Genomic DNA, 72,089 nt, shown 5'->3' with positions numbered 1-72,089 from the left:
AAGGGAGGGAGGAAGGGAGGAAGGGAGGAAAGAAAGAAGGAAGGGAACTATAAGAAGAGTTATTTTCATTCATGAATGGCAGAATGCTCATTGGATGCAGACTTAACCATTGACTTTGGGAAGTTACTTAATATCTCTGACTTTGAATGTCATCTTCACAGTGTGTGAATGAGCCTGCTGCATAGTCAGGATCATTGTGTGGATGGGCAGCACACAGTAGGCCTTTGGCTGATGGCTGTCCTTCCTCTCCAACTATCTGTCGTCCACAGCCTTCCACGAGCACCTCTCTGAGATGTCTGTCTGTCTATCTGTGAGCTGGCAGAGAGGCCTCTCTACCAACTTCCACAATGCTATATATTGGATGCAGAAACTGCTTTCTGCCATTAAACCTCTGAGGAATGAACACTTACTTGCTCATTAGAACTGCTCAGTGTGACTCACCCAAAGGTCATCTCAGTTCTGCAACCCAGTCTGGTAGGTTCTTGACATTGACTTCTTCGTGCCTCTTGACCTATAGAAATGAAAACCTGCTACAAACATCTAAATCCAGATCTAGGCTGCGGGAGCAATTTTCCTTTCTAGATGGATGGCACAGTTCCAGGTATCTTGCAGTTACAAACAACTGGAAAGCAGCAGGATTAATCAAGAATGGAGAACTTTTAAACCCACAGAAGTTAAAAGCAGGGGAAGGGAAGTTGACTGATACGTGTAATGATAAAATCTAGACTATTTTGGCTTCAGGTATGGCTTGATCCAGGTACTCATTATCAGGATTTCTTAGCATTAAAAGTCTTATTGTACTTTTGATCACCCAAGGTAAATACAAATATTGGAGTTGACCCATGAGTTATTAGGCTGTTGAGATTCTTCTGTGTCTTCCCAATTGATAACTTTGATGAGAGCCTCCAGGTCTCATTAGAATTTTAGAGGAATCTCACTGAACAGAACCATAAAAGACTATGATGTTAGGGTAGAAAAATGTCAGTGTACTACACACCCCCACTCCAAACTCCAATGGTTTTATAGAGGATTAAATCGAGACTTAAAGAAGTAATGATTCCCTCTCCCACCCAAATATACAGAAATTCTATGACATATCTGGTGTTGTCATGTCGATTTCTTGATCCTAATGGAATCCGCTTTTTACTTCTATATTTTTGCTGCACCTGGGGTGGAAATAGGGTTGATAATAATAGCTTCTGGAAGATAAAACTAGCTGTCTTTTCTTTTGCCAGTCCTGGGGCTTGAACTCAGGGCCTGGGAGCTGTCTTTGAACCTGTGTGTGCTCAAGGCTAGTGCTCTACCACTTGAGCCACAGCTCTACTTCTGACCATTTTTTTGGGTAGTTTATTGGAGATAAGAATCTCATGGGCTTTCCTGCCCGGGGCTGGCTTCGAACTGAGATCCTCACATCTCGGCCTCCTGAGTTGCTAGGATTACAGACTAGCTTTCCCATTCGGTTCCTTTGCTGAGAATTAGGACTCTTCTGGAAACTCTCAGCAAACAGGAGTCAGCTGTGGAGGGCAGTGTTGGCAGAGGGCAGCAGGTGGATGTCAAGCTGCAGGGTGCAGGGCCCTGTCCATGGTGCTGACCCATCTCCCCTGTGAGCCAGAGGCTCCTGTATCTGGTGTGACTTGTTCCTGCTTGCATTCTCCAACACGTCTTTCCATTAAATGATAACATTGTCCCCACACCATCCTCGGTGGCTTTGAACATTCAGATCTTGGTTCTTCTGTGCAGGAAGACCTGGTGGGTTAGAATCTCAAATGTTGCTTCCATCTTGGTTTTGTTAGCATCAGGATTGAACCTCTTTGAGGGCTCACTGGGTCCTTTTAAGGGATCATTTACTCAAGATCACCAGGCAAGAGAGACAGGCCTTCCTTCCCTCTTTCAATGAATTATCTTCCAGCTTTCGTTATCTTCTTGGGGCTCACACCTGTCATCCTAACTACTCAGGAATCTGAGATCTGAGGATCACAGTTTCCAAACCAGCTTGGGCAGAAAAGTCCATGAGACTCATCTCCAACAAACCACTCAAAAGCCAGAAGTGGAGGCATGGCTCAAGCAGTAGAATGACAGCCTGGAACAAAACAGCCAAATGAGTGTTGGAGATCTTGAGTTCAAGTCCCAGTACTGGCACATACACACAAGAAAATTTGTCTTGTAGACTTGGCCACTTGTGTCTGTAAATTGGTTCTTCATGGGAACCTAGTGTCTAGACTGTCTAGCCTTGGTTTGGCCTTTTGTTTTCAATGTTTGGTCATCATTTTGACTCTTAGATCTTAGATCTGTAGTTCCTTCAGAGAGAAATCATATTTCATTCCACTGCAACCTCTCAAATACTACGCAGAATGCCACATTCATCTCAGTCACGACATCTTATACATTTTCACAGGAAAAAGGATTGCCTGAAGTCTAATTTGCCTCAAGTTCTATTTGAACTCTCTCTGTGTATGTATGTGTGTGTGTGTGTGTGTGTGTGTGTGTGTGTGTGTGTGTGTGTATGAATCCTGGGGCTTGAACTCAGGGCCTAGGCACTGTCCCTTAGCTTTTTCACTCAAAGCTCAGTACTCTACCACTTGAGCCATATGCTTCACTTCTGCAGGTTTTTTGGGGTGGTTCATTGAGAGGTAAGAGTCTTATAGACTCTCATGCCTGGGCTGGCTTTGAACTGTGATCTTCAGATCTAAGCCTCCTGAGTAGCTAGGATGACAGGTGTGAGCCATTAGCACCTGGCTCTGGCCCCATTTGAACTAATTGTGTCTGAGAAAGAGAGAGAGAGAGAGAAAGAGAGACAGACAGACAGACAAAGACAGAAAGAGACAGAGACAAAGAGAAAGAGAGAGAGAGAGTATGACTTCTCTTTGGCTCCACTGAGCCTTCTTGGGTTAGAAGCAAAGTTTTCCCTTTTTGTTTTGATGTTGGTTTCTGAGGAATTAGCAGTAGGTCTAATTAATGTCATCAAAAGGAGAGCATTTAATTAACTAAATAACATGTTGAGTCTAATGAGAACATACTTCAGCATCCACTAGGTGGTAATGGTCTCTGGGGCTAATTCCCAGGAGGCCTGTGATTGGATGAAGAGAAATCTCTGTCCACCAGTGTCAGGGATCCCCCGGGAGTTGCCAGGAACGTGGCAGCCATGGTGCCATGCAGGCAAGAGAGGTCTTGGCTTTGCAGTCCCCATCTGGAGAGGGCAGTAGGGGCGATGGTGGCTTTGCTTGGAAACCCACAGGCGTGTGCAAACGAGCTTTGCTTCTCAAAAGCTCTTTCTATTCCTTGGTGCTTTCCAGTCCCCACTGAAGTCTGACCATGACCCGGTCAGGAAGGGGCTGTCTGTCTGAAAGCTGTGATCGCCCACTTCATTCCCTTGAGTGTGTGGATGTGGGTGCCCTCTGCTGGACACTAGCGGATCCACACCCATGTTTCTTCAGACCCCAGAGCCCTTTTACCACCTGGGGTTAAACTTTCTGAGTAAGACCTTCTAGGGGGCTTAAATAGGAACTACCATGATGCACTCATTCAAAGAAAAAGAACAAATGGTAAGGAACCTCAGATCTTTTCAGTCACACACAGACCCCCTGAAAGGATAGCCCAAAGAAATGAACTCTGTGTCTGGGGATTGACATGCATCTGTTCTCCCTGAGTTCATGTGTTTACCTCTATCTTGGTCTCCCATTTTGTTTTCCCCACAGATGAGAGAATCCTTTCCTATAAAGTGATCCCAACCCATGCTTTGGAGTCCTGGGTCCTGGGTTTGACTTTGTTATGTAAGAGCTGTGGATAGGGTTGTTGTTGTTGTTACTATTATTTGCAAAAGAAGAAAGGGGTTTGTTTGGGATCTTCAGAATTGCAAGTCAGGAAACTAAGATCTGCATAGCTCTTCAGCCATTTCCTGCAGAAAGCAGGAACCTGGGGGTGGGGCCTCTATTGAGCAGCTGGTGTTGGTTTCCTGCGAGGTGCGGGAAATTGGTTCATGGGAAATCTTCTGTTGGAGTTGGGTGGAGAGACTGACGGGGCCATATTACTAATTGGAAGGAAACTCAAGAACACAGATACCTAGTCCAAGGGCCAGAAAAGTAAGTAAAAAGCAAGCCTTGGATGGCATTTTGAGTCATCTTGGCAGCCAGTCTTGTTCTAGATGAGAACTCAAAGAGGTGGCCTGAATTTACCTTCCCAGCAGTGGCTGGTCTTCTGCCTAAGACCCGCTTCACAATGGTCTCCTGATTCCCTTTGGGAAAAACCTCCTCCAATGACATCTTCTCCAGGACCCTGTGGCTCTTGTCTGTCATCCCAGCTACTCAGGAGGCTGAGATGTGAGGATTGTAGTTCAAAGCCAGTGCAGGGCAAGAAAGTCTGAGAGACTTAAAAATCTCTAATGAATCACCCAGAAAGCCAGAAGTAGAGCTGTGTGTCTGGCTAGTGGAGCGAATGGTAGAGCACCAGCCTTGAGTGAAAAAGCTAAGACACAAAATCCAGGTCCTGAGTTCAAGCCTCAGTACTGACACACACACACACACACACACACACACACAATTTTAAGGTGATTGTATCATGATTTTTTCCTCTTATTTTCCTCAAATGGAAACATCTCTCTGAACACCTACTTCCTTTTCTCTGGTGTCTCAGGGGAAGAACTCTGCTGATGATTTACTTTTCCCAGATTTCCCCATTACGATGGTGCCACAAAGGCAGCCTTGGTGCCAGCCATCTTCTCAAGCATCTCACATCGAATAGTTCACTGGTGGTATCTTGGGCCCAACTTCCAGCCAATGGGAGGTGGAGGAGCAGAGGGAGGAAAGCCAGGGCTCTCTACTTCTCTGTGTCAGTGTCTTTGGCTGACAACAGGCTGGTTTGAGAGATCTCAAGCGTTTGAGGCAGAGAAAAAGTTCAGCGTCGTGTCTGCCTGACAGCAGGTGCTCAGTGAAACATCTTATTCCTTCTGGGTCTGGCCATGCGGATTCACTGGAAGGCATTGCCAGCGGTTCTGTCAAGAGTTCTAGAATAAAGATCATTTTCAACAGTGTCTTGCACAAATAGACGCTGTAGAACATCCAAAGTCTTCTAATTAAATATGGAAGCGTGCTCTCCTTCTGGGGATGGGGATTCCGGGTGAGAGGGAGGGGTGCAGAGAGTTCCGGGAGATGGTTTGAGTTGACTGATGCTTAGGCTTCAAGCTATGGCACGCAGGTGGCAAGGAGTCTGGTACTAGCAGGTGGGCAGCCTTCAGTGCAGGGGTGTCGCTGGTTCCTTCATGGACTGAGGGGGCTCTGGCTGGTTCCAGATCGAGGCCATTTTCTCCTCCCAGTTCCCTGCATGGCGTGTTTCTTTATAACTGGGATGCAAAGGCTGACAATCCCGCCCCCCCCCAATGATAGCTGTCCCTAGCACGCAAGCGCACACAGACACGCCCACCGCAGCATTTGCAGTATTCCATTCACCTTGGTATTGTCACCAGGGAGCGCAATGTGGCTCCCAGCCATGGCAAAAATGAACAGCGAGCCTGGTTGTCACGGTCGCCTGGAGGAGGGGTGGGTGGCTTTTAAATGGAAGGTTGGGGTGGGGGGGGAATCACTTGGGGGAAAAAAATGGCAAGATGTTGGTTATGGGGACTGGAAGGAGGGACCCATTGCCCGGACGGGGGGATGGGGAAAGAGAGCTACCTGTCCACATGGAGGAATTGTCTGCTGGCAAGGGAAGCTTCTGTCCCTTCTGCTCCCTGAGGGCACACACAGGCTCCCACGGCCTTCCCCCTAACTCCTTTTGTGGGTGCCCCAGTATTGGGGCTTGAACTCAGGGCCTAGGTGCTGTCCTTTAGATTTTCCTGTGCTCCAGGCAGCTGGTGCCTTACTATATGAGCCAAAACTCCACTTTCAGATATATATATATATATATATATATATATATATACATATACATATGTATTTATATCTGTATACATATGTATATGTACATATATATGTATGCATGTATGTATGTATAAATGTTTAGCCTGTTAATTGGAGGTAAGGGTGTCATAGCAGGCTTCTTTTCTCTTTATGAAACCTTCATTTATTTAATATATTTTTTGGTAAAGATACCGTGCAGAGGGTTTGCAGTTACATGAGTAAGGTAATGAGTCCATTTCCCACGGAGCATTGCTACCTCCTCCTCTGTTTTTCCCCTACCGTCCCTTCCCTCCCCACCTCCCCAACTCCTCCCCCCTCCCCACCCCCCCCCCCCCCACCAGAAGTTCGCTTTCAACACAGTGCCTTGTACATCTCATTGTTACAATGGGTCAACCTGTATCCTCATTTCAGCATTTTGTTATTTCCCTTCCCTTGCCCAAACTAGAAAAAGGTATATACAAGATGCAGGGCATTACAATTAGTGAAAACAGGGGTTATACCATGGGGAAAGAACAGACAAAAGAAAACCAAAAAATCACATAGTACGTTCTAAGTACATTAACATCAACAGCAAGAAAGATAAAACCTCATTTCCCTATCTTGGGGGGTTGGGATATAGTGTTCATTTCACTTAGCATCATCTTACATGGTCATATGACAGGCTTTTTTTTTTTAACCTGAGCTTTGAACTATGATCATCAGATCTCAGCCTCCTGAGGAGCTCAGATTAAAGGTGTGAGCCACCCATGCTTGGCTTTGCTCAGAATTTTTACCCCGAGGGTCTTCTACCAGCTCTCATTTGGGTGGGGGAGGAGGAGACACCAATGGGAAAAGGAAATGTGGGCTTTTGGTGGAGGGGGCCAGTGGAAGCTCAGTAGAACCTTCTGGAAGATGGAATTCTGTATCTCCATCAGGATCTCAATGCTTTGGACTTCCAGTATCCACAATCACTTTTTTTTTTTTTTTTGCGCTATCACTGGGGCTTGAACTCAGGGCCTGGATGTTGATCTTTAGGCTAGCATGCTACTACATGAGCCATAGCTCCACCCCCATCATTTTGGTGTAAATTGGAGATAAGGGTCTCATAGATTTTCCTGCCTAGACTGGCTTTGAACCTTGATCCTCAGATCTCAGTAGCTTGGATTACAGGCCTGAGCTGCCAGTGCGCAGCTTACAATGACTTTTTAGCGAGAGGTAGCTGTAGGCAGCCTGTAGGTAGATGACTTGTTAGTGGGTTCGGTTTAGTCCCAGTGAATTGTTCCTGGAACTTAAGCTTGGGGCTTGGGTGCTGTCCCTGAGTTTTTGTGCTCAGGGCTGGTGCTCTATCACTTGAGCCTCAAGTCCACTTCCAGCCTTTTGATGGTTAATTGGAGATGAGAGTCTCATGAATTATTCTTCCCAGGACGGCTTTGAACCATGATCCTCAGATCTCAGCCTCCTGAGTAGATAGGATTACAGGCATGAGCCACTGATGCCTGACTTTAAAATGAGATATTTTCACATGCAACTCACCCGTGTTTCTGGCTCCTCCAGGACACCACATTTTTTGATAACATTGGTCTTTTTTTGCCAGTCCTGGGGCTTGAACTCAGGGCCTGGACACTGCTCTTGAGCTTCTTTTGATCAAGGCTAGCACTCTACCACTTGAACCATGCCTCTACTTCCAGCTTTTTCTATTTATGTGGTACTGAGGAATTGAACCCAGGGCTTCATGCATGCTAGGCAAGCTCTCTACCATTAAGCCATATTCCCAGCCAATATTGATCCTTATACCTCTTCAGTAGTATACTCTGAGAAATTGGTGTGTGCATGTGTGTGCATATGTGTGTATATATGTGTGTGCACGTATGAACACATATACACCTTGCTTTGCACATGCCCAGAGATCTCTAGTTCCAGACCTCTTGACCTGTCTAACCATTTTAATACTTGATGGTCCAATCATTTATGACACCTGACCCAGGTAATCATTTTACCTTAGCAGTATGTGAGGCCCAGAGAAGGTGTGTGAATTTATCAGAGTCACATAGCCTCCACCACAGACAGAGTAGGCATTGTTTACATAATATAGTTTTTTTTCAGTCACATAATATGATTTTTAAAAGAGCCCCTGGAAGTGGCTCTGTGGCTCAAGTGGTAGAGTGCCAACTTTGAGCAAAGGAAACAAAAAAGCCAAGAACAAGTGCAAGATCCTGAGTTCAAATCCTAGTACTGGCACAAAAGACAAGGCTTTCTCTGCATCTCTACATCATGGCCATCTCATTTACCTCAGAGATGATCGTTGTTAAGATTCCTGGGTGCTTACTTTGACATTTTATTTGGATGAATCTAATAAATGCTTTCTTCCCCAGTATTTTAACACAACAGTAATTAGGTCACTCATTCTGTGTGCAGACCTCCTTCGTTTTTGCTTAACATTTTTGCTTTCATTTCAGCACACAGGGCTCTTTTATTTATCTCTTTTTTGCCAGTTGTGGGGCTTGAACTCTGGGCCTGGGCGCTGTCCCTCAGCTCTTCAGCTCAAGGCAAGCACTCTACCACTTAAGCCACAGCGCCACTTCTGGTTTTCTGGTGGTTTCTGAAAGATTAGAATCTCATGGACTTTCCTGCCTAGGCTGGCTCTGAACCACGATCCTCAGATCTCAGCCTCTGGAGTAGCTAGGATTACAGGTGTGAGCTACCAGCACCTGGCTTTCTTTATCTTTGATGGCTGCTTATGACACATGAACTTTAGGCTATTACTCAGGACCAACAAAGTTAATCCACCAAAAAAGCCCAGACAGGAAACATCTTAGACTTTGTGGATCCTAGGATCTCTGTTTCCACTCTTCTTCCTTCCTCTTCTTTTGAAGACTGCTTTAACTATGCAAGGATTGTCCCTAGCTCACACCAACAGTCTGATGAGGCTACTACCTCTGGCCTTGAATCACAGCTCATTTACTCAGGCCTAAGGTAGACAAAACAAAATGTATCTACTAGACACTTTGGGGACACATTTCAAGCAAAAATCGTGACCAGTCTTGCCTCAACCTTCGCATCTCTCTGAGTAAGAGAAGAAATCATGTGGAGACAGTGATTCACAGCCTCCGGGCTATTCAGTGGGTACAGCAGAGCTGCTGGAAGCTCTTCAGTCATTCCTTCAGAGGAGCTCTGTCCATGGTGCTGAAGATTCGTCCCCTGCTAGAGGCTTACGTGGAACTTGTCTTGGAATACAGAATCGGAAAGACTCAGCTTTTTCTCAATTTGAGAGGCAGGCTCAGAGCATAACCCCCCCCCCCCCCACCACCACCAATGCTGCTTTATCTCTCTCCTTTTTTTTTATTATTAGATCCCACTTCTGTTGTTCACAGTCTTTGGTGATAGCCCCACAGCCCACACTTTTAGGGCCAGTGAGTGGATCCGTGTGGTCAGGAGGGGAAAGTTGTTTTTATCACTTTGGAGGCTTCTGGCTACCATGAACAGAAACCCCCCTGGCACAAATGAATTTAAATAAATAATATATACCACATCAGGTATATATCACGTGCAGGTACAGAAGGATGTGTCGAGGTAACACACAGAGGGTAGCTGGGCAGGGATGCATCATGGTTTACTCTGGCATATCTATTCAACATATTAGCTCCATCTTTGGGAATAAGAGACAGGAAACTTCTCCTCTCCTCCCCTTACACCCTTGGCATGCATTCCCTCATTGGCCAGAACTGGCTCACCTGGCTAATTGCTGAGCCAATCATTGATAAGAGGGATTTAGAAAACCAGCCCTGGCTGAGAAAAATTCTCTGGGGTTGAGCAGATGGCTGTTGGGGCTGCCACTGCCCTTTTTGAAATTTCAGTGAATTTTTGTTTTGTCCAGCAGATCACATCCAGGACACTGGCAGAGAGGAATGTGGGAAGAACTTTTCTTCTTCAGGGGAGAGATAGGGAGAGTTCTTTCTCTGCAAATCCCTTATCTGAGCAAACCTAGGTCCTGGGGAGGAATGGACTTGAAGGAGGCCATTGAGTGACAGAGAGGAAGAGGAAGAGGTGGAGCTTCAGAGTGAAGCCCGCCTCCTACTTCCTTTACTGTCTTTCTTTGCTTTTTCTTCTTCTAACATTTCTGTTCTCTGCAGAGACCCAAGTATCCAGAATAGAAGCTCCCAAATAGGTTTACCTACTCATTTAGCCTTCTCTGGGAACAATTGCTGTGTTAGTATTGAAAAGAGTTATTCACCCCATCTTTGTTTTCACCCTTGTGGGCTTTCTGCTTCTTATTGGTTGTTTTTTGTTTGTTTCTTGCTCTTTCTTTTTGTACCAGTCCTGGAATTCATAGCCTGGGCACTGTTCCTGAATTATTTTTTGCTCAAGGCTGGCACTCTACCACTTGAGCCACAGCTCCACTTCTGGTGGTTTCTTTTTGTAGTTAATTAAAAAGAAGAGTCTTACAGACTTTCCTACCCAGGCTAGCTTTGAACTGCGATCCTCAGATCTCAGCCTCCTGAGTAGTTAGGATGACAGGGGTGAGCCACCGGCACCTAGCTCTTCTGATTATTTTTTAAGCTTACAATGGAAAGGCTTCTCTTTGAAATCTTTGCTTATGTATGTCGAATGTCACCGGAGAGTTGGAATCAATTCACCACATGTTTATCTCATTTCATTCATTCCCTAATGCATTCATTCATGAATGCATTTCCTGATGTCTGCACTGGTCTCTCGGTGGGAGAGAGCAGACGTGGCTCCTAGCATGTGGAACTTGTAATCCTGTAATATCATAAGAACAAGTCCAATGCTGGCCCTTCTTTCTTGCCATTGGGGGGGGGGGTGATTGGGGCATGCCTTTTGAAGCCAGACTCCCAGGAGAGTCAAATAAGGAAATACAAAGGACTGAGGCAAGCACTGAGAAATATAGTCCCCAAATTCCTTCCCTGGAATTTTGCTCCAGGTTCTATGCTGCCTGAATCCTGGAATAGGTCACCTGCCTAATCTTGTGTCACAGACAAAGTTGGCACAGGTTAGATGATGCTTTCTGTTGATCTCTCATCCACATCTGCAGGATGGAGACCACATGATCACATGACCACAAGATCATGTGATCGTGTGACCACACGTCTGTTTCGCTGCTCCAAGGATGGCAGACTCGTGGGATGGGGAACCACATTGGTTTCTGCATCAGGCTGCTGTATTCCTTCTGTCTCTACTCCTTTCCAGCATCACAGCTCTTGAGATAATGTTTGCGTGTTCTTTAGTTTTCTGGTCTACCTAATGGGAACAAAGAATGTTTACCTCACAGGGTGATTGCAAAGATAACTCATGGGAAGTCTCTGGTCTAGGCCCGGTCTCTAGCAGTGCTCAACACAATGTATTCTTTTATCTATCTGAAAGTGCATTTTAGTCCCAGACAGGACTATTTTCATAAGCAGAGAAGCATGATCACATGCTGTTGCTGTTTAAAGCAGGTCATCAGCAGAAGGTTGTTGCTCAGACTGGGTCTCTGTCCTGCCTGGGGGCTGGAGTTGTTTGGTCATCCCATGCCTGTTGCTCCCTCGACATGTTAGAATTGAGATACATGTCTCACTTTGAACTATGATTACTGCCAGTAAACACTCAGCAGAAGACCACAGAGGAAATGATTCTTGAAGAGTTCAGCGGGGCAGAAAATACACAAATGCAGAACATAGGCAACTAGACTAAGAGCCTTGACTATTGCCAAATGTAGAGTAGCAAAGAGATCAAGGAGAAAACTCCATGATTAGTTCATCCTCAGAAATACCAACTGGTTATAGAAGTTTGGGTACATGGCTCTCTCTGCCCTTGCTTGTACGTGTGTGTGTGTGTGTGTGTGTGTGTGTGTGTGTGTGTAAGAAAGACAATATTATGATATTATATTGTGTTAGAGATCCCCCAGATTGGTACCCACAGATGGTTTTGCTTGACCCACAGAAGATTTTAGACTCTCAAATTAGTTTGTCAGGTCTGGTACCTGTGGTTCACGTATGTCATCCCAGCTACTCAAGAGGCTGAGATCTGAGGATCAAGGTTCAAAGCCAGCCTGAGCATACCAATCGGAGAGGCTCTTATCTCCAATTAACCAGCAAAAATAGCTAGAGGAAGAGGTGTGGCTCAAGTTGATAGAGCATCAATCTTGATTAAAAAAAAAAAAAGCTCAATCAGAGCATGACACCCTGAGTTCACGTTCCAATGCCCACCACCACACACAAATTCGTTGTTCCACATTTAAAGAATAGATGGGTTCATTCTGCTGCTTTTGGAAAATCAGAGCATCTGGAGGAACAGATAGCTGGAGTTGAAAATTACCACCATTACAAAATTTCATTGTTATTATAAAGATGATGCACAGAGGGGTTACAGTTCCATAAGTCAAGTCATGAGGACAGTTCTTCTTGGCCAGTGGTCATCCCTCCTCTTGCTTTCTTGCAGTGTTCCCTCCCCTCCCAACTCCACCACTAAGTTGCAAAGTGTCCATTGAGTACTGTTACAGCGTTGGCTCACCCTTCGTCCCTCCATTTCTGCGCCTCCAACTTCCCACCATTTGAAAGGCCAGAAAGGTGATTTTGGGGGGGAGGGGCAGGGGAAAGGGGGCACTACACTACCTGGAACTTCATCTCCACTCACCCAGATGGCTCAGTGGAGTTTGCTGCCTGCATCCCTGAGCAGATCATCTGCTTCGCATGATCCAGATTCTCCTGAGGGTTCTAACCACAGCAAGGCTTTCTCCATTCTTCCAGCCAAAAGGGGAAATGAAGGCAGATTGATATTTTCCTGCCTGTCTGACATTTCACCCCTTCTCCCAGACAGAATGGGTGCCATTGACTTTATTGATCACTACAGCCATTATTTAGTAGGATTTAGGATGACTTCAGCACCTTCTCTCAATGGATTCTTTTGAGTTGTAGGCATTAGCATCTCCCATTTGGTAGAAGAGGAGACAGAGGTTCAAAGAAGCTAAGGAATTTACCGGGCCATCCTCTGATGCAGATTGACTGACAAAACACAGAACCCTGCCCTGAACCATTAGAATCATCCAACAGCAGAGACAGGGCCAACTGCTCGTCCAATTAAATAACACCAATAAGGTGAGTTTTCAAAGCAGGAAGTTTCCATCCGGGATAGATTTCTCATTTCACATGTCATAGGAAGGAATCCTCAGCCCTCTGAATATACCATCCACAGGCTTGGGAGGAGCCAGTGTCCTCCAGAGAGGTCAAAGGTCGGCATTGTGATGAGATACTAGCTGTCAGGCTGAATGTAGCCAGGAAGTAACATTGCTTGCAATGTCAGGGAGAGGTGAGAAAAGAGCTCAGATCCATGACACTGGCAGAGACCCGAGGCTGGTGCTCTGGGCAACATCTGGCTCAGCAATCTCTGGTGAGATTAGACCAGCGGGGCCTGTGCAAACATTGCACAGTTACAAAACTAGGAGATATTATAAAGGTCATCTGGACCCATAGCTTTAGGGAAGATTTGCTTATAAAAGCTCAGCAGTGCGATGAAAAACTCAGCATGCCCGGTGCTGGTGGCTCACGCCTGTAATCCTGGCTAATCAGAAGACTGTGATCTGAGGATCGAAGTGCAAAGCCAACCTGGAAAAGAAGGTCCATGACACCGTTAACTTTAATTAACCCTGCAAAAACCTCCACCTGTAGCTGGGCACTGGTGGCTCACACCTGTCATCCTAGTATTTAAGAGACTGAGATCTGAGGATCGTGGTTCAAAGCTAGCCTGGGGGAAAGTCCATCATGAGATTTTTTTTTTATCTCCAATTAATCACCCCCAGAAAGCCAGAAATGGAGTTGTGGCCCAAGTGGAAGAGTGGTAGCCCTGAGCAAAACAAACAAACAAGCAAAAAAGATTCTGGGACAACGCCCAGGCCCTGAGTTCAAGTCCCAGTGCCAGCCTCCAGAGAAGACAACAACAAATAAAGCAGTATGCTCCAGCACACTCTTCTACAGATTTGGTAGAGATGTGCTTGGCCTTCATTCAAATGAAGAGAACCCTTTAATTCTCTCTGCTTGATGCTGCTCAGTGGGGCAGTAGGGAACCTCTCCTTTCTCTGCGGGTGTCAACCATTCACGTTGTACGGTGATGGATCTATTCCCACTGGGTTACCATTCCTCAGCCAAAGCTGTCCTAGATGACTGAGTTTTCAGCTCTCTCCAAATCCATTTTGAAGCTCTTCTGACCTATTTCCTCTCCTGGGAGATTGGTCCTTCTAGGACACTTCACCTGGATGAGTTTTGCTGATTGGTCTCACATGGAAAAGGGCCAGTGAACTATTATACTTGGATGTGTTTTGCTGGGCTGGGTCGATGGGAGGCAGGAAGGAGGCCTAGGCCCTTTAGTGCTTTCTTGATTAAGTGTGACATTGGTGATCATCGTGGCTTCCATCTGTGTGGCTGCTGATGGACGGCCCCTGGTGCACAAATCTGACTCTGTGGACTCTGATAACACTTCTGAGCTTACATCTCTTTGGCCTCGGGGAATCCACAGCTCTGTTTTGCTGCCAATCTCCATGTGGCTCAGTGTCTCTTGTTTATTCTTTAACTCCTACCCATCACTTCTTTCTTCCAGTGGATTCACACAAGTGAACTGAATTTGTGGTGTGTGTGTGTGTGTGTGTGTGTGTGTGTGTGTGTGTGTGTGTGCAAGTGCTTAGACTCTGGGCCTTTCTTACTTGTTTTGATTCCACTCAAGGCTGGTGCTCTACTCCTTGACCAACAGCTCCACTTCCTGCTTTTTGGTCAATTAGAGATCAGAGTCTCCCAGACTTTTCTGCCCAGGCTGGCTTCAAATCTGGATCTTCAAACCTCAGCCTCCTGAGTAGCTAGGATGACAGGCGTGAGCTACTAGTTCTGGGCTTTCCATGGTGCATTTGTTTTCTTCTGAGACCTGGAGCAGATGCTCTTGCTGAATTCGCTCCTCTGTGTTCCAAGTTGTTTTTTGGTTATTTCACAACTGATTAGGTCCAGCCCATCACCAAGATCATCACATTGGCTGCCTGCTCCTGGCCCACATCGTTACCCCTCCCTGAATTCTTGGTCAACTAGAATTGTGAGGTCATTATGATGAGATCATTCTTTTTGGAACTTGATTTCAGAGCTAGGTTACCCAGGCTACAGGCCTGCCGCCATCTTAAAGACTGTTTATGAGTGAGCTACTGCATTCCTTCATTCGCAACTTTCTCCTCTGTCAAATGAGAGCATCATAGCATTCCTTTTGAGCTAATTACTGCCAGGATGAAGTGAATTGACATACATGGCCAACTTCATATAGGACAGTGCTTAGTGCTTCATTGTCAAGGTAACCATGGTTTACATACGAGAGCAAACATTTGATCTAAACACATCACTTGTCTTTTATAAGATGCCGATGGTCTCATGGGCACTGCTAACAGTGATGCTGTGGTGCTTTCTGGAGCCAGGTATCTTGGGAAGGAAATGGTGAGCCATTGTGTGTGTGTGTGAGTGTGTGTGCATACACACGCGTGTGTGCATACGCATGGGTGCATGTTCTGGTCCTGGGGCTTGAACTCAGGGCCTGGGCACTGTTTCTGAATTTTTCTACTTAAGGCTAGTATTCTACCACTTGTGCCACAGTTCCACTTCTGGCTTTTTGGTGGTTCATTGGAGATAAGAGTCTTAGGGACATTCCAGCCTGGGCTGGCTTTGAACCATGATCCTCAAATCTTAGTCTCCTGAGTAGCTAGGATTACTGTTGTGAGCCATCAGTGCCCAAACTATAATTGTCTTTTTTTTCTTTTCCCCAGCCTTGTTTGAGTTTTCTCAGGTGCTCCCTAATGTGTGATGGAGTTGTATGTGAAAAGATGGTTATAAACAAAAAATACTGTGTATTGGAAAATGTGCTTAATTCACTCTGGCCACTGGATATCTTTGTCTAGCAATAGTGTGCTAGAGTGGTTAGTTATTAACTCTCAGGATTACTGGGCTGATCTGAAGCTGTAGGTACAGTCTCTGTTCAGCCTTGCCGGAGAAACTCCCATTCATCAGCCTGAGAAAAGATTCACATTGAAAATTCAAGATATGAGCCAAGTACTGGTGGCTCACGCCTGTCATCCTAGCTGCTCAGGAGGTTGAGATATGAGGATTGTGGTTCAAAGCCAACCCAGGCAGGAAAGCCCATGAAACTCTTATCTCCAATGAACCGCCAAAAAGCCAGAAGTGAAGCTATGACTCAAGTGGTAGAGTGCTAGCCTTGATCAAAAACATCAAGGGACAGTGCTCAGGTCCTGAGTTCAAGCCCCAGGACTGGCAAACATGCATGCATGAGCTTACCCTCCAAACCTCTCACCCACAAATTCAAGATATGATTTCTACTAAATGTTTGTCATTTTCTGCCATCTATTACAATTCAAAAGAAACCATAGTTGGAATAATATAAGTAGGGTAAGATGATAGGGAAGTTAGAAAATATATTCAAATTCAAAAAATTAAGCTGGAATTAAGAGTGAGGGTATAATCAGGCTAAAAAATAAACAGTCTGGCTGGGTGCTGGTGACTCACACTTTTAATCCTAGCTACTCAGGAAGCTTGAGATATGAGGATCCTGGTTCAAAGCCAGCCTGGGCAGGAAAGTCCTTGAGACTCTTATCTCCAATAAACCACCAGAAAACTGGAAGTGGCGCTGTGGCTCAACTGTGGTAGAGTGCTCGCCTTAAGCTGAAGAGCTGAGGGACAGTGCCCAGGACCAGAGTTCAAGCCCCACATCATCAACAACAACAAATAATCGGTTGAAAAATCATTAGAGCCACAAGAAGTTGAATCAACTGTTTCAAGAACCCACAGACCTGCCTTCTTTCTAACACTTTCCTTTTCTTTTTCTTTTTTCCACATGTAGAGTGAGGATTCCTGCGAAGTAAATAGGTATGGGAATAAAAAGTGCCTGTTTTTGGTAAATCTATGACCAGAATGAGTATCTTAAATAGGATCATGAAGAGCAGACTTCCATGTCACAAAACCCCTTTGCCCATCCAGATCCACTGTGCCAGTCTTGAGTAATAGTAGCAAAAGAAGAAGAAGAAAAACAACAAAAAAAGCATAATTGAGAAGTTGCTAGGCAACCCTTCACCCAGGTGACCAGTTGTGAATGAGTTGCTCTAACCCACATAGGGACATGAAGGTCACCTACCAAGCCCCTAATTCTCTGTTTGGCAGAAGCTGCCAAATTCTCCCACTCCTGGCAACTGGCAAGATACTGTCAGCTAACTTGTGTGAGGTTTTGTGGATGACTTCAAGCTTGTATTGTTAATCTAAGTTCCTCAGGGATCACAGTGGGGCATGGAAAAATCTATTAGGGTTCCCTTTTCTTTCTTTTTCTTTCTTTTTTTGTCAGTCATGGGACTTGAACTCTGGGTCTGGGTACTGATCCTGAGCTCTTCAGTGCCCTACCACTTGAGTCACAGCACACTTCCGGTTTTCTGGTGGTTAATTGGAGAGAAGAGTCTCACAGATGTTCCTGCATGGGCTGGCTTTGAACTGTGATCCTCAGATCTCAGCCTCCTGTGTAGCTAGGATTACAGGCATGAGCCACCAGGGCCCAGAGGGTTCCCTTTTCTATTCGGGAAATCTCTTTTCCACATACCTTCCCAGTGATACCTAAGAAACAGGAAACAAAACTTGATTATTTTGTGGCCCTTGGGATTGAATTTAAGGACTCACATTCACCAGGCAAGTACTCTATGTTAGCTATACCCTCAGTCCTGTTTACTTTTAGGGTTTCTTTGTTTGTTTCCCTCAGATAGGGGTCTCATGTTTTTACTCCTATTGACCTTGGATCACAATCATTCTACCTTTGCCTCCAGAGTAGCTGGGATTATAGTCATGCATTATCATGTCTGGCTTTTTTTTTTTAAGTATTTGTTTTAAAGCTTGAATTCAGGGCTTTGAGGCTCAAGGCTGGCATTCTACCCCTTCAGCCACACCTCTACTTCCTGCCTTTTGCTGGATGGTTGGATATAAGGCTCAGAGGCTTTTCTGTTTGGGCTGGCTGAGAATTTGATCTTCAGATCTCAGCCTCCTGATTAGCTAGGATTGCAGGTGTGAGCCACCGGTGTCATTTCCTCCTCCTCCTCTTCCTTCTCCTCCTCCTCCTCCTCCTTCTCCTCCTCCTCCTCCTCTTCCTCCTCCTCTTCCTCCTCCTCCTCCTCTTCTTCTCCTCCTCCTCCTTCTCCTCTTCCTCCTCCTCCTCCTCCTCCTCCTCCTCCTCCTCTTCCTCCTCCTTCTCCTCCTCCTCCTCCTCCTTCTCCTCTTCCTCCTCCTCCTTCTCCTCCTCCTTCTCCTCCTTCTCCTCCTCCTCCTCTTCCTCCTCCTCTTCCTCCTCCTCCTCCTCTTCTTCTTCTCCTTCTCCTCCTCCTCCTTCTCCTCCTCCTCCTCTTCTTCTTCTCCTTCTCCTTCTTCTCCTTCTCCTCCTCCTCCTCCTTCTCCTCCTCCTCCTCCTCTTCTTCTCCTTCTCCTCCTCCTCCTCCTCCTCCTCCTCCTCCTCCTCCTCCTCCTCCTCCTCCTCTTCTTCTTCTTCTCCTTCTCCTCCTCCTCCTCCTCCTCCTCCTCCTCCTCCTCCTCCTCCTTTTTAGGTAGGTTCTCACTAAATTTTGTCTCGGCTAGCCTTCAACCATGGTTCTCCTATCTCTACCCCTAGAGGCGTGAGTCAGCACAGCTGGAAAGGAAACAGAACTTTCCCCTGACTCACTGGGGTGACTAGAGCAGCAGGAATTCTTACTGTCTCAACCTTTTCTAATCCATTTCTTCCTCCCTCTAAACGTGTGTGTGTGTGTGTGTGTGTGTGTGTGTGTGTGTGTGTGTGCATTTATAATTGTGCTAGTACTAGGGCTTGAACTCGGGGCCTGGAGCTCTCATTTGGCTTTTATTGCTTAAGACTGGTACTTTACCATATCAACCACAGCTCCATTTCCAACCCTTTTTTTTTGCCAGTCCTGGGGCTTGAACTCAGGGCCTGGGCACTGTTCCTGAGCTTCTTTTGCTCAAGGCTAGCGTTCTACCACTTGAGCCATGGTGCTACTTCTGGCTTTTCTGTGTATATGGCACTGAGGAATTGAACCCAGGGCTTCATGCATGCTAGGCAAGCACTCTACCACTAAGCCACATTCCCAGCCCCCATTTCCAACTCTTTGCTGGTTGATTGGAGATCAGGCTCTCACAGACTTTCCTACCTAGGCTGGCTTCAAACCGAAGTACTTAGATCTCAGCCTTCTGAATAGCGAGGATTATAGGCATGAGCCACCAGCATCCAGATTCATGTCATAGTTTTGTTTTGTTTTGCTTCTGATCCAGATTATAAACATGTCTTGGATGGATTTTTATCCTGCTTAGGGCCATAGCCTACACAGTACAAAGTAGAGTTTACCTTCACTTGAGGTGAATTCTCATGGGCATTTAGTGGTGAGGATTACATAGTGTGGGCTATTATAGGACCCAGGCAGAATGTGATAAAATGGGAAAGCACACAGCAGAGACCCTGGCATCTCTTTGATGGCCACAAAGGGAAAGTCTGGGTTTCCTCCTTCTTGACATAAGTTCCATTTTGGATTCTCCACGTGTGAAGTTCCTCTGAAGCAATCCTTCTTTGATCTCCAACAGAACGCGCTTTGTGGAGCATCTCCATCCCTGACCCCCTGTGCCTCTCCTTCCCACAATAGCCAGGTGTTCTTCAGAGATAATGCTGTCTGCACAGTAGCTTTGTGTCTACTTCATGTCCTTCAGAAGTGGGGGTGGGGAGGCTTCAAACTTAGAGACCTATAGCATCACTGAAGGGCCTTTGTTGCTTTTCCTTGAGATAAATGGGTGCCGGTGTCTCTGGGCAAAAGGGATCAAACTTTGCACAGCGATCCTCAGATCTCAGCCTCCTGAGTAGCTAGGATTACAGGTGTGCGTCACTAACACCTGGCTGCATTTTTTTTTTTTGTCAGACCTGAGGGTTGAACTCAGGACCTGTCTCTGAGCTCCTTTTGCTTAAGGCTAGCACTCTACCACTTGAGCCACAGCCCCATGCCCAGCTTTTACTGTGTATATGGTCCTGAGGAATCGAACCCAGGGCTTCATGCATGCTAGGCAAGCACTCTACCACTAAGCCACATTCCTAGCCCTGCATTCACGTTTCAGGATGGTTTTCTTTCCTTCTTGTGGCTTCCTGAGAGCCTCAAGTCCTTCCTCCTGAACACCACCAGTTTCTCCTCCAAGTGGAAAAGAGATGGAAAGGGTTCAGAGTTTCGTAATGCTTTGTCTGGGCTTTATTTTTCTTCTATTGATTTCTTCGTAATGAAAAAAGCCAGGAGGTCATAGAAACGTGAGAGAAATGGTAGAAAGATGGACGGGATCGTAATAGATGAGGTGGGTGGAATATGGTGAATCATGGTGAAGGTGTGTGGTTGTAGGGAATGTGGACTGACAATCATTCGTTCATGCTGAGTTTGGGGAGTAGGAAAGCCAAAGGCCTGTGGGATTTCTGTGGGCAGGGCTCTCAGCGAACAGCGCCCCTGGTGGGCAAATCCAGTGTAGCAGCGCACGTTACTTTGGGAAGCAAAGAACTGTCTGGCCTTGGGCTCCCTGCTTACCATGCAGACACAGGGGAAATGAATACACCCAGGGACAGTTTTTTAGATGCAGCCATAGAATGCATACATCTCTCTAGAGAAGCAGCCTCTGTGGGCAGCTGGTGGTTTAGCTCAGAAGTGCAGGGTTGGAGGAGAAGGAGCCAGGGATATTGGTTGATGGTTTCTTGTTTTTAGCTCTGTTTTAGTGGCTTCTGTCCCCTGTGCTAAGCAAGGTATTGTCAAGTGACTTCTTCAGAAGTGCAGTGTTGGATTGCTCTGCTGGTACTCAGAGACTCTCATTCTTCAGTCTTCTATTCAATAGTTTTCCTGCTGACCCATAAACCACACATCGTCTCTGGGCATGCTTCTGTTTCTCTCTTTTTTTTTTTCTTCTTGGTGCTGGTGCTGGGGCTTGAACTCAGGGCCTGAGTTTTGTCTCAGAGTGCTGTCTATCACTTGAGCCACAGCTCTACTTCTGTGGGGTGTGTGTGTGTGTGTGTGTGTGTGTGTGTGTGTGTGTGTGTGTGTGTGTGGTGCTTAATTGATGAAAAGAGTCTCATACATTTTCCTACTCAGGCTGACCTCGAATGATGATCCTCAGATCTCAGCCTCTCAAGTATCTAGGATTACAGGCATGTGCCACTGGTGCCCGACTCTGGTTACCTCTTCTTCCTTTTCTCCTGTTTCTGTGATTCCTTTCTTTCATTCCTGGCTACCTCCATCTGATGAATGTTTTAGCCATCTTCTTCCCAATCCTTTACCCTTTCAAGAAGCCATGTGTGATCTGATCACCAGATGCAATCTCTTTGATCATAAACAGGATCCTGTTTTACTTCCTGAATTGCCTGCTACATAGTTTATGAAATCTTCCACAAATGGCCTGTCTCCCTCTGTTCTCACAACCAAGCCTACGATCAAAGCAGTTGTCTTTGATAAAAATTGCCAAACTGTGGGCCAGTGGCTTATACTTACAATTCTAGCTGAGATCTGAGGATCATGGTTTGAAGCCAGCTTGGGCAGACAAATCTGAGAGCCTCTTATCTCCAATTAACCACCAAAAATAAAGAGCTTTAAGTACAGCACCATCCTTGAGCTGCAAAAAAGCTCAGGAGCAGTGCCGAGGCCCTGAGTTCAAGCTCTAACACTGTCAGACTCACTCACACACATACACACACACACACACACAAACAGACACATACACACTTGCCATTTTATAGTTGAGAAATGGAGACACAGGTTAAGCAGCTTGTCCAAGATGAACTCACTGACAAACAGCAAAGCTAGGGAATAGACTCATGCCTCATGGACTCCATCAGTCAAACTTGTTCTACCTGGACCACCATATTAGCCACAGCGCTCTGCCTGATTGTTGGTGACATGAATTATAGCATCTTGAGATGGGTGGCAAATCCCTGTGTGTCACTTGTCAGGGCTGGGCCTGGTGAAGCTATCTGGGTCACTCAGGTGGACATTGTCTCAATAACAGTGATATATTCAGGTTCCATGAGAGAGAGACACACCAGGGCCTCTTCCTTCTTCTGCTTTGGTGCAGGAGGAGCTACAGCTTCAAGGAGAGTGAGAATTTGGCGCCGGTCCCTGGGCTACTGCTGAACCAGCCTTGTAGAGGCTGCTTCTGCTTAGGGATTGTCATAAATCGCTAGGCCCTGCACCTGACAGCCAGCCAGCTGCACGATGTGTTCAGAAAGCCAATAGAAGCCGCCACTGCAGAAGCCTTCCGTTTATGCTCCGATCCTCCTCATCCATCATGCCAGACAAAGGAGTCAGTGCGACAGTCACCTTCTTCCCAAATGAGGATTCAGGGGTGAGGGGTCATGTCTCAGGGGGACAGAGGGCCTTAGCTCCCTCGGGGAAGGGTGCTCACCTCCTTCTGGCAGGCATTACCTCATTCAACTCCCATTCATTCCTGTATGTATTGAGCAAGCTGCTGATGCCGAGCTACTGGTAGCAGCCATTAGTCCCTGACCTCTTCTAAAAGATGAGAAGAAACAAGTGCTCCCATTTCCCAGAGGGAGGAGCTGAGAAGCTCTTCCAGGGCAGTCAGCAAGAATCTGAAAGTTTAGTTCTGAGATTGCTGCTAACCGTGTGTGTGTGTGTGTGTGTGTGTGTGTGTGTGTGTGTGTGGTGTGTGCATGCATGCATGTAAGTACTGGGGCTTGAACTTAGAACCTTCTGCTCTTGTTCAACTTTGTACCTCATGGCTGGTGTTCTACCACTTGATCCATACCTTTACTTCCTTGTGCTGGTTAATTGGAAATAAAAGCCTCCCAGATTTGTCTGCCCAGGATCCTCAGATCTCAGCCTCCTGAGTAGCTAGGATTATAGGCGTGACCATCGGCACCCAGCTTGTTGCTAATTTTTGAATAAAAGTTCAGAAAGCCATTTTCATCCTTAGAGCCAGAACTAATCCATTGCTTTTCATGAATGATCTCTCTCTTTACAATTGGTGATTTAAAAATAAATAAATGATCCTTAGTTATGGTGGGCCACGAAACCTTTCAAAAGGCTTAGAAACCAAGCAAGGGTTGGAAGTATAGCTTGATGGTAAAGCATTTGTCTAACGTATATGAGGCCCGGAGTTCATCCAACAGCACAAAACCAAATAGCAGCCAAACCAAAGTTCTTCCTCCTGAGCCTTGGCCTCTCTCCTAAGTGACAGTTTTCCCTTTCTGGAAAGTAGTTTGGGGACATGTATAAAAAATATGAGGGTGTTTTGTGTAGAACCTTGATTTTCTTAGCTAAACCATATATCTTAGAAGCCTTTCTGTGCCAGTGAGATATGTTGAATTTATTCTTTTTAAAGATTGTGCAGGATTATATTGTAGGAATGTGCAATACTTAATTATGCAATCTAATGGCTCTGTGTGTGTGTGTGTGAGAGAGAGAGAGAGAGAGAGAGAGAGAGAGTACTGGGCCTAGCACTACCACTTGAGCCATAGCTCCACTCCTACTTTTTGCTGGTTAATTGGAGATAAGATCTCACAGACTTTCCTGACTGGGTTGGCTTCAAACTTTGATCTTCCGATCTCAGCTTCTGGAGTAGCTGGAATTACAGGTGTGAGCCACAGGTGTCTAGCCCTGTTTGCTATTGATAGATACTTGTGGTTGTATTTTTTTTTTCTTTTCTGGTTGCTTTGTATACAGCTCTACAATTTCCTTGGCATACTTTAGGCTAAATGCTTAGTGAAGAAACTGCTGATTCAGAAATGTGATTTAATTTTTTATAGCTGTTTCCATATTGTCTTCTGAAGCTTGAATATTCTTGTAGCATCCTACTGTATGAAGCTATTTTTTCCTTACGATTTCCTTCTTCTGGCCAATCCTGTAAAACTCATTTTCTAGTATGTAGAAGGAATATCCTATTATCTCTAAAAATGACTTACAACTTCATTTAAAAAAATTCTTTTGCGCTACTATATATGTTTGTATTCTGTCCTTTTTTGGAAGGGAGCTTAGTGAAAGTGGAATTGTTCATCCGTGTATTCATAAATGTATTTTTGCTTTTTTTTTTTGTCAGTTGTGGGGCTTGAACTCAGGGCCTGGACACTGTCCTTGAGCTCTTCAGCTCAAGGTTAGCTATCTATCACTTTGAGCCACAGTGCCACTTCTGGTTTTCTGATGGTTTGTTGGAGATAAGAGTCTCACATACATTCCTGCATGGGCTGGCTTTCGACCTCAATCCTCAGATCTCAGCCTCCTGAATAGCTAGGATTACAGGTGTGAGCTACCAGCACTTGGCTTATTTTTACTTTTTAAGTTGTCTAATAAGAAAAAGGTTTTAGAGAAGCAAGTCCACCTATATGAATGTAACCAAAAGCTGCTTGGCTCTAATTGAGGAGGACAGAAAGAAAGGTAAGAGAGTCATTTGATTGGAAAAACAATCCCATCTCATTAATCTATAGGGACTTGGCCTGTGATGGCCTTGATCCTTTGTGAGTTCCTGTAAGTAATGTGCTAGTTCTGCTTTTCCCAGTACTTGTCCCTAATTTGCAATTGTCCTAGAGCAATGGTGTTTGGGGTTGGAGGCATGGCTCAGTGGCAGAGCACCAGCCGATGAGCAAAAACATCAGATACCCAATTCGAGTCCCAGTCTCAAAAGAAAATGTGTGAGGAAAATAAAGTATTACCTGATTGAAATGTTACACATAAACATCATAATCACAGTTTCCAGTCTTCATTTAAATCATGGATCCATTTGAGTTGATTTCTTCTTTTAAAACTGCTGAGAGATAGGGATCTGATTTCATTCATCTGCAGCTAAGATATCTAATTTCTCCAGTCTCATGTATTGAAAAGACTGTCCCTTTTCCAGTGCTTGACTGTCTTTTCTGGGCATGGTTAAAAATCACTTGGCTCTAGATGGTAGGGTTTATATATAAGCTCCATATTCAGTTCCATGCATCTAAGTATGGTTTTAAATATTTTTTGTGCCTGTCCTGGGGCTTGAATTTAGGGCCTGGGCACTGTCCCTGAGCTTCTTTTACTCAAGGCTAGTGCTCTACCACTTGAGCCACAGCTCCACTTCCAGCTTCTTTTTGCTTCAGATTAAGATCCTCAGATCTCAGCCTTCTGAGTCTCTAGGATTAAAGATATGAGTCACCGGTGCCTGGATAGTTTTTCATTTTGAATAAAAGTTTACAGAATCAAATACTTCTTTCAAGGATAATTAAGTATATATAGTAACCAACAATTTCAATTTTGTACCTTTAAAAGTGTGTGTCAGCCAGGCGCAGTGGCTCACACCTGTAAGTCCTTGCTACTCAGGAGGCTGGAGATCTGAGGATCATAATTCAACACCAACTCAGGCAGAAAAGAAGTCTGTGGGACTCTTATCTCCTGTTAAACACCAAAAAGCTAGAAGTGGAGCTGTGGCTCAAGTCGTAGAGTGCTAGCCTTGAGCACAAAAGCTCAGGGTCAGTGTCCAGGCCCCGAGTTCAAGCCAACCTTTATCGCTATTTAAGCATCTTGTTTTTTTCCCTTCCCCTCCCCAAATTAGAAAAATGTATATACAAGAAGCAGGGCACTGGAATCAAATACCGTGAAAACAGGGGTTATACCATGGGGGAAGAACATACCAAAAGAAACAAAAAAAAAATCACATAGTACATTATAAATATGTTAAAAACAATAGCTAGAAAGAAAAAACCACTTGTATCCCTCTCTTGGGGTTCATTTTGCTTAACGTCATCTTATATGGTCATATGTACATAGCTTTGGACCTTTGCTGCATGTCCTAGACATACTCCAGTTATTACAAATAAGGGAAACCATGGGACCTATGTTTCTTTGGGCCTGGCTTACTTCACTTAATATAATTTTTTCCAAGTCTTTCCATTTCTAACAAATGGGGTTATGCCATTCTTTCTGATGGAGGCATAGAATTTCATTGTTATACCACATTTTCTTGATCCATTCATCTACTGAGGGGCATCTGAGTTGGTTCCATAGCTTAGCTATGTTAAATAATGCTGCAATAAACACAGTTGTGCTGATAGCTTTAGTATGATCTTGTTTGTGATCATTTGGGTAAATGCCCAAAAGTGGGATTGCTGGGTCATAGGGGAGCTCTATGTGGAGTCTTTTGAGGAACTTCCATACTGCTTTCCAAAGTGGTTGAACAAGTTTACACTCCCACCAACAATGCAGTAGGGTTCGCTTTTGGCCACATCCCCTCCAGCATCTGTTGTTATTAGATTTCTTGATTCTAGCCATTCTAAGAGGGGTGAGGTGGAATCTCAATGTTGTTTTGATTAGCACTTCTTTTATGGCTAACAAAGTTGAGCATTTCTTCATGTGTCTATTGACCATGGTGAAGAGCTTCTTTTGGGAGTTTTCTCAGAATAGACACACAGGAACAGACATTGAAAGCAAAACTGTTTTCTGAAATATCACTGGTTTCATCTCTGCACTTCATTGACCTTTGACTTGGGAAGAGGACTCTGGGTTAGAAATTATTTTCTCTTCTCATTTAAGAGGCCTGGTTTCATTTTTCTTTAAAGTTTCATGAAGTTCTATTGAGTGAGCACTGGTATGTATTCATGTGGGTATTTTTTTCCTCTAGGGGAATTTTTAGCTTTTTAAATATGATTTTAATTTCAATATAATTTAAATTTTAATACAAAAATTTAAATATAATTTTAATGTAATTTATTGCTAATATATTTTAATATAATTTTAATGTGTTGTACAGAGGGCCTACCGTTTCATAAGTCAAATAATGAGTACATTTCTTCTTTTGGACACTGTCACCCCTTCCTTTACTTTCCCTCAGTTTCCCCCTCCCATCCTGCCCTCAAGGTATGTAATTCATTTTCCACATAGTGTCTACTGAATAACATGAGTGCATTTGTTTTTGGGCCTGGTCATGGAGCCTGAACTCTGGGCCTGGGCGCTGTCCCTCAGCTCTTCAGCTCAAGGCTAGCACTCTACCACTTGAGCCACAGCACCACTTCCAGCTTTTTTTTTTCTTTTTGTTTATGTGGTGCTGAGGAATTGAACCCAGGGCCTCATGCATGCAAGGCAAGTGCTCTACCACTGAGCCACCTTCCCAGCCCCATGAGTGCATTTGTTTATTCTCCCTTCCTCCCTTTCTGGGTCCTATCTTTACTCACTCCACAGAAGAAGAAAAATAGCAAAGCTACCACCACCACCACGAACCACATTTGTATCTTTTGTTCTTCATCTGGAGAAATCGGAAATTTCATTGATCATTGAGCACTAGCTTTGACTTAAGCCTGTTTTATCCTGTGCTGATCTCTATTTATTTATTTATTTTTGTCAGTTGTGGGGCTTGAACTCAGGGCCTGGACACTGTCCCTGAACCTTTTTGTGCTCAAGGCTAGTGCTCTACCACTTGAGCCACAGCACTACTTCTGGGTTTTTGAGTTTTAGAGGTAAGAGGCTCACAGGGACTTTGCTGACCAGGTTGGCTTTGAACAGTGATCCTCAGATCTCAGCCTCCTGAGTAGCCAGGATGACAGCTGTGAGCTTGGAATTACAGCTCAGTTGTGCTGAGCCTCACTGTGGAAACTCAGGTTATTTCCTTATAGGAAAGAATTAGAAAATATTTATTGCCTTTTTATTCCTCCCCCATTCCCTTTCTGTATCAAACCTCCTGTTACCCAGGTGCTGAAACTTCTGGATGGATGATCTGTCTTTCTAGTATTTTCTTCCTTGTTATCCATTGTTTTTGTCTTTTATGTGTTTATATTTGGTAGATTATCTTCTACTCTGTCTTCTGATCCTTTGTTTAGGATTTTATTTCTCCAATCACATCCTCATTTTCCAAGAGTTCTTTCAGCTTTGTTATGACTCCTTTAATAGAATCATATTTTACCTTTATGGATTCAGTGTTTCTGGCTGCTCTCTCTCTCAGACTACTAAGGACAGATTTTGTTTTTCTCTTTCAGTTTTTCATCTTCCTGAATAGTATTTGTTCCTGTCTTCTCCCACCTCTGACCCCTCCAAAGTATATGTTTCCTGTGTTGCCTTTTTCTGTTGTTGTTCAAGTCTTTTCTCTTACATAAATCTTCTTTGGCTGTCTGCTTATATTTAAGCATGGGTAGAACTGACAGGGTTCATCCAGAGCTTTTTGTGCGCATGTATGTTTGCATTTTAAGATGATTGGTTGGGCTGACTTAGAATTCCGAGGGGTATTTTCTTCTTGAGGTCTTTTCTCCGTGAGCTGTTTGGGTTCTGCAGAGAAAACATTTCTCATATCTTGCTGAGAGAATGTGGCTGTCTCTGTTTCGGTATTCCAATTAGAAATAAATGCTAAGCCCAGCACTGGCGGCTCATGCCTGTAATCCTAGCTACTCAGGTGGCTGAGATCTGAGGATCTTGGTTCAAAGCCAGCCTGGGCAGGAAAGTCTGTGAGACTCTTATCTCCAATAAATGACTCAGAAAACCAAAAGTGGTGCTGTGGCTCAAGTGGTAAAGCGCTTGCCTTGAGCTGAAGAGCTGAGGGGCAGCGCCCAGGCTCAGAGTTCAAACCCCATGACTGACACACAAAAAAAGAAAGAAAGAAAGAAATGCTAGAGTTTCAGCAACCCCAGGCTTATCTACTCTGAGATCTTGGTTGTATCCATGCTTCAGAGTCAATTGTCAGCATGATTTGAGGTACAACTCCCTTAAGTTAGGGAGGGTGTGTGGAATAGTTTTCTTTTTATCCCCCAAGTTTTTTTTTTTTGGGTCCGGTCGTAGGGCCTGGGCACTGTCCCTCAGCTCTTCAGCTCAAGGCTAGCACTCTACCACTTGAGCCACAGCGCCACTTCCGGCTTTTTTTTTCTTTTTTTTTTCTTATGTGGTGCTAAGGAATCGAACTCAGGGCCTTAGGCATGCAAGGCAAGCGCTCTACCACTGAGCCACTTTCTCAGCCCCTCCCCCAAGTTTTTTTAATGATGAAAATTTTCAACCTTTGCTCTTTGTTTTTTTTGCTGATCCTGGAGCTTGAACTCAGGGTCTGCTTGCTGTCCTTTAGCTCTTTTGCTCAAAGCTGGTGTTCTACCACTTAAGCCAGACCTCTACTTCTATCTTTGTGTTGGTTCATTGGAGATAAGATACTCTCTGATTTTCGGCTTAGACTGGCTTTGAACCATGACCTTCAAGATCTCTGCCTCCTGCATAGCTAGGATTACAGATGTTAGCCACTGATGCCTAGCAATTGTGTTTTATATGCCAACTCTTGGATCCTTTCACCCTTTTATGTTTTATACATAAACCCTTGCAATCTCCAATTTCCATACAGGCACAGAGAGGCAGTTTTACACAAGAAGAGATTCATGTCATGGAGGAACCAGGAATGAGTCCCAGTTTTCTACTTCAGGATCCTGGCTGGCAATAGCTATTTCAGATGCAATTGTAGAATAAATGAACACATTTATTCTCACATGTTGGGATGACCAAACTGATGAGTGTTGGGGGGAACATAGGAGGCTCCAACTTACCACTCCTCCAAGAGATTTCCATTTGCCTGAGGCACTGGATATTATATTTGCAGTCCAATGATAATGGGGTTAACACGGATGATATTCATAATGGCGGGCATTCATCTGTTGTCTGACCTCTGGACACCTTCAGAATCAGAACAGACTTGCTCCAATGAGTTCTAGATTTAGTCCGCATCCAGATGTCATACAGAGTCCCCCAGAGTGCCCGACATTTAGTAGGGTCTTCAGTTATTTGTTGAAGGATTGCCCTAAATCACTCAACAAGTCCCATTAATCAAATGGTCAATCTTTTAATCTTTAAGTAGCCAAGTTGGAAGGGCCTTTTAGTCTGTGTCATACCTGAGGTCTAAACATTTTTAAAAATGAGGTCAGGCATTGACTCTACCCTCTCGTTCTCTGTTATTATCAATCTTCTTTATCCTGGCATTGATCTCAAGTGTCTGGCTCCAAATTCTATTTGTGTGACTGCCCCTTTCCCCAAGAAAACCCATCTGCAATAGCTCTTGTTTTATTCTATTTTTTCCTTTCCTTTGGGTTCTTGAGCATAAGGTCTCCCTATGTAAGCCAAGGTTGACTTCTAAGCAGTCCAGAGTGGCCTTGAACTCATGACTTTCTGCTGATTGGGATTATAGGCATGTACTATTTCATACCCACTCTGCAACAAGTTTTTTCCTGCATATCAATTAACTAATGTTTATATCATCAAACATACCTGCAGAATGGCTTTTGATGATAATAGGAGTTTCAGGACCAAACAAGTAGCCATGAGCCATAGAGATTTTATGCTTTCTCCTGGGGTTTTAGCTTGATAAGCATTGCAGAAAGCTTAGCAATATGTGTGTGTGTGTGTGAAAATACTGTACAGAGGGGTACAATTACATGGGCAAGATAATGAGTACATTTCTTATCAAGCATTGTAGCCTCCTCCTTTGTTTCCCCTTCACATCCCTTCCCAGCCTCCCCCCACCCAATCCTCCCTGCTCCTCTCCCCCTCTCCTCCCCCCCCCCCCCCCCCCCCGCACCAAAGTTGTAAAGTTCGTTTTCGACATAACGACTTGTACAAGCTTAGCAATATTTCTGTCCTCTAGAAACTCATAGTCTGGATGGAAACAGTGAATCGAGACCAATCAGGGGAGCTTTTGTTGTGGTTTCTCTGAAAAGGGGACTAATACAGTGGGCTCAGATTGAGTGCGCATGACAGGAAGTGTGCACCCAAAACAGCAAATTTCTTCTTTATATTTGCCTAACTTTCCACCAAAATGTCAAGACTTTGCCGACTTTCGTCACTTATATGGCCAGTGTCTAGAACAGTACGCAGATATTTCAGGGAGGAGAAGGAAGAGGTGAAGGTAGATGCATGGGGCAGAATCAGAGACTAACAGCTATAATAACTTTTCTTCTGAGGATATGTGTGTATTGTTGCCCCTAGTAAGATATATCATGAACATATATCCAAAACAAAATCAAACAAAAAAAACCCATCTCCACAGCATCTCATTCTATGACTTTATAAACTCTGTACAAGTGCTAGTGGTCAGTAATAGCAGAAGTTGGGTCATTTCAATAGCTGGTAGAAGACAACATAGTATGTATTTTTGACTTTGATATTGAGCTATTTTATTCCCTGAGGTTATACTTCTGTTAGGTTTTTTTAAAAAAAGGTAGCCAAATAAGAACCACATCACTGCACGTGGTATTCAGGTAAGGGGTAGGTTTATTCATTGTTCTGGCTGGCACCAAGCCATGTTGGCCCTCCACGTGGCTGGGAAAAGACCTGGGAAAGAGAGCTGGGAAAGAGAGAGAGCTGGGAAAGAAAGAGAGCGTCTGGGCCTGGGCTAGGCCTTATCTAGGGTATGGGCGGAGAAGGGTGTGGCCACATCAAATTCAGATGTGAAGTCAGTGGATGCAGATGTGACCTCTTCCAGGTGTGCCAGTTGCCTAGGTAATGCAGGTACCGGGTGGAGACTTTGCTCCGAGGAGGGTGGAGTCTGCTCACCATCCAGGAGTGGACCTTACAACTTCAAGTTCTAGGGCTGATCTAGAGGGAGACTGTATGTGTTCGAGTTTTGCTAAAGGCTAGAATGGCTCCTGACATATTGTAGCTGTGTGTTCCACACACTTGAGAGTGAGAAAAAAAAACACAGAGAACTGGGTAGATCAGCTTTTGGCCTTGGGTCTCATTGATCCAGTAGCTCCCTTCCCCTTACCTTCTGTCCCTAGAGTCTTGTGGAAAGGCTTCATGAAGAAAAGGCTTTTAAAAGGCTCTCATGCAGTTACAGATATAACAGTCCTATGTATTCTATACATAACAGCACAGGCACATTTGTTTTGCTCATTTGGGCAGTGGAAAATACGGCATCTGTTTCCTCCCATCTGGTGTTATATCTGGAAAGTGCATTTAGGGAGCTTATTGGGTTGGTTTAGATGGGAGTTTTAGTCTATTTTTGTTTTGTGCTAGCCATGGGGCTTGAACCCAGGACCTGGGTACTGTCCCTGATTTTCTTGTTGTTGTTGTCGTCCAAGGCTGGTGCTCTACCACTTGAGCCACAGCTCAAATGGCTTTTGAGTGGTTCATTGGAGATAAGAGTCTCATAGATTTACCTGCCTGGGCTGATTTCAAACTGTAATCCTCAGATCTCAGTCTCCTGACTAGCTAGGATTATAGGCATGAGCCACTGGTGACCAACTCTGTAGTCTATTTGCTTTAAAGCTTCCCATATCTGCAGGCAAAGTCATCCCATTATGGGAGTCCTGACATTTGCTGTCCTTGTATTTTAAACAAGTATTTCTTCATGGAGAAAAACCAAGATCCTGCAGGCTGGGTTTTCTTATGTGGTTGCAGCCCTGGGGAAATCATTTAGCATACTCGATGTGAGGATCGAGAACAGTTAAGTTGCCTAATGCTCCAGGAGAGGGAAGGAAGAAAGGAAGCTTCTGTGACTCTTGGACACCAGTACTGGACATAGCATGCACTCAAAGGACACCTACACTGGCTTTGCCCCAAATTTGTTGTGACCACTGACAAAACAATTTTGTTTTCATTGTGTATGAATGAACATCGTATCATTTTGATTTGGTTCCTTGAACAACAACTACAAGAATGTCTGGGTTTAAACCAATCTAAGATCCTCATGTGCAGGTAGGGAATTAGTGTCTGAGTCGGGATGTGGGACCAGACCTGCCAATGTGGCTACGGTGCCTTCTTGCTCAAGCCAGATGTCACAGAAATGGCACATAGATCCTGGGCCTTTTCAAAGACATCTTCAGAGGCTGAGATCCACATTGTGAGCCTAAGGAAACAGAAAAAATCCAGGGTTTGGCTTCATTTTCTCTGCAGATTAAAGAACTAAAAGGGCAGAAAGAGCATTTAAGGCAGACAGAACAGGTTTATTTCAAAGCAAGACAAACAGAAAGAAATAGTAAAATGGACTCCTTATACAAGCAACCATATATCTGCCTTCTCTCTCTTCCTCCCCCTCCCTCTTTCCTCTCCTTCTCTTCCCCTGTCTCTCTTTCCCCCCTTTTCCTCCCTCCTTTCCTCCTCTTTCTTTTCTTCCCTTCTTCCCCTTTCCTCCCCTCTTCCCCTTTCCTCCCTCCTCCCCTTTCCTCCCTCCTCCTTTCTCTTTCTCCCCATCCCCTTTATATATAGGGGGCTTTGCCTCCTCCTCCTTAGAGCATAGGCCTGGTTTGATTGGTTGGGGGAGTTTGACATGTTCTACAAAGAGTCTCCTGATTGGTTCCCTCATCTCTGCTGAGTCATCCCCTTCTTAAGGGTGGGGACACATGCGTTTTGCCGAGTCATTCCTCTGTTTATCTTGCTGAGTCATTGCCCCATTCATCTTGCTGAGTCATTCCATGGTCTTGCTGAGTCATTCTTTCTTCCCTTCCCTGTGTTGAAGCCAGTCCTGGCCACCATCTTTTACCTAGGCCTAACGTCCCTTCAGAACTGAGGTGAAGGATGTTAAGCTTTTGCTTTCTTTTTGTTTTAGGCTCAATGAGCATGTCAGCCATGATCATAGTTAGGATCACTCACTCCTGTTTAGGCGTCTTTGGGCTGCAGTGAAGAAAAAGCTTGTTGAAACTAGTCCAAGAAGCAGGAATGTTTGAGGTTGTGCTGTAATGGAAATCATCCCAGAAGCCACATTTTAAAATATAGAAGATTGGAGCCTTTATTACACAGTGAACAGGCTGCAGGCTGCCAGTCGTTACAAAGGCCTGCAGCTGCAAATACACATAACCCAGCTAGGAAACATGCTAGAGAGGAAAGAAAGAACAAGAACCATATCAACAAGCCAACCAGCTCCAATGGAGAGCTGAATTGGGACGCCATGATGACTGGAGATGAGCCAGGAGAACACAGGACACAGGACACGATCACAGAGACACACGTGACATGGGTGACCGGGGGGGGGGGGGGGCAGGGGGGGGGGGAGTGTGTGGTTTCCTTCCCCCAGCATGAAGACAAGATGCCAGACCCTACCATCCACCATGTGGCCAATATGGCGCAGGCCCAACCTGGCCTCCTTACTTCATTCCCTCCTTTTTTCTTTATGTACTTGAAATCAAATCATTGATTTCTCTGTAAAAGGACCCAATTTTGGCCTAGGCCGTTTACGCCTGTAATGTATGGAGTCTCCAGCAGTTCAAAGTTGGTTGGTACCTACATAGTCAGGGGGCTTTGAACTTCCTTCCCATGTCAGGCCGGTTATGATTTACAAACCTATGTCCCACAAAAAGAATGTCCTACAATCAAAGTCTTAGGTTAAGCAGATCCAAAGCAGTCATTCACCAGGTTACCAGCTACAGGTGATAGAGTCAGGTAAGAAGGAATCCAGTCCACGTTGACCATGGTGGAGGTGGTCAGGATGATGATGTAGTCTCCTCAAACAGGAATCTCCAGATTAGAAGAGATAGGCTTGACAGCAGCAGCCATCGCTCCCAGAAGTTTGGTAGATTGTTACACCTCCTGCTGAGTTACCTGCCATTTCTGCACACAACTGGTTTAAGAAGCTTAACCTAAAGTCTGACTTTAGTGAAATTTCCCACTACCTTCCTGGTTGTACACTGGCTTTTGCAGGCTGAAGCCCCACTGGTTTTTAAGGCAGTTTAGACAGTAGTTCCTCCTGGGTCATTTACCAAGGTGACAACTTTCTATCTTCCCATGACCTCCTGGCCCCGACCAATTTTTGAAGGGCCATGCACAAATGACTCCAGGATCTTTGACACCACCTCTGCCATCTGAGCAGTGGCTTACTGCCTCACAAGATGCCCAGGAGTGCCTTTCTCCATACTGGAATAAATGCACCCTTGGCATTTTCCTTGGTCGGTTGCTGGACTTGAACTCAGGGTTTGAGCGCTGTCCCTTAGCTCTTCAGCTCCAGGTTAGCACTCTGCCACTTTGAGCTCCAAATCAACTCCACTTTTCCAGCACTTTGCTGGAGGATTAGCGATGTTAATCTCACAGGGACCTTTATCTGCCCGGGGGTTGGCTTCAAATCAGTTTTCAGATCAATGAGTCTTATACAAACTGCCACTTTACTCCAATGAAAAGCAACAAAGATGGTCATGGGAAGTAGTTCTATAAGCATAGTATAACCTGGAACCTTTTTTCAGTCTTGAGGCTTGAACTCTGGGCCTGAATGCTGTCCCTCAGCTCTTCAGCTCAAAGATAGTGCTCTACCACTTGAGCCACAGTGCCACTTCTGGCTTTTTCTGCTTAGGTGGGGCTGAGGAACCGAACTCAGGGCCTCATGCATGCAAGGCAAGTGCTCTACCACTGAGCCACCTTCCCAACCCCTTACCTGGAACTTATTAAGAGCCAACATCTGACAAACTAGTAAGAATCCTCTGTTCTTTACTGTGGGCCTGCTGGAAACTGTTACAAAAAAAATAAGGGAAAACTGGAATAGCAATTAAACAATTGTTTTGGTAATCCTAATTTATCTTTTCAGATTTTTTTTATGATTATTTCTTTATTGTGAAAATGCTGTACAGAGGGGTTACAATTACATGGGCAAGATAATGAGTACATTTCTTATCAAGCATTGTAGCCTCCTCCTTTGTTTCCCCTTCCCATCCCTTCCCATCCTCTCCCCACCCTCCCACCCAGTCGTTCCCCCCCCCCCTCCCGCCCCGCACCAAAGTTGTAAAGTTCATTTTCAACATAACAACTTGTACATCTCATTGTTGCAATGGGTCCACCTGTATCCCTATTTAAACGATTTGTTTTTTCCCTTCCCCTCCACAACTTATACCGACATCAAATACAGTGAAAGCAGGGGTTACACCATGGGGGAGGGACATACAAAGCAACAAAGAAATAATCTTATAAATGCGTTAGAAACAATCACATGAAAGAAAAAAAAACATTTGAATACATATCTTAGGGTTCATTTCCCTAATCAACTTGTCTGACCTTTTCTGCTTGGCTCAGACATATACTAGTTATTGCAAATAAGGGAAACCATGGGACCTATGTTTCTTTGGGCCTGGCTTACTTCACTTAATATAATTTTTTCCAAGTCTTTCCATTTCCTAACAAATGGAGCAATGTCATTCTTTCTGATGGAGGCATAGAATTCCATTGTGTATAAATACCACTCTACTATAAAGCCATAGTAATCAAAACAGCTTGGTACTGGCACAAGAACAGACCTCAGGACCAATGGAATAGAATTGAAAACCCAGAAATGAACCTACAGACCTATAGCCATCTAATCTTTGATAAGGGAGCTAAAAACATAGAATGGAAGAAAGACAGCCTCTTCAGTAAATGGTACTGGCAAAATTGGTTAACTACTTGTAGAAAATTAAAGCTAGATCCTTATATATCACCCTGCACCAGAATCAACTCCAAATGGATCAAAGACCTCGGAGTCAAAGCAGACACCCTGAAAACCTTACAGGATGGAATAGGAAAAACCCTAGGTCTTTTCAGATTTTTAAAGAAACTTTTAGGACAATTTTAATTTTAAGCTTTGTCCAGGAGGCCAGACAGACCCTTAACTACTTTCCAAACCTTTACAATGAGGGCACCATTTTTAATCCCTTTTTTACCTAAAGTGACTTTAATTTGCATTTTTTTTAAATTTTATTTTATTTTATTTGAGAACATACTGTACAGAGGGGTTACAATTACATGGTCAGGATAATGCATACATTTCTTACCAAGCATTGCAGCCTCCTCCTTTGTTTACCCTTCACCTCCCTTCCCAGCCTCCCCCACCACCCAATCATACCCCCCCTCCCCCGCCTCCGACATTGTAAAGCTGGTTTTGACATGACATTTTGTACTTCTCATTGTTGCAACAGGTCCACCTGAATCCTTAAACGACTTGTTTGTCCCCATCTCCTCCACATGTTATACTGACATCAAATATAGTGAAAGCAGGGGTTACACTGTGGGGGAGGGACATACAAAGCAACCAAGAAATAATCTTATAAATGCGTTAGAAACACATGCATGAAAGAAACAAAAACATTAAAATACATATTTGAGGGTTCGTTTTCCTAACATCACATTCTCTGACTTTTGCCGCTTGACTCATACCTATACTAGACATTGCAAATAAGGGAAACCATGGGACCTATGTTTCTTTGGGCCTGGCTTACTTCACTTAATATAATTTTTTCCAAGCCTTTCCATTTCCTAACAAATGGGGCAATGTCATTCTTTCTGATGGAGGCATAGAATTCCATTGTGCATTGAACACTGGGCACACCCATTACCTCTCAACCAAAGGTTTTTTAAACTGGCCACCTTTTTTTTTTTTGCAGTCTGAGTTACCTTTTTCTTAATGCAAGAATGACCAGCACTAACTCTGTACCAAGAATCTAGATATAGCATCTTTTTGTCTTTTTAAAAATACATCCAATGGCAGAAAGAGCATCGAAACAAATTACATCACATAAATAAACTCTTCTTTAAAATATTTTCAATTTAAATACATCCTGGGGAGGGCAGTTTTAGAAATATCAATTACAACACCAACATCTGCATGGAAAAAAGATTTTCCTGTCCTTTTTCATCTCTGAGAAACCAAGCGGTTTAAACACACAGAAGAAGCAATGTCTTGAACAGTGGTAAACAAAACTTTACATCCAACTTTCTAACACTCCCAAATTTTAGCAGTGGTGGGAAATAAATCTCAAGTTTCCAGTGTGTTTTGTTAAACCAAATAACTTGATTACAATGCAAAGCTCTTTATGCATCAAAACATCATATTTTTTTGTTTTTTTTTTTTGTTTCCAAATGAAAGAATCTTTACAAAATCTTTTAACTAAAGTTCTTTCAAGCAAATGCAATAATCCTTTTACACTTTGGGTAATGTCCAAACTTGCTGACTTTTCTTGCAGTTTAAAACTTAACCTAGAACATTTTGTAACATCACGATGACAATTTTTATCTTAACAAGTTCATCCACACATTTTTTTGTGCACAAAGATCTGAAAGTATGCACAAAGAATACCAGCCATACATTTCCTGAATTTTAGTGGCAAGAGATCTTTTTGCCACTCTTACTCTCCATGACCAGGATTTAAGACAAAACTCTTAACAAATTACTTTGCTGATCTACTTTTTGCAGGGCTAGCTGGTTCTACCAAGGTTCATTAGTATATCAACTATTTCTATTGAAGGGTGCTGAATGGGGATTCCTTGGTGCCCAAATTTGACCCACCCAGTACCTGACTCTAGTTTTGTCCCAATTGTCTAGAGCATTTTATATATCAATTGACCTTTCAAATACCATCAATTGGAAGAAGGGAGAGGTTATCTGAAGCTAATCAGCTAATCTCTCAGCCTACCAGGCCGCCTGACTTTTGTGTGTGTGTGCCAATTTGAGCCAGAAGCACTTACTTTTCAAACTGCTAAGATTAACTAGTCTGAACCAGGCCCTCAGCTGCCTGCAATTTCCCTATTGCCTTCATGCAGAAGTGGGTACAGCACATAGCAGGCTTCCGCCTCTCCCAATCAGTGCTACCAGAACCCCTCAGAAGCATCGATCGAGAGGAAGGAGGGCGGGTTACCGAGCATGTCTGCTCCCCTATCCTCTCCAGTTTCCAGATGGACGGGCCCCCAGGTTTCAGAAAAACATATAAACATAATATAGGATGGAGTACAGGACAGAGAAACAGACTTACTTCCGGAAGATTTCTAAGTGACTCCCAAAAGTCGTTTGGATGGCAAGTCTGGTGTCAATGAAGCTGGCTGTCAGTGTGAAAGACCACGCTCTGGAACTTGCCAGGGGGCACGCCACCAGAAGCATCAAAGAGCCCCAGAGGTCCTACTTGGCACTGGAGCCCCATGTTGGGCTCCATATGTTCTAAGGTAAATTATCCCAGAAGCCACATTTTAAAGTATAGAATATTGGAGTCCTTATTATACAGTGAACGGGCCACCAGTTGTTACAAAGGCCTGCAGCACGCAAATACACATAACCCAGCTAGGAAACATGCTAAAGAGGAAAGAAAGAACAAGAACGATACCAACAAGCCAATCAGGTCCAATGGAGAGCTGAATTGGGACGCCATGATGACTGGAGATGAACCCAGAGACACAGGACACAGGACACAATCACAGACACACTCATGGCTGGTCTGGGCCTAAATAGGTCAGCACAGGGGGCAGATCCTTAGGAAATGCCCAGCCCCAGGGACTAGACTGACAGATTCAGTAACCTATCAGCCAAGGGCCTGCCCTCCAGGGGTCTGGGGACACTCTTTATCTGGGAGGCAGGCAATGAGAGATGCCAGACCCTCCCATCCACCATGTGGCCAATATGGTGCAGGCCAGACCTGGCCTCCTTACTTCAGTTGGTTTCTTGTTTTTTTTGTTGTTGTTAGTTTTTCATCCAGCAGCAATCTGGCATTGAAAAACATGGCAGATTAACCTTCCATCTCTTTGCTCTGCCGTACTGTCAGTGGGGATCTTCCCTTGTGATTACAGAATGGTTTAAATTGTCACAATGGACTTCATGACCAGGAGGGTCACAGGCACCTTATTATTGATCTACTTATCCATCATAAAGTCTTCCCAGCAAATAACTCAGTGAAATTTTCCTCACACCTCAATGGCCAGGATTGGGTCAAACTGACCATTTTCATTTTGGGGAGGTATTAGGATTTGAACTCAGGACCTCATGCTTTACTCTACAAGCAGTCTATCACATGAGCCATGCCCTCCACCCTTTTCTTTTTTTCCTTTCATGTTTTCCTTTGGCTGGCATTAGACTACAGTCCTCCTATGTTCTTCCTACTGCCTACATTCTCCTATATGGCTAGGATTATTATTAGGTACCACCACACCTGACTTAATTGTTGAGATGAGGTCTCACTCTCATGAACATTTTGCCCAGGCTTTCCTCAAATGTGAACTTTCCAATCTCTATCCTCTCCACCTGAGTAACTGGGATTGTAACAGTTGCTTATAAACTGCATTTGCTGAAGAACACTGATTCTTTTTTTTTTTTTTTAGCTCCGGTTGTGGGACCTGAACTCTGGGCCTGGGCGCTGTCCCTCAACTCTTCAGCTCAAGGCTAGCGCTCTACCACTTGAGCCACAGCGCCACTTCTGGCTTTTTTTCTTTTTGCTTATGTGGTGTTGGGGAATTGAACCCAGGGCCTCATGCATGCAAGGCAAGCACTCTACCACTGAGCCACCTTCTCAGCCCCCAGAACACTGATTCTTGAAGCCACTAAGGAACTGAAGGCAGGATAAAGGGTAGACATCCTAGCCTCTGTTTCATATCTGTCTCCTTTGCCCTAAACCATTCCCTCTTGTGTTCCTTTGGCTGCCATATTGGAATAAGGAAGGACCAGACCAACAGCCGGGCATTGACGACTCTTGTTGTAACAAGGCCCAACCTAAGCAATCCTGAGACCATAAGATGCCAACCACCTAGGCACACACCTGTGACTGGAATAACTTAAAAATTATGTGTACTATTCTCCCCCGGCACCCAGTTCTTTGTCTCTTTAAATCTGTAGCTTATGTAAATACCTTGAAGATAGCTGAAGGTGAACCAAAGTATTTTTCTGTAACTGCCTATCCCCAGGAATGAAACTCCCTTTTCTGCCCTTACTCTGTCTCTTTATTTGGCCCACAGGAGGGAGTGATCAGATCTGGCATGTGGAGTGCCAGATGTTTAGGTCTTGAAGTGTACAGCTTCAGTGTCAGGCTTATAGGCCTGACTTGACCCATGGCACCTGGCTTCACCTGATGATTCTTGAACAGTCATTGGTAAACAATAAGGACCAGCACGCATCATTTTGGGCCCATCAAGATTCACTATCAGAGCTGCCTACCAGTGACTCACTCCTGGAATCTTAGCTACTCAGGAGGCTGAGATCTGAGGATTGTGGTTCGAAGCCAAGCTGAGCAGGAAAGTCTGTGAGAGTCTTATCTCCACTAAAGTACCTCAAAAACCAGAAATGGAGCTATGGCTCAAGTGGTAGAGTACTATCTTTGAGCAAAAAGGTCAAGAATAGGGCCCAGGCCCTGAGTTCAAGCCCCAGGATTGACACCAAGACAGTAACAACCACAAAAGAATTGTTCACCTTTAGGACAGAGTGGAGGGTCAGCTACTGTTGAGTAAAAAAATCCAGGTAGGCACATTAATACATGCACATATACAGGGCTGGAAAATGACAGAGAAAGGAATGAAATGCAAAGCCATCTGACTCTACAGCCAATGCTCTTTACTTGTGGACAATCACCTTCTCTTCTTTGTGTGTGTGTGTGTGTGTGTGTGTGTGTGTGTGTGTGTTCTATGCCCCCTCTCAAGGCCTGCCCCTTCCATGGCACCATTTGCCAAATTCCCAGCCTTTTGCTTTCATCACTTTGGCTGGTCATTGCGAGATCTTCTCCCTGCCAGGTCAGTGTCAGCAATCAATCTCCATCTCCTGGGCGTGAAAACCAGCCGATTAGAGCTATAAGTAGGTGTTTAACAACACAACACACACAGCAGCCAGAGCCAACGTGTTGTCAGCAACTTTTCCCCTGGTGCTTGGCATTAGCAAATATGCTGAGAGAGTCTCCCCTATTCTACTGCTGCTATGTGTGTGGGGGTAGGGTGTGTGTGTGTGTGTGACGATGTCTCACCAGCACAGATGAGCTGAGAACAAACAGAAAAACAGAATGTCAGGACTGGAAGGACCAGACATGGACTAGTTTTGATCCTTCACTGTGCTGATGGAAAAACTGGGGGCCCAGGGAAAAGGATTGCTGAAGGGACACATAGAAAAAGCATCACTGGGAGGCTGGGAAGGTGGCTCAGTGGTAGAGCGCTTGCTTTGCATGCATGAGGCCCTGGGTTCAATTCCTCAGTACCACATAAGCAGAAAAAGCCGAAGCGGAGCTGTGACTCAAGTGGTAGAGCTCTAGTTTTGAGCTGAAGAGCTGAGGGACAGCGCCCCGGCCCAGAGTTCAGGCTCCACAACCAACAAATAAAAATGTTAAAAAAGAACATCACGGGGCGCAGGACTAGAGATTGAATTGATCATATACCACTTCAAAGTTTAATCCTTGATGCCGTGGCTTTGAAATTCCCACCCATGAAATCAATTTCTTATTGAAAAATCACATCTGGAAACAAAACAGCCACATACATGACACAGGCGTGCTGTACCCTAGGAGCCTCCTGGCAACCTCCTAGGAAAGTGGCCATTAGCATACATTTGCATGCATTAATTGCTTCAGGAGAAACCCAGTTGGCTCTCTGAGCTATACAGATGGACAGATGTGGCAGCCACCTGAAGCAAATCCCCATCCCTCTCCAACCTCCTTCTTCTCCAGTCCTGATAGTCTTTCTGGTTTGATTATTCAGAACCAGTCCTGGTGGCTGGAAATAACTAAAGGCATGTGAACCTTGGAGCCTTGAAGGTCTAAAAGAGGATGTTCACAGCTGGAAGAGAAAAAGAAACTAGCAATTCAGAGAGCAAGGATGCTTTGTGACATGTGATCTTATGGGATGGCTCAATATCCCCATATTTCCAATAGATTATATATATTATGTAATGTAATATACAATATATAACATAATATGCAACATATACCACCTATCATCTATATTGTGTATGTGATCACACATATATTCTCATATATAGGTATGTATGTGTATATATATGGAAATAGTAAGAATTTAAACAGTATTGATCAGATAATATCTAGAGTGATAATTGTAGCAGCTCTGTACTAGAAGATGTTGGACCCACAAAAGCACTTCAAATGAACTTTTTTCTTTTAGCCTTCATAATACATATCACTTTTCATAGGTTTGCATTTATTGTCTGCCTCCCAAGGTTAAAAAAAATCTGATCCATGGGGATGTTTTTTGTTCCCATTACACCATCTACCACATAGTGGGTGCTCAGTTAGTACTTGCTGGATAAAACAAAGAAAGCTGATGAGGAAGCAAAGTTCTGTTTTACAGACATGGAGTCCGAACTTTCGAGAGGCTAATTTGTACACCGTTCACTAATATCAGTCAATTTTGGCTGAAATTAGTAGAGAACCAAGTACTGTTGGTTTAAAACCAATGAGGTTTTTTTTTCCCCCTAAAAGAAGAATTTCCTAAAATCAATGATACCTTTGACATTGATTCTTCTCGATTTCTATCTTGAAGGATTTAAGTTTTTTCTATCTATCTCGGCCATCCCTTAGTGTGTTGCCTTTCCTTCCTTATTTCTTTATGCTTTTAACCTTAGGACTACAGATGTCTGTTACCTGAGGCATCTGCTTCAGGTAGCAAGTATGTGGTCAGGTAAAGAAATAAAAAGATGGCACAACAGCACTAGTCCTGACATCCCTTTTCATCTCTGAAACCCCTGTTTGATTTTTACTCGTGTCCCATTGGCTAGCTTTGTATCACATGATTACTCCTAGCTGCAAGGGAGGCTGGGAAAAATGAGTCTTTGATTTTTCTCTGGTTTGCTGGAGTCAGGCAAAGGGAGATGAGGATTAGTAATACATGTATGTTAGCTAGCAGACACCTAAGTCTACTCCTGTTATAGTATTAGTTCCAGGATTAGACCATAGATTTGTTTGACTGCATGTTCTATTTTCTAAGAATTATTGAATTCTACTCTTAATCTCCAGAGATTGGCCAGGTGGTAGGTGTTTGCTCTGTGGTTAGTATTCATGAGTTTCTCTACAAAGGGAAGGAATGGGTTAAATGAAATCTGTGTTCTCTGCTGGTTATGAGATTGTGTGATCTCATCTCTCAGTCTGGCTGGTAGCCACTTAAAAAAATCCCTATTCAAAACCAAATTAACATTCAAATCACCATCTCAGAGGGGATGGTACAGTTTGAAAGATCTAAATGGATAAGATGGAATTGATTTTTTTTGGAAGTGTGTTTTCAGGGATGGTGTGTTCATGTGTGTCCCTTTAAGATGTCTGATTCCATGTTCAATGGAGAATGAGGATTGATTTTCGGTTGTTATGATCTGTAAACTCACTTGTTGAGACTTCTGCTTCAATTCCATTTTCTTTCATCTTCTCCATTTTTCTTTCTGGTCCTGGGTCTTGAACTCAGGTCCTGGGTACTGTCCATGAGCTTCTTTTGCTGAAGGCTAGCACTCTATCACTTGAGCCACAACTTCATTTCCAGCTCTTTTACTTTTTTTTGGTGGAAGTTTATTGGTGACAAGAGTCTCATGGACTTTCCTACCGATGTGATCCTCACATCTCGGCCTCCTGAGTAGCTAGGATTATAGATATGAGTTACTTGTTCATGGCTTCTCCATGTTTGACCTCTTGAACAGCTTAGTCTGATGGAACTATTAAGTTTCAGAATTCTATTTGATTTTCTACTGAACTTTACTAGTAGTATCTCCTTGTAGAGAGTTGAGAACCAGGGGACCTGAGTGGAGCCTCTACTTTTAACTAATTAGCTATAGATCTTTAAAGAAATCTTTTTACTTCTGTTTATCTGTCTCCTGTATAAGATGACCTATTTGATGAAAGGGTCTGTGTTTAGGTGCATGTCTCCTTCTCTTTCATGCTGACATGTCTGTAAGATTGTCATGAAAGAGCAGAATGTATCAGTCTTATTTTCTGTAAGCTATAAAATCGTTAAAAGGATCAAAAGAAGAAATAAGGAAAAATGGGAAATAGCTATTAGTGTTTTATTTTTCTTTGTTGGTCATGGGGCTTGAACTCTGGGCCTGGGTGCTGTCCCTCAGCTCTTCAGCTCAAGGCGAATGTTCTACCACTTGAGCCACAGAGCCACTTTGGGTTTTCTGGTGGTTTATTGGAGATAAGAGTCTCACGGACTTTTCCTGCCCCAGTTGGTTTTGAACTGCGATTCTCAGATCTCAGCCTCCTGAGTAGCTAGTAGTAGGTGTGAGCAATTAGTGCCTAACTAGTGGGGTTTTGTTTGTGTTTTTGTTTTTTTTAAGCAAACATTCTTAAAATTCTAGGCCCAACATTATTTTTTTCTGAACATAGCTCTGTAAGACTTAGAAAATGTAATGGGTGGATAACTTTATAAAGCATGACACGTAGTGATCTGGAAAGCATTGGATGTCAGAGCAGATAAGTCTGAATTTATATACTGGTCATGCTATGTATCATCATAGTGCTACCTTCCTTCCTTCCTTTCCTTCCTTCCTTCCTTCCTTCTTTGCTTCCCTTCCTTCCTCCTCCTTTTTCTTTCTTTCCTTAACAAAATCAGGATACAATGTATTAACATTCCATAATTACAATGAAGACAAACAAGCAAATTTATAAAAGTCATTTAGCTTGATGGCTGGCACATGGTAGTGGTTTAATTAAAATTAATTTGACTCCAAACTCTTTGTTCAATCTTCTAGAATCAAAACAGAATATTTGCAAGTGTTCTGTTTTCTTTGTGAAAAATTTTAATCTCTGGTGCTACAGCTGCTTTTCACTGAGCTGGACATAAAATTGGATGCCCCTTAGCATATTGTCCAGTGTTTTGTGTTTCCACATGGAGAAAAATAAACGTTTATTTGTGCTATTCTGTGGCCTTTTGCTTATAAAACTTAGAAACCCTCACACACCTTCTCTAGTCTTTACACATCTGCAAATTTGATGAGAATCAGCTTACCTTTTGTTGTTGTTGTTGGTTGTGGGGCTTGAACTCTGGGCCTGGGCATTGTCCCTCAGCTCTTCAGCTCAAGGCGAGTACTCTACCACTTGAGCCACAGCGCCACTTCTGGTTGTCTGGTGGTTTATTGGAGATCAGAGTCTCACGGACTTTCCTGCCTGGGCTGGCTTTGAACCACGATCCTCATGTCTCAGCCCTCTGTGTAGCTGGGATTACAGGCTTGAGCCATGGGTTCCTGGCCCAACTTTTCCTTTTTACCAGTCAGGATTTTAAGAAGTCAAGTCATTGTCTGGACCTAGCTGCTAAGAAGTTTCTTCTTTTCATTCTTGTTGTTTTCCAAGTCTACTATCATTTTACATTTGTTAAAAAAGTCTTTGGCCCATTTCAAGTTAATTTTGCAGAAGATAGAAAATTTAGCTTGAGGTTTACTTATTTCTTTGGCTTATCGATGTTCAATTATTCCAGCACTGTTTGAAGAGATTGTCCTTTCTCCACTGAATTGCGTCTGCGTTTTTATCAAAAATCAATTGTGTATATTCGTGTGAGTCTATTTCTGGATTTTCCATCCAGTTGCATTGATCTATTTGTTTAGATATTCACCATAGCCACACTGAAATGCTATAACATATAATAAATCTTAAAATCAGATAGACTCATTTTTTCAACTTTTTCTTTGTTGAGAGATTGTACCTTTCCTTGTGAACTTTAACAGAAGCTTGTTTGTGTCTATAAAGTCCTTATTTGGGTTTTGATAGGGATTATATTGAATTTGTGGATCATTTTTGGAAAGAATAGTGTCTTTTTGTTGAACAGTTACTACATGTAGGATGAGCTCTTTGTGCACATACGTGTTGATTTACTTAATCAGAATTATATAATTGTCTGCATACCCCTACTCTTTGTATATTTTTTGCGCTAATAATTGATTCTGAATGCTTGTAAGTGATATTTTAAAAAATAGAGCTTAGTTATAATTCCATATGTCAGGTTATGCGTGTAATGCATCTTCATCAGTCACTCCTTCCATTGTTCCATTATTCCATGGTTCTCCCAAGTTCTTCCTGTCTTCCCATCCTCTACTCTCAGGTTGCATAGTTCAATTTTAGTTTTTGTCTTTTTTTAAATTGTGCCAGTCCTGGAGCCTGAACTCAGAGCCTGGATGTTATCCCTGAGCTGCTTTTGCTCAAGGCTAGGGCTCTACCACTTGAGCCACAGCTCCACTTCTGTCTTTTGGTAGTTAATTGGAGATATGAGTGTCACAGATTTTTTTATCTGCTCAGGCTAGGCTTCAAACATCAATTCTCATATCTCAGTCTTCTTAGTGGACAGGAAAGTCTGTGAGACTCTTATCTTCCAATGAACCACCCAAAAGCCAGAAGTGGAGCTGGGGCTCACGTAGTAGAATGCCAGCCTTGAACACAAAAGCTCAGGAACAGCGCCCAGGCCCTAAATCCAGGCCCGAAGTTCAAGCCCTAGGACTGATCCCTCCCTACCCCTCCTCCCCCCCATACAAACCCAACTTTGTGACTACCTGAGAGGAAATGAAGTGTGTGGTGTTTGCTGAGTTATTTGAAGCAGTCTTTCATTCACCAAAGCACATCACTGGCCCTGAACTTCCTGGAGTCTGGGCCTCCAGCTGCCTGTCCATGGTGAGTCCTGAAAGATGGACAATCACTAATGCTAGTCCTGATTCCATTTTGTGGTTTCAGGCCAAAGCTTTTTATCTTGGGGGGGGGAGAGGAAGAGAGGGAGGAGGAGGGAGAGGGAGGTAAAGGGAGAGAGCACCGACATTGCTTAGATGCTCAGCATCAGCACACACCCAGGACCAACCACTAAAGGCTTATGATTTGTGTAGGATGTTTGGAGCAGTTGAGCATCTCCAGAAGGTCTGAGTTTCTCAGTCTCGTGGAATTTGGTCTTCTATTCAGCTGTTATTAAACCAGTTTTTTTTAATTGTTATTATAAAGATTATCGTACCTGGCAGGGAAAGTGGCTCAGTGGTAAGAGTGCTTGCCTCGAGTGCATGAAGCCCTGGGTTGGATTTCTCAGCAACCCATAAGGAGAAAAATCCAGAAGTGGTGCTGTGGCTCAAGTGGTAGGGTGCTAGCCTTGAACTCAATAGCTGAAGGACAGCGGCCAGGCCCAGAATTCAGGCCCCATGACTGACGAGAAAAACCCCCAAACCAAAACACAAACAAAGATGATTGTACTGAAGTGTTCCAGTTACATAACACAGGTAGAGTACACTTCTTTTAGGACATTGTCACCCCTACCCTTACTCTCTCCCAGGCTTTTCCTTCCTTCCCCTCCACAAGTTGCATAGTTCATTTTCAACCTAGTTTCTAGTAGTTCCACTGCTTGTGGTGTTGTTGTTGCTTCCTGGGTCAGTTGTGGGGCTTGAACTCAGGGCCTGGGCACTGTTCCTGAGCTCTTTTTCCTCAAGTCATACGCTCTACCACTTTGAGCCACAGCACCACTTCCTGTTTTCTGGTGGTTTGTTGGAGATAAGAGTCTCATGGACTTTCCCGGCCAGGCTGGCTTTGAACTGCGATCCTCAGATCTCAGCCTTCTGAGTAGTTAGAATTACAGGCATAAACCATCAGCACCCAGCTTCTTCTTGTTTTCTGAGACAGGGTCTTCCCTGTGCGGCCCAGGCTGGTCTCAAACTCTCCATCCACTTACCTCAGCCGCTGTAAACCGTTTGTACCTCTCCTTTATAATAACAATAACCTTTTTTTAAAATATCTGGCTAAGAAGAGTCTAGATGAGAAAGACATAATTTGGAATGTCCCCCGGCATACAAGAGAGAATATAAACATTATATTACTGAGGCTTTTTGCTTCAGGCCTCTCCATCTTAGAAAATTGGTATGAAACTCAAAGTGATCCACTTTGCCTTGGATTGCTTATTGAGCTGGAGGTCTTTTTTTTTTTTTTTTTAACTTTTTAAAAGCATTTAATTTATTGAAACACTCTTGTTTACATAGTTCTGCTTGTATTGTTTTGCTCTGTACTGACACATAAATAAAGTTTTCTACATTATTTTCAGGCAGGGGTTGTGGTAAGATTTTCTTTTGTGTTTGTAGTCATCTTATCATTTAGAGTTTGTCTCCTCACCATGGAAAAGAGATTTTGGGTATTGTCAGTGGTTATTTTAAGAGGGAACACATTTAGGAGCTACTAGGCCTAGAACAGGGTATAAATAAGGCCCATTTACTTTAGGTTCAAGGAGCTTGTTTCTCAGGTTCACAAAACGAGTCCTCCACCACTGAACTCCATTCTCTCCAGAGGTTTGACGAAGGCTAACCAATCTGATGCATGTGTAGGTAACAGACCCATGGACTTGTAAACAGCCAGTGCCAAGCCCATCAGGTTCCCAATGAGATAAACCAGACCCTGAAGAAACTTCTGACTTGAACTCTCTAGCATCTTGAAAGTGGCTGAAATGGCCATGAGGGCCTGGACCGGCCGCCAGGCCATCACGCACACCATCATGGTAGGGAAGATGGAGATGGTGTTGCCGGCCATGTACATGATGAAGAGGTTCATGGGGATCTCTTTGAGGGGGCCCAGGGCGATGTCCCAGGAGCGCTTCTCCACCAGGATCCGGACCGTCTCCTGCACGCTGATGTCTGGCACCTGCTTGTCCAAGTACCCGACCGGGTACAGTGAGTCTCCCTGGCCACTGCCCCGGTCACTTCGGCCCCTGCTGACTCTGCTGGGCCCGCTCAACTCAATGGCCCACTTGAATCTCCGGCCTTGGCTGGTGACCAGGCCGCCCGGAGCTGTCATCATGGGCTGCTGAGCTGGAGGTCTTGATACATCTTTTTTGTTGTTGTTCACACTGGCCTTTGAATCATGATCCTCTCATCTCTGCCTCCTGAGGAGCTGGGGTTATAGAAGTGAGCCACCAGACTTTTAAAATACGGTTGGAGTTTAGCATGTGGCTGAGGTGCTTTTCTCGTTCTCCAGAGACACCTGTGCACAGAGGGATGCACGCGATGTATCTTTCTTCTCTTCCAACTTCTTTTTGTCTTCTCCTAGCCACCTTTCCTTCCCAAATCTGTCTCTTCCAACCCTCTTAAGCGCCCAGCCACCATCTCTGTCTGATGGCTGAGTTTGTTCCTCTACCATTCCTCTTCACTTTCTTGTTGACAAAGTGCACACACTGATCACTCAGAGACTTCCCATGCTTTTCCCACCCCTGTGGCCAGCAGTGGGCTTCCCAACCGGACAGAAAGGATTCAAGTCTCCAAGCACACATTTGTATGACATGGGCTTCTGTTTGGTTCCGGTCTCTAAGGTGATAGAATTGAGCTGGATAATCCCTAGCAATCTTTCCAAGCTAACATTCTGTGCATACTTAAGAAGATGTATTTATATTCAGTAGTAAGGTTCCCAGCCTTTCTACCTCTTCTTATCAGCTGGAGGAGGAAATCTTTTTATCACAGTTTTGATGAACCAGCTGACTTCCTTATGTTGTAGCTTTGGATCTTTTTATTTTTTGTTAGCCTGGGTCTCAAGCTTTTTCTGCTTAGCTGTGAGAACATGTTTTTCTATTCAGCCTCCTGCTCAGGGGACATTTGGACATGTGTGTGGCTATATTGAGCTGGTTTTTATTCCCAAAGGCATCATAAGAATCAAAATGGGCAAAAATGCCCTCAATCGGCCAGGTGATGGTGGCTTACTCCTGTTACCCTAGCTATTCAGGAGGCTGAGATCTGAGGATCATGATTTGAAGCCAGCCACGTCAGAAGACTTATCTCCAGTGAACCACCACAAAAACTGGAAGTTCAAAGTTGGTAGATTATTCTAAGCCTTGAGCACAAAAGCTCAGGGAAAGACCCCAGGCCCTGAGTTCAAGCCCCATAATTGACATCCTCCCTCCCCCCCCCCCCAAAAAACCCCTCCAAACCAAAAACAGTGCCCTGATAGACAATTCCTTGTTGGAGTGATAGCAAGCATCTCAATGTTGGAGGGGGCTTCGCTGCTTCTCCTTACCAGATGCCAGCGGACTCATGCCTGCCCCAATGATTACAACTAAAATGGAAAAACCATTGGTTTAGAATCATTTCTATGCAAATTTCAAGCATTGTCAGTTACATAATTACTCAGAGAGGAAAAGGAGGAAAAGTCTTAAAAGTGGGATTCAGGGGAGGAGCTAGAGATGATGGACAGTCAAGGAGCAGAAGATAATTTGACATGGAGCCAGAGCAGACATAGCAGCACCCCTGGGCTGTTGTATTTCCATGGGAACAACCTAGACCCTGAAGAAAAATGGAGAGGATTCCCAACACGAGAGAAAAGGGTTGTAGGGCTTGCCAGTTCCTGGTTGTAGGTAGGGGCAGGTGGGAAAATCTCTAAGGGATGTGAAGGACATAATTTGTTGAGCTAGGTGAGAGAACCTCATCTTATACTGTTGGAATGCTATACTGACCTATGTAGGATTTAGGATTCCTCTCTCTATATCTCTCCCTCCCTCCCTCCCTCCTTCTCTCCCTCCCTCCCTCCTTCTCTCCTTCTCTCTCCCTCCCTCCCCTCCCCTCCCTCTCTCTCTCTGCCTATACTGAGGCTTGAACTCAGGGCTTTGCACTCTAGGTTGGCTTTTCTGTTCTGCTCAAGGATGATGCTCTTCATACTTGGGTCACCGCTCCATGTTATGACTTTGTTGGTTAATTAGAGATCAGAATCTCAGGGATTCATCTACCTGGGCTGGCTTCAAACTGTGATCCTCAGTCTCCTGAGTAGCTAGGCTTACAAGCGTGAGCCACTGGCAACTGGCTTCTATGTAGGAGTTTTCTTTTAATTTTGTTTTGGTTCTTTACTTCCTTTTCTCTTTGATTCCTGAGTAACGTAGCACCTGGTCATTGTTATGAAGTCCCACAGGATTCCACTGTTACTTATGCACACGGTCCCATCTAGGCAGACAGAAGTCCCACCATTCCCATCTCATCTTCCAGGTATTTGCTAAGGATAACCCTCTGGGAATGAATCTTTCCTGGTCTCCCAAGGTCTTGCTCTTGCCCACCCTTCTAAACATCCATTTCACATTGAAGAACTTAATACCCATCCTGACATGCTTAGTTCCTATCCAGCTAGCTTTCCTTCTGACCTGCTACACAATGAGCACCTCAAATGGTAGGACCACAGTGTATGCCCAAACAGTAGAAGCCACTCTGCTTTAAACTTGGAGACCGAAGAAGCCATGGTGGAATTTTACAAAGCATGACTGTGAGGTTGCAGGAGAGCAAGTGAAGAGCCTGAATATGTCAGAAATATTGATCTTTCCAGGCAGCACATGATAAAAAAGAGAAGCTATGTATAGTTACAGAAATTAGGATTAAGTGGAAGCTGAGAGGTCATCTGTCCTTCCTTCCCCCAACTTACTGTTTTGATGTAAGTTAAAAAAAAGGATCCACAGAAAGGTCAGAGGTGTGCTTCTGTTCTTAGAGTGTGTCAGAAGTAGACCATGCTTGACATTAGGTTTTGTTACAACCTGGATCCAGAATACCTCCCCTCCCCAGGGTCACAGTGCTCAGCATTGACAGGTGATTGAACAACTAGGGATTTCAGGAAGGACTATCTATTAATGGATTCCTGGCTTAATGGGTTGTTGGAGGTGTTGGAAACTTTTGAGATAGGCCTTGGAGGATGTTGGTTTCCTTCTCTCTCTCTCTCTCTCTCTCTGCTTCCTGGCTGCCATGAGATAAACAGTTCTCCTACCACGCTTCTGCCATGATGCTCTGCTTTTCAACAACCTAGAGATATCAAAGCTAAGGAACCATAAATTGAGACTCCTTCAGCCATGAGCAAAAGAAACCTTTCCTCTTCTACATTGATTATGTCAGGTAGTTCGTCCAAGTGAGAGAAAGCTGCATGACAAACACAGGCTTTGGTTTGACATCCGGTGTCTTGCCATTTTGTCCAGGGTGTGGCCACAAAGGTCTGTGGATCACAGCAGAACATCTGGAGTCCTGGAAATGAACTCAGGGCTGGGGACGAACTCTCCTCCTCTGTAACAGGAAATCACCATAGTCCTACTCCACAAGTAGTTTTGCAGTTTGCAGTTCTGTGGTTCATGTTGAGTCCTTTTCTTTTTTTGTCTAAGGTGTGAGATAGGTTCAGATCTTCATTTACTACTTTTTTGCTACACGGATGTCCAATATGGAAATAGAGTAGACAGCTTTTCTCTATGTTTTTAAATTAGAAGATAAACAATGCAATGCTGGTTACAGGGGATGCTATTCTGCTGGCCTATACGATGCTCAGTGTTATTTTAGGTGTGTTAATGATTCTTGCTATCATGATCACAATAACTATAATTATTATACATCTACATGGCCAATGTCTTTCTATGAAACAAAGGGTTTAACAGATACTCTAGTAGGTAAAGAATTGACATATCATTGTCTTATGTCTTCAGGCAACTCAGGCTAATTAACAAGGGTAATTACAGAGGGGCACACATTTATAACGTTGATCACCCAGGTGCATTATCTCTTTGTCAATCTGATGAGGAGTTAATTTCTTGGGCCTGGGGAGGGGAGGAAACTAAGTCAATTTCTCCCAATTTCATAGCTCACTTCAGATCCTAAGGACAAAACAATCAGGCTTAATTGAGCCAGAATTGTCTGTAGGGATTTTTTTTTTTAGAAAGTGTCTTCTCCACAATTTTGCTAGTGGACCAAGTACTCAGAGGCAAAGACACTGTCTATCCATTTTTTTCCTTCCTCTACCTCTTTGGCCATGTGTTGTCTTATTTCTTTGAACATCCCTTAACAGAACTTACTTACTTGAAAGCTTCAGGCCTACCTCATATCAATTTCTTTCCCATGGGTGGAAGAGTATCAAGAATAAAGGAATACATTTGTGGTTCTTCTTTCTCAGAAGGCAAAGCACATGACTAATGGTTTTATTCATCCCCAACACAACTGTGTCTCTGAATAAAAAAAATGTGGTGTCAGCCCTTCAGGGTTCACTCTTCTCCCAGGATTAGTAGTTCCTTTACTGGATAGTGACTTTTTCTGTTGCAGAATCATATTACCGTGCAAATAGGGTGGATGGATGCTCCCGGTTGCCTTGGTTAATTGACAATGACATGTATACATCACCAGTTTTTACGTGCCAGCTCTTCCGCAAGGCTTTAGACATAAGAGTATCTTCAAAACAAATGTTATCCTGGTCTAGACAGGGTTTACACATTAGTGGAAGAAGTGAGAATAATGGAACACAGAAATGTAAACTATAAACTATCTCAAAGTGCTGGGAAGTTGTGTGGCAAATCCACTCTTGCTTGAATGAATGCCTACACCTTCTATACTTTACTGTGGATCTGGAATGTTCCATAAAGGCCCATGTGTCAAATCAGCTTGGTGAAAACTTTCAGCAGTGCGGGGTTATTGAGAGGGCTCTCAGTCATTGTGGCATGGCCTCAATGGGGATTGCTAGACACAAGTGCCATCCATCTCTCATATCTGGCTGTGAGGTGAATGGGCTTAGTCTACCACATGTTCCTGTCATCATGAACCATGCATCACAGGCCCAATGCAATGAGACCAATCATTTAGGCACTGAACCCTTCAGATCTGTGAGTAAAATTGAACCTTTTCCCTCTGTAAGTCAATTATTTCACATACTTTGCTACAGTAAAGGAAAAATGAGCCAGGCACCAGTGGCTCATGCCTGTGATCCTAGCTACCCAGGGGGCTGAGATCTGAGGATCATGGTTCAAAGCCATCCCAGGCAGGAAAGTCCGTGAGACTCTTATCTCCGGTGAACCACCAGAAAGCCAGAAGTGGAGCTATGGTTCGAAGTGCTAGAGCAAGCCGGGTGCCAGTGGCTCATACCTGTAATCCTAGCTACTCTGGAGGCTGAGATCTGAGGATCATGGTTCAAAGCCAGCCTAGACAGGAAAGTCTGTGAGACTCACCTCCAATAAACCACTCAGAAAACAGAAAGTGGTGCTGTGGCTCAGGTGGTAGAGTGCTAGCCTTAAGCTGCAGAGCTGAGGGACAGCGCCCAGGCCCAGAGTTCAAGCCCTACAACTGACAAAAAAAAAAGTGGTAGAGCACTAGCCTTAAGTAAAAGATCCCAGGCCCTGAGTTCAAGCCCCATGACTGACAAAACAAATAACAAATAAGGAAATCTGATGAACATGATCTGACATATATAATAATATATTTTGTGGGTTCTTCCCCTCTCCTTTTCTAAATAATTCTGTGATTCTTGGGGAAGGATTATTTCTCTAATGAGAGCGAAGAGCATTATCTTGTCCAAAAGAGTTGATCCATATAAAAGAATTAGCTTTTATGACCAGTCTTAGGAATAACATCCATGTCGTTTGTTATCAGATCATTCATTATTCAGAGTTCAAGGGTACTTTTCTGTTTTTGCACCTGTACTAGGACTTAGACAGCAGGAGTTTATTTTGGGTTTATGTCTTCTCATCATGAACAGCTGGCTCATGATGACCATTGGGAGGCATTGGGATTCTTTAATGAGCCAATGTTCCTGGCTCCATGGAATTTTCTCTGGAGAGATTATCTCCATGTACTTGTGCAGCTGAGCTGACATTGAGCTCTACAATACGTGGTAGCTGTGAGGCCATTTGGGGAGCAGGTCAAACAAACAACGTTGGGTTGAGAGGCACAGGAGATCCCGCACTTTCTACCATACATATAGACAATCATAGGGTGCCTGCTCCCACCTGACCACCGTCTGCTGGCTGCTGAGCCACCATCTTAACTGAAAGCAAGCTCCACTCTGTGTGTCCTTTGAATTTCACTCCATATATTTTTTAGTGTAGATGTTTAGAAATGGAATTTGAGAGGAAAAGTTAGGCTGGGATGTTTTGGAACCTTGGCAACATGTAAAGTCCTGGTGGTGCATGGGTTCACACAAGGACTGAGAATAGAAGAGGATGGGCATGTCTGAGGCCTGAATCTTGAAGGATTTAGAAGCTTAGAAGGGAAGAAAGACATATCCAAGGACTCTAAGGAAGAGCAGTGAAGGAAGTACGGAAGGAAATAAGGAAAACGTCATACCATGGAAGCCAAGGGAAGGAGACAGTTCAAAACTTGTCCAATCATACAAACTGTTGCTCTTGTCCAATCAGATAAAACTACTGCTCTTGTCCAATCAGATAAACGGATGCTCTTGTCCAATCAGATAAACAGATGCTCTTGTCCAATCAGATAAATGGATGCTCTTTTCTCTGTCACCTTCTGACAGAAATACAGGAGGAACGCAGGGAAGCAAGGTTTGGGGGGCTTCCTAGCCCTTCCATTCCTCCTTCCATATCATCTTCGATCTTATCCAGCTTAATTGCCAAGGCTGTGAAGAGCAATCCACCTCTGTAGCCCTCACTTTTGAAGAAGCAGAACAACACGTTTAAAGAAAGGTGCTGTGTAGTCACAATAGGAAGTAATGTGTCACATCAGAATTACAGATGCATGGGGGGGCTGGGACGTGGCTCAGTTGGTAGAGTGCTAACCAATGAGTGTGTCTAATACTGAGTTCAAGTCCCAATCTTAAAAAAAAAAAAAAAAAAAAAAGAAAAGAAATAATATTAAGGTTGGAGGCATGACTCAGCTGATCGAATGCTGGCCATTGAGCAAAAGCATTGGGTACTGAGTTCAAATCTCAGACAAAAAAGGCAAAGAGTTGCAGATGGAGTGTCTTGAAGGACTGGGTGATTTTTTTTTTTCTATTGGCCAGTCTTCACAGAGATTTGTGTATGTGTATGTGTGCACATGGGCACACACCCTCTCCCTCCACCTCCACGTTCACATAAAACAGAAAAACAAGACAATCATAGTGCTGAGACACAAACAAAGCATGGAAGAAATCACTACAGCCTGTGTGGGTAGTAGTTCTTGATCAACTTGGGTTTTTAAAAAAATGTTTTATTATTCTTAAAAATGCTTTTATTATGATTATAAAGGTGATGTCCAGAGAGATCACAGTTATCTAAGTCAGGTAAAGAGTACATTTTATTTTGGACAATGTCACCCCTTCCCTCCCTCACTCTGTTTTTCCTTCTCATCCCCATCCAAAAATTGTATAGTTTGTTTTCCATCTAACGTCCAGTGAGTGCCACTGTTGCAATTGCTTATGTGTCCCTCCATTGCTGTGACTCCCTTTGCCATCTCGAAGAAATACAGGCAAACAAACAAGACAAAAAAGAAACGAAAATGGAAACAGCAACCATTTCCATTTCCTGGAATTCATTTCAATAATTGCTATTTTGTATGATCACAGATGCATTGCGTCTTTGTGTTCCTCTCCTAAGAGTTTCCTCTTTTGGTCTCACTGGGTGGGAATGCCGAGAGTCCTGTATAACTTATCATGTCCCAGTGTATTTTACATCTAGCTTCTGCATATGAGAGAAAACATGCACCATTTGTCACTCTGAGCTTGGCTTATCTCCTTTAACATGATTTGTTCTAGATCCATCCAATCCCTGCCAATGACATAATATTCTTCTTCCTAATGGCTGTGTAAAATTCCATTGTGTATAGACACTACCATTTTTTTTGGATCCACTCATCTATTGTAGGACATCTGGGCTATTTCTACAACTTTCAGCCTGGTTTGTGTGACTCATCAGTTGTTTGGTGGATTGATTCTGTGACCCATTCACATTCAAAACTCACCCAAGGGACACTTAACTGCCACACAGCCAGAGATTTATGAGTTGAGTTTGGGGTGTTTTTTTTTTTACCAGACTCTGCAGTACCACCATCATTGCCTCTCCAATCCTTGATCCAAGTGTGTTAAAAACCCCTGAAACTTGCTATGGGTTCTCTCAGAAGGAGGGGTAGCAACAAACAGTCCATTGATGCCCCAATTCCCCAATGGCCTGGCTTAATCGAACGGACATATTTCATTAAACAAATGCTTCTGCCATCTGCTATGCTCCAATTAGGAAGGCACAAGGAACATATTTCTCAATTATGTCGGAGGAGATTTCTGGGCTCAGAGGCTCTGGCAAACAGCTTTTCCTCAGGCAGTGCTCAACGGGGAGACTGGCCTCCAGCATCTCGTGATCCTCTTGTACTTTCCTGTCTTCACTCTGAGCTCCCACCACTACCAACAGGATTAACTGTACTCCCTTTGGGTTGGAACTGAATGCAGATAAATAAGCTACAGGGCTCGTTTAAAGTCACTGTGGTTATGATCACAAGCAACCTTTAACAGCTTGGTTATGGCCAAGTGCTGGGCGAAGCATGCCATGTTGGTTCTTTGGATCTAAATAAGTATAGCTTTTTGATCAAATAAGACTGTCAGTCCAGAGCTGGAGAGGAGGAGAGGCTTAGTGTCTCTGGGGGGACTTAGCAAAGGTTCCTTCAGATTGTGAAGGATGGAGCTGGGGGGAGGGGCAGGTCTCCACCCAGGTTCTTAGGATAAGTAGCTGGGTGCTGGTGGCTCATGCCTGTGATCCTAGCAACTCAGGAGGCTGAGATTTGAGGATCGTGGTTTGAAGCCAGCCCAGGCAGGGAAAGTCCATGAAGACTCTTTATCTCTTATGAATCACCAAAAACAAAAACAAAAAGCTGGAAGAGGACCAGGGACTCAGGTTGGTAGAGTGCTAACCTTGAACACCAAAGCTCAGGGACAGAACCCTGAGTTCAAGTCCCAGGACCAGCAAACACACACACACACACACACACACACACACACACACACACCAATGAGTGTGCATGCATGTAAATACGCATACACACATGTATTCCACAATGGCAAAGCTTAGTATAAAGGTATGTTTTTCTATTCCTGAGAGGTCAGAGTCTTCTGCGGATGATGTGAGAATAATCCAGGTAGGGTAGGTAGAGATGGAGGAGCTGAGGAAATATGGGTGGTGGAGAAAATGGCTTCCCAGCTTCCAAGCACTGCTGCTTTCCTCCATCAGCATCTGTCTGCTGCATTGTATGTGTAGATTTGCAGCCAGTCCTGCACCTATCGGCTGCAGAGCATTAGTGATATCTAGTTTGCTCAGATGTATTGTCCTCAATTCCCAAACCACTTTTTTTTTTGGTCAGTCATGGGGCTTGAACTCTGGGCCTGGGTGCTGTCCCTGAGCTCTTCAGCTCAAGGAGAGCTCTACTACTTGAGCCACAGCGCCACTTCCAGTTTTCTGGTGGTTAATTGGAGATAAGAGTCTCACGGACTTTCCTGCCAGGGTTGGATTTGAACCACAATCCTCAGATCTCAGCCTCCTGCGTTGTTAGGCTTACAGGTGTGACCCACCAGCACCCAGCTCCCAAACCACTTTGTTATGCATCAGCCAACTCTGCTAACCCTTAGGCCTGGCTCATCTTGCTAAGGATGCTATTGGAGAAGTCACACAGCATTGTCCTTCCCTTCCCTTCCCTCCCCTCCCCTCCCCTCCCCTCCCCTCCCCTCCCCTCCCCTCCCCTCCCCTCCCCTCCCCTCCCCTCCCCTTCCCTTCCCTTCCCTTTCCTTTTGTGAGTCATGGGGCTTGAACTCAGGGCCTGGGAGCTATCCCTGAGCTCTTTGGCTCAAGGCTAGTGCTCTATCACTTTTGATACACAGCACCACTTCCGATTTGAGCCATGGCACCACTTCCGGTTTCCTGGTGGTTCATTGGAGATAAGAGTCTCAGGAACTCTGCCCAGGCTGGCTTTGAACCACGATCTTCAAATCTCAGCCGCCTGGGTAGCTAGGATTACAGGCGTGAGCCACTGGTTCCAACAGTGCTGCTATTTTCTAGTTGTACAGATTCATGAGTCTGATGTCAGCTGCCTATCCCACACCGCCCAGTGGTCTTCATTGCTCAGAAAAGCATTCAGGATCTTTACCATCATCTCCAGGCCTCCAGTCTGATTTCCTGGCTTTCACGGTGGGAAGGTAGCTGTCTCATCTGCTTCACAGGGAAGAAAACACAGAGGGCTCTTCCAGATGCCCAGGCATCTCGTCTACCTCCGCTCGTTCTCTGCCTTCTCAGTAAAAGAATACAATTGACCATTGGGCACACTGTATAAGCCAGACAGTACTGAATTCACACAGCCAACACTCATTCATTCAGACTTCTTTGGCCACTCTGTGTGAGTGCAACTGCAGACTTGGCCTCGTCTCCTGTCATAACTGTGATAACCTCACCTAGCTCTTGAATGTCACAGCATCGAGCCCAGTGTTATGTCCATAACGATTTCAGGGATGGTTTCTGGTTGATAATCCATCTCTTCTGCTAACGTAAGCTTCAAGTGGGCAGACGCTGACTTTATCTAACCCCTGCAATAGGCATGCCGTAATTATTGGTGGAAGCTGCGGCTGTAATCATAGTAACTCAAGAGTCTGAAGTCTGAGGATAGAGGTTCAAAGCCAGCCTGGGGCAGGAAAGTCCGAGAGCCTTTTCTCTCCAATGAACCACCAGAACACCGGAAGTGGCATAGTGTCTGAAGTGGTAGAGTGCTAGCCTTGAGCACAAAAGCTCAAGGACAGTGCCCAGGCTCAGAGTTCAAGCCCCAGGACTGGCAAAAAAATAAAATAAAATAAAACAAAAGCAAAAACCCCAACCTGATGAACGTGGGAAGATCTGAATCCATGATCTCAGGGGGACTCCTCTATAGGCTCTTCTATAGGTCGAGAAACTATATTGCTTGTGACGCTGTAGGCTGATAAAGGGCAGCTACTCAGAGGAACAAAAATTATCTACTTTTATTTCTTTTTTGGTCCAAGGTCGCCAGTGAGTGAGTCATTGGCTGAGCCTAGAATAGAAACTGGCTCAGGAACATGGTTCAGACTGCTTCTGGACATCACCCAGATATTTCTTAAATGATGAATGTGTTCCTTCTTTTAATGGGTATGGGTTATGGGTACTGGGGAAAAGTCTGACTCTTATGCAAGCATGAGCCTCTACCAACCACGATCATTTTACTGAACCCCACTCTGAGTGTGTGGTAGGTACCTCAGGCTGAGAGAACTATGCAAGAAGAAACAGAAATCCTCTGTGGTCTCTGTCTCCTGTTCTAGACCATTGAAACGGTCTGTTTCCACCATTGCACACAGATGTCATCAACTTCTTTCAATCAGTATTGATTTCCCAGGATTTGATAAGCACCAAGCTCACCGCCTGCAGGGCTGGTTTTGCTGGTGGGTGTGCTGAGGATCCGGCTGGCACACGTTGTAAAGGAATCCAGTACCTGGGGAGTCTTTTCTGTGCACTCATCTTCTGCAAAGAGACGGTCATTCACACCTCTGAGACTCAGTCTTCCTACCTGTGAAATGGGACAAAGACGTCTGAATCGATGGGCTCCCAGAGTTTCTGTGAAGGCCAAACACGTAGTAAAATGTAGTTCTTAAAGCAATAACAGGAATAATGTCTCCCATACGCATATGAGCCGAGAGCTACCAACCCTAGGTTTCTGTGATCATGACCTCTTTCCCTCCTTTCACAAGTAAGTGATTTGAATCCATTTATGACACCAGGTCACCGCATAGAAACCATACGACTTCTTATGAAGCTGACAGCTTTTGGATTTAAGCTAACAGTGACATTAGATCTGCTTTGGGTCTTGGCTTAAAATCACCCATGGTCTCAGTTCCCTCATCTGTAACAAGGGCAGAATTCAGAGACAACCTACAAGTAACTGTAAACCCTCTGTACAGTATCTTTACAATAATATATATATATATATATTCATATATAAAAGGCAATCTTGTATGCATTATCCTGCCCATGTAATTGTAACCCCTCTGTACAGTATGTTCACAAATAAAAAAAAAAAAGACAATCTTGTGAAGGCCAACTGATGAAGAGAAAAGCATTTTTTAATTTAAAATGTTAAATTATTTATTTGTATTATATGTTATATTCTACTCCACTATTTATTTATTTATATTATCATGTTATAACATCACACTGTTTGTATTATTAATACATTACTAATATATACTATAAAATAATATAATATCTAATAGTACAATATAATACAGTAAATTCATTTACTATATAGTATTCAATTTATTTCTCAGTGAGATGTGAATCTGGGGCTAAGAACCTCTGTATTCCCAGCATGGTTTCTGTATCTCCCTGTGCTTATTTGGCAAATGAATGAATGAATGAATGAATGAGCCAACAAATTATTCTTTCTCTGGTGTTGGATGCAGGGGAGTGACAAACAGCAGAGGACAGGGCCCGGAAGCCAGCCAGTACCCACCATCCCTGCCACAGCCCTGCCCCCAGCCAAGAACAACAGAGCTTTGCCAAGACCTGCCACGTCACCCACCGTGGAGACACAGGGAATTTCTGCCCAGGGTTAAAGCTGGATTAACAACCCATGAACATTTTGTGTCTCTGCTGGCTGAGCACAGTAAATATCGATGGTAATGTAATGTCTTTTTTCTCCTTGGGTGGAAAGTGAGAGACAGAGAATAGGGCAAAATTGACCTGTTAGCTTTAAGAGAGGATCTTGGAAAGAGAATGCTCAGCTAGCATGTGTGTGCGCGCACACACACACACACACACAAGAGCATTCACGCCAACACGGAGAAACACATGCGCAGTAACATTTCTTCAATAATCTTCCCAAAGTAGATCAGGTGTTATTAACCTTTTCTGGATTCTAGATACTTTAGAAGAAGCTAATTGAAAATCCAGAGCTGAGAACTGGCTGTAGTTGGTGCATTCCTATAATCCCAGTAGTTTGGGAGGCAGAGATTGGAGGATAAGGATCTGAGGTCAGCCTGGTAAAACATGTGATACCCATTTCAAAATAAAAATAGACTAAAGCAAAAAGGCTGAGGGCATGGCTCAAGTACTAGAGCACTGGCCTAGAAAGCATGATGGCCTGAGTTCAATTCCCAGTGCTGCCTCCCTCTGTCCCTCCTCCCTCCTTCCAACCCCACCCCTCAGGTCTGTCCCCAGGCAAGAGCCCAAGTGCACACGTGTGTTGTTGGTTATACAATGACTTGTAACACAGATCAACTTAGAGTTTCTTTGGGATCAGGAAAGAGGAGGTACAGTTGTGTTTCCTATTTTCAATTTAGTTTGTAAATGTGTCTATGCTTTAAAATATTTTTAAATTAGATGCCCAAAACTAAAATCAGATTTCCACATAAATATCTAGTCATTCGGTTTCTCCTCTCTCTCTCTCTCTCTCTCTCTCTCTCTCCTCTCTCTCTCTCTCATTCTTTTTTCTTTTGTAGCAGTCCTAGGGCTTGAACTCAGATCCTGGGTGCTGTCCCTGAGCAGTTTTTGCTCAGGGCTAGCACTTTACCACTTGACTCATAATTCCACTGGTGGCTTTTTCTGGTTGCTTCATTGGAGATAAGAATCTCACAGACTACTTTACTCCCCAGGCTGGCTCTGAGCTTCAATCCTCACATCTCAGCCTCTTGAGTAGCTAGGATTACAGACGTGAGCCACCAGCACCTGTCTAGAATAAAACCATCTCTTTCTCCATAGGCTCAGAAGAACCAGACACGGTTTCATTGGATCATTCTGGGGGAGGCCCAACCCTGAGTCAATCAACAGAGCCAAGAGAAAGGAGCCAGCTCATTGGCCAGAACCATGGGTACCACATCTCAGAAGTTCCAAGAGTGAGTCAGTACGGTATGATGAGTATGAGGGATGAGTACTGAGCTGGCACTGATTCCTCCCAGGGGAGTTGTTGGAGAAGGTGCTGACCAATAGACATGCATGAACAGCAGGACTTGCTCTGCACTGATTGAGCCTCACTTTTCAATGTACTATGAGGCTGTAGAGACTAAAGAAGGGGTAGAACATGCTAAAAGCCACAGACTGTGAGGTGGTAAGCAAGACTCACCCAGAACTTTTACCTCTGATCCCAGCATTTCCTCCCTGTTAGCTCTTCCTCTGATCTATCTGCCCTATTGCTGCATAATAGTAATCATATATGACAATAAATCAATCTCAGAATTGTAGACTTTTAGTGATGTTTTTAAAAAAGTATCTAGGTGGGCTGATCGTGCAGATGAGAAAACAGTTCGAAGGAGACAGACTCATAGCTCAGCTGATCATGCGTATAGGCTATGCAAATGACCTCATGTCTCTTATCTCCTTTGACAGCAGGAATACATTCCCTGAGACACTAGACCAAGCATTTCCTCATCAGTGAGATCATTTTATCCCAGCCTGTACAGTAAGAAAAAATATAATTATTCTCCCATATTTATAGATAAGGACACAAGGTCAAGGAGTACGAGATATTTGCCTTCAGAGAATGGGGCAGAATCAGTGCAGAACACATCTGCCCACTGTACAATCGCTTTACATTTTCTGTATCCTATTTAATGTAAGAGATAGTGCAAATCAGTTGGCTAGACTAATCATTGTCAAAGTTTGCAAATCCTGCCATGGTAAATTGCCTATTTTGTGTGTCTCACGTGAAAGACAAATACAGAGATTGAAAACGAGCCTTCCTTCACGAGGATCATTGTTTTTTTAAGTTTTAGCAAGGGTTTTACTACAATTAGGTTAAAATAGAAGCGGAAAAAGAGAGAAAGGGTTAAAGGAAGGAAAAATAGAAAAAACAGAGAGAAACATTTCATATTTCCCATAAAGGAAATGGGACTTAGAGACTCCAAAGACATTATTTTTTTAAATTGAAGACAGAAAGCCGGGCTCACACCTATAATCCTAGCTACTCAGGAGGCTGAGATCTGAGGATAATGGTTCAAAGCCAGCCTGGGCAGGAAAATCTATGAGATCTTTAGGTCCAATAAACCACTAAAAAAAAAAAAAGCCAGAAGTGGAGCTGTGGCTCAAGTGGTAGAGTGCCAGCCTTGAGCACAAAAGCTCAGGGTTAGCACCCAGGCTCTGAGCTCAAGCCCCAGGACTGGCATTAAAAAAATAAGTGCTAATGCATATATAAAGAGCTTACAGCCTGGCATGATGGTACATATGTAGCCCCAGCTACCTGGGAGGTGAAGGTAGGAGGAATTCATTCTGTGTCTGATCCTGACAAAAGAATGAGACCCTATCTGAAAAAGCAAGCTGGCCAGGCACCCATGGCTCACACTTGTAATCCTAGCAAATCCTACCACAGTCCAGGGACTGTGTTTGGAAGGCAGACCAGGCAGGAAGATCCAGGAGACTCTTATCTCCAAATAGCTACCAAAAATAAAAGCCAGCAGTGGATCTGTGCCTCAAGTGATAAAGAGCTAGCCTTGAGCACAAAAGCTCAGAGATGAGCCAAGCCCTGAGTTCAAATCCCAGGACCTGCATTAAAAAAATTAGGAAAAGTAGATGTGAATCTGCTCAAGAATTCCCTTGACTCCCAACCAGAACCTGGTATCCTTGACCCTAAGAGTCTGCAGAAGCTTTTAGGAGATCATTACACCCCACCCTCCCTTCCCTGTGTCAGCACATTCCTTAAGAGAACAGGGATTTAGGGAGATTCACGTTCTTGTCTGGTCTCTATCGCCCCAAGCAAGAAGATCTGAGACAATCTTTGCTGAGTTGTGGTGAAGACTGAGCAATGGAAGTAGCACATAATATAGGAGGAGACACAGTGTCTGATGCACAGTAGGCCCCAAAGAAACGGGAGCTCTCAGGACAGGAGAGCTTTAGATAATGAGGAATGCAAGCAAAAAGAATGGAAAGGCTGGGTTGGCAGAAAGGCAAGCCTGGAAGGCCTTGATTTTCTCCCTCTGTATTTTGTCTGTTGCTCTTATAATCAATCAGCCAGGGACCACGGCAGTTGGTTAAGGTTATCCTTGCTGTAGGAGGTGTGTTTGTTATTTTTTTTCCCCCTCCTTTGGAAGAAAGTAAGGAGGAATCCTACCGCTACTGGATTACCAGAGGACTTACTGCTTATTTGTTTTGATGGAAAAGCAGCCTTCCGGCCTTGTTGGCAGGTAGATTCACTTGTCATTTCTGCGTGGGAGGCCCTAGATTCTGGCTTGTTAAGGTAGCACACACACACACACACACACACACACCCTTTTAAAAGATAAAAAATAAATGGCTATAGTTAGGGAAGCTTAAAATGTAATGTGATAGTTTAGACCTAGGCAAAAAAAAAAAATCTTTTTTTTTCTTTTGGAGAGATGCCTGCTGGGCTGTGGTTAGCGTTCTTAAATATTGCATTAAATATCGTTTATTTTGATTTCTGAGGTCTTGAATTCCCCCCATTTAATTTTCCACTTTAAGTAAATGCCTCCTGTACTTTGCCCCCAGCCCTAGGCCTGCTCATAGACCAGATGGCATTGTGTGCGCCCCCTGTCGGCCAAAAGGAAAATACAAAGAGACTTTTCCCTTAATGATGAGCTGCCCATAATGACATGATTTGCCCTATGAAGCCGTCACTGTCACTGTTCTGCCAGTGTGGGAGTACCAGCCATCATGCAGACTGGAAAGTGGAGGTGGGCGGGAGGGGTGGTGGTGTACATGGAAAGTCAGAAATAGAACTGGAGATTTTCACTATGGTTCTGACGTCCCACTAACCACACCCGTTCATTCACTGATTCACTGGGTCTGTTTAGCCAGCCATAACAAATTCCTGCGTTCAGTGTGGGTTATGCACAACAGGACGTTATTCCTCACAGTCCCGGAAGCAGAAAGCATGAGGTTAAAGGGCCAGTATGGCCCAGGTCCTGGTGATGTTTTTCCTGGTGCAAATAATCCATGTGAAGGATAAGGATTATTCAGGTTTTGTGTGTGTGTGTGTGTGTGTGTGTGTGTGTGTGTGTGTGTGTGTGGTGTGCCAATGCTCAGGCTTGAACTCAGGATCTGGGTACTGTCCTTGAGCTTTTGTGCTCATGGCTAGCACTCTGCCACTTGAAGCACAGCTCTATTTCAGTCTTCCTCTCTCCCTCCCTCCCTCCCTCCCTCCCTCCCTGTCTTTCTTTCTTTCTTTCTTTCTTTCTTTCTTTCTTTCTTTCTTTCTTTCTTTCTTTCTTTCTTTCTTTCTTTCTTCCTTCCTTCCTTCCTTCCTTCCTTCCTTCCTTCCTCTTTCTCTCTTTCTTCCTTCCTTCCTCTCTCTCTTTCTCTCTCTTTCTTTCTTTCTCTCTTTCTTTCTTTCTCTCTTTTCTTTCTCTCTTTCTTTCTTTCTTAGTTAATTGGAGATAAGAGTCTGATGGACTTTCTGCATGGACTGGCTTCAAACCACAATCGTCAGATCTCAGCCTCTTGAGTAGCTAGGATTATAAGCAAGAGTCCCCAGAAATGTGTTCTCTCTCTCTGTCTCTGTCTCTATGTATCTGTCTCTGTCTCTCTCTCTCTGTCTCTCTCTGTCTCTGTCTCTCTCCTTCTCTCTCTAATCCCTTTCTGGAGGGCTCCACCTCATGACCTAATTTTTACTCAAAGGTCCCACCTCCTAACAAATCCACAGTGTAGGTTAAGATTTCACCACACAAGCTTTGGGAACTGTAGACACAATCACGGAATCCATCACAGGTGGCAGGTGTAATGTACATGCAGAGTGTTTGCTTGGCTTTATCAAACATTGCTGAGCCGCCTTGCACCAGGGTTAGGCAATTTTATTATTGTCGCTGGCTCTCCATTCTGGTGTTCTGGTAGAAGCTGTAATTCTGTGCTATGTCATGTTGAATGTGACCTCATTGGAGACAGGGTCTTGGTAAATATGCTTAAGATGAGGCCTTCCCAGATCCCAGTGGGTTCTAAATCCTAACTCGAATGACAGGTGGAAGGAGGAAGAAAAAGAGCAGGGGGTGGGGGGAAGAAGGAGAAGGCAGAGGAGGAAGAGGGAGAGGAAGACTAGAAGAGATGGAAGGAGAGGGAGAGGGAAAAGGAAGAAAGAGAAGGATTCATCTGGAGTTACAGATGGAAGAAGATAAACACATGATAATAGAGGCAAAAATTGGAGTGACACAGATACATGCATGGCAGGCAAAAGATGCCAGCAATGACCCAACATAAGGAAAGAGATGAAGGAAGTTTCTCTTTCTCAGAGCCTGCAGAGGAAGCTTGGGGTTCTAGCTCCCTGACTACAAGAACAAATGGCCATGTTTTAAACCATCAGGTTGGTGATAATTTGCTGTGACAGCTCCTAGACTTCAGATACAAGCTTCCAACCTTGCCAGCAGTTGTTTTTCCATTCTGGTAGGGGTCAGGGTATCCTTTTGAGAGTTGCCATGTAGTAGGATCTCATTGTAATTTTAAGCTGATTTTTTTCCTCATGGGTTATGATGTCCAATATGATTTCTCTCCATGCATTTCTTTATGATGCATATATTTTCCTTGGGGAAATATCTGTTTGAATCTTTGGCTCATTATTTTAAAAAGTGGGTTTATTTTGTTGGAGCTTGATTTTATATATATATATATATATATATACATATATATATATATTTTTTTTTTTTGTGGGGTGTAGGGGGAACAGGGTATTGTTATATAGCTGTCTTGGAACTTGTGATCCTTCTGACCTAACCTCCCAAATGCTGGGATTACAGGTGAGCACCACCATGCATGCTATTTGAATAATCTGGACCAAATAGATCATGGATAGGTTCTATATTCTGTTAGATATTATGTGCAACTATTTCCTCTAGTCTGTGCCTTGATTTTTCAATCTCATAACAGTGCTTTTTGTTTTTTTAATTTTTACTTTTTCACCAGTCCTGGAGCTTGAACGCTGGGCCTGGGCGCTGTCCCTCAGCTCTTTAGTTCAACGCAAGTGCTCTACCACTTGAGCCACAGCGCCACTTCCAGTTTTCTGGTGGTTCATTGGAGATAAGACTTTCACAGACTTTCTTGCCTGGGCTGGCTTTGAACCACGATCCTCAGATCTCAGTCTCCTGAGTAGCTAGGATTATAGGTGTGAGTCACCAGTGCCTGGCTACCCTGAGCTTCTTTTGCTCAAGGACAATGCTTTACCACTTGAGCCACAGTGCCACTTTCTGAGTAGTTTATTGGAGATATGAGTCTCATGGGCTGGGAAGGTGGCTCAGTGGTAGAGCGCTTGCCTTGCATGCATGAGGCCCTGGATTGGATTCCTCAGCACCACATAAGCAGGAAAAAAAAACCCAGAAGTGGCGCTGTGGCTCAAGTGGTAGAGTGCTAGTCTTGAGCTGAAGAGCTGAGAGACAGCGCCCAGGCCCAGAGTTCAGGCCCCACAACTGGACACCACCCCCCCAAAAAAAAAAGTCTCATGGACTTTCCTTCCCAGGCTGCATTTGAACCAACAATCCTCAGATCTCAGCTTTCTGAGTAGCTAGGATTACAGACCTGAGACATTAGTGCCTGGCTGATCATATTTTCCCCAGTACTTTTCTCTCTGTTCTTCTGATCAGACCATTTCTATTCATCTTTCAGATCCACTAACCCTTCTGCCTGTGGTCACTTTGCATTGTTCTGTTCAACTAATAGTTTGGAGCTAGTATGGCTGTTGTTAATGCTACACTGTCGCTTTCTTCTTCTTTCCTCTTCCTCCTCCTCCTGTTCCTCCTCCTCCTCCTAATCGTTTAAATCCCCTTGCTTTTCTCTGTAGGACAGTTTCCCCTGTACATTTTTGAACACATTTATAGCAGTCACATTCAAGTTTATAATCTGACAATTATATCTAGGGCTTTCTGATTTCTGCTCCTAGGCCTTGCATTCTTCCCTGGAATATCAAATTCTAGTTAGATGTTGTATCAGATATTCCTATCCGATATTAGAGATGATACAGCAAACATATTCCATATATTCTAGCTTGCTTTTAGTCTTTGGAAAAAAATATTCAGCCCTGATAAACGGTCTCTACCTTACCACGTAGCTTTGCTGCCGTATTAATAGGATGTCTTAAATATAGTCATCTTTTCTAATATGAAACCCCAGTTATTGTCAGAAGTACACAGAACCAGAGACTGAAGTTTAGGCCGTTAGCTTTCTTGTGTTGACCTCTGTGGAGCTCTATGAGAGTTGGCCAATGATGTAAAGGTTATTTATATTCAAGTTTTGACGTCATTTCCATAGCTTCCCTTTTCTCCTGAGATTTTTCATCTTCATGGTCTTCAATATTCATGATGCAAAAAAAATGAACTATGCAACTTGTGGCCATAGACTGTGGAAAAGTGAAGGAAGTGGGGGAAATTGCTTAAGAAACATTGTATTCATTAACTGACTTAGGGAATTGTAACCCGTCTGTATAACACCTTAATAATTGCAATAACATTATATTAATGACAATTATCTTCAGGTAGTCATGCAAAGGGATTTCAATGAAACCTATCAGTTTAGGTCTATGTCACCCATTCCATCATTTTCCTCCATCTTTCCCAACGCCACCCATTCCCCTCAAGCTACTTGGTTCCATGTTCCAGGTTCTGAGTTTTCTTCCTCAATTTCTAGACTTTGGGGCAGGGGAGAAATCCTTTGGCCCTATTCACCCTTGGGACTACAGCTCTGTTTTCTGGCTTCTATCCCATTAGCAGCCTCTAGATTAATGCCCTCAAGAAAGCGTAAAATCCACAAAGGTCTTCACCATGCAGTTTGTTTTCATTTGCATATGGAGTTTACTCTGACCCTTGGGGGTGTCTGCTTTGGGCCATTTCTCAGTGTCTAGTACCTTAAAATACTCCATCTCTTAAAAGATTTCATCCATGGTCTATAACAATCATCCATGAGGAGCTTAGTTCCTGGTTATGACTAGAATTCGAATTCCTTTCTCCTCTTGTGTGAGTTACTGTATTTTCTTCAGAACAGAACAATAATGATCATGAACAGTAGGTAGGTACAGTTTCCCGCTATTTTCATGATGAGCAAAACAAGACTAAGAGATCCGTTCACTTGCACGAAGACTTCCTCTTGATAAATAGTATGGAGTATGACTTTTCTTTTTTTGTCAGTTGTAGGGCTTGAACTCAGGGCCTAGGCACTATCCCGAAGCCTCTTTTTGCTCAAGCTTAATACTCTACCACTTGAGCCAGCTTGCCACTTCCTGTTTTTGAGTGGCTAATTGGAGATAAGAGAGAGTCTCACTGCGACTTTTCTTCCCAGGCTAGTTTAGAACCACAATCCTCAGATCTCAGTCTCCTGGGTAGTTAGGTAGTTATAGTCTCTTGTAAAGGTGTGAGCCACCGGCACACAGCTGGGGTATGATTATTAAAACTCCATAATTCTACCATAAATCTGCATCAATGGGCCTTGTAGTAACTCAGGGTAAAGAAGAAGTTCTCTGTGGGAGAAAGTTGCTATAATAAGGTGGTGTTAATAGAACACATACACACACACAGACACACAGAGTTTCAGGGATTGTAAGATGACCATAAGGTTGAGAGTTATAGGTGATGGTTTGACACTAGGAAGGGCTAGAGATGTCTAGAAGGTTCTGACTTAAGTAGGATCCTGGTTTGGACCAACATGCCCAGGTCAAAGTCACACAGGGGTCAGATCTGCTGTGTTAGTTACACAGAGAACCCTTCCTCATGAATTCCATGCTGTGGAAGGGCTCATTGTATCAGCAAGAGGCTAAAGGATTTAGCAAAGCTCTCTGTGAAACTTGTTCTAAGGGGATTAGCAGCTAATGTGGACTCAGGCATTGCGTGAGGTTAACCTCAGCTACAGTGAATTAGTTCCGCTTTTGTAAAATCCATTTCTTTCTTTGTCCTGTCTCCTTGACCACTGGCAAAGGCTCCTGGGACAGGAGTACAAAAGTCAAGCTTGCTTTCTTGAAATGTGAATGAATCTTGGGGAAGGCAAGAGTTTGGTAAGTGACTTTTTCCCCTGGAGTTATTCAATAGTGAAAACAAAAAAAATCTTCCTGCTGGGCACCCTGTAGCTCATGCCTGTAATCCTAAACAACTCTGGAGGCTGAGATCTGAGGATTGTGGTTTAAAGCCAGCCTGGGCAGGAGACTCTTTTATCTCCAAGAAAATACTCAGAAAAAGCCAGAAGTGGTGCTGTGGCTCAAGTGGTAGAGTGCTAGCTTTGAGCAAACTAAGCTCAGGGGCAATGCCCAGGCCCAGAGTTCAAGACCCAGGACGGGCACCAAAAAGAAAACAAAAAACCCTAAAAACTCCCTGGTAACTTAAACCTGATGACCAGCTCTCCCAGCTCCAATCTTGGAGGTGCTTTAGCATCTCTGAGAATCTTACAGAATTGTTCTTTCTTAGACTAGCCCTAGATGACTTCATCCATAAGACCTATTTGTAAGGTCTCCTCTAAGTTCTTGCTTGCATTTTTTTTTTTTTTTTTTGCTTTAATTGATGGAGGATGATTAGCAAGAAATTCTAATTTTCTTTCCTGGCTCTTCTTTCGACTTTTCCTTTCTTCTCGTTCTTGTCTATTAGTAAAAGATAAATCCTCAGTGTACAAAAATGCATTAAGCACTCAGATCAGGTACGGAAGTAAATTTTTTGTTTGTTTGGTTGTGGTATTGGAGTTGGAATTCAGGACCTTTGCATTTGCTAGGCATTTGCAAAGCTTAAGTCATGCTGTGGCCCTTTTAATTTGTGTTATTATTAATATTTTTACATAATTTCTTGTATTTATACCTGGGCTGGCCTTGACGGTATCCTCTTATTTATGTTTTACTTGTAGCTGGGATTACAGGCATGTGTCACTAAACCTAACTTTCTATTATTGGTTGAGATAAAACTCAAGAAGTTTTTGCCTTGTCTGGCCTCCAACCACGATCTTCCTGATTTCTGCTTTTCGAGTAACTGGGGTTACAGGTGTGAGAC

At 43.9% G+C, this 72,089-nt stretch overlaps 1 protein-coding gene across 1 annotated transcript; it reads right to left on the bottom strand.

The window, feature by feature from the left end:
- Window positions 1-48,669: 48,669 nt before the first annotated feature.
- Window positions 48,670-49,271, bottom strand: LOC122123274 (ER membrane protein complex subunit 4-like). The gene has a single exon (XM_042697638.1). The coding sequence runs from the start codon at window positions 49,269-49,271 to the stop codon at window positions 48,726-48,728; it is 546 nt and encodes a 181-aa protein (XP_042553572.1). The 3' UTR covers window positions 48,670-48,725.
- Between the last annotated feature and the right edge of the window lie 22,818 nt (window positions 49,272-72,089).

This window comes from Dipodomys spectabilis, unplaced genomic scaffold, assembly GCF_019054845.1.
Source record: "Dipodomys spectabilis isolate Male_0828 unplaced genomic scaffold, ASM1905484v1 ptg000227l, whole genome shotgun sequence".
In the NCBI taxonomy this organism is placed as follows: domain Eukaryota; kingdom Metazoa; phylum Chordata; class Mammalia; order Rodentia; family Heteromyidae; genus Dipodomys; species Dipodomys spectabilis.
Note: the sequence above shows the minus strand (reverse complement) of the source record. Positions and strands in the feature narration are given on the sequence as shown.

Bases quoted from the DNA above. Each gene is read 5' to 3' on its own strand.
- LOC122123274 (XM_042697638.1), bottom strand. From the start codon at position 49,271: ATGACAGCTCCGGGCGGCCTGGTCACCAGCCAAGGCCGGAGATTCAAG.